This window comes from Aythya marila (genome assembly GCF_965140915.1).
Source record: "Aythya marila genome assembly, chromosome: 1".
In the NCBI taxonomy this organism is placed as follows: Eukaryota; Metazoa; Chordata; class Aves; order Anseriformes; family Anatidae; genus Aythya; species Aythya marila.
In genome coordinates, this window is record NC_139042.1 from 127,918,873 (window position 1) to 127,990,961 (window position 72,089).

Genomic DNA, 72,089 nt, shown 5'->3' on the forward strand with positions numbered 1-72,089 from the left:
GGAGATGGTTTCTCTGAGCAAGCTTTGAATCACAAGAAAGCATTTTCCCTAGGCTCCCAGGGGCTGCAAAAATGAGCTGTGGAAACGTTGGACAGAAGAGGAACTACACTATGTTTCCTAAGCTTTAGGTGTTCCATGCTGGACAACAAACTTGGAAGTAGCTGCACAAATTTCCTAGGCTGGTGTCGTGGTTTAACCCGGCTGGCAGCTAAACACCACGCAGCCGTTCGCTCACCCTCCCCCCTCCCTCTCTGGGACGGGGGAGAGAAATGGAAAGTGAAGCCCGTGAGTTGAGATAAAGACAGTTTAATAAGACAGGAAAATAATAATAATAATAATAATAATGATGATACAATGGTGATAATACGAAAGTAATAATAGTATGTACAAACAAGTGATGCACAATGCAATTGCTCACCACCCGCTGACCGATGCCCAGCCTAACCCCGAGCAGTCCGGCCCCCTCCCCCCGGCTAGCCACCCCTATATATTGTTTAGCATGACGTCAGATGGTATGGAATACCCCTTTGGCTAGTTTGGGTCACCTGTCCTGGGTCTGTCCCCTCCCAGCTCTTACTGCACCCCCCAGCCTGCCCGTTGGCAGGACAGAGCAAAGGCTGAGATGTCCTTGGCTTAGTATAAGCACTGCTCTGCAACAATTAAAGCATCGGGGTGTTATCAGCACTCTTCTCATTCTAAGCCAAAACACAGCATTCCACCAGCTACTAGGAAGAAAATTAATTCTGTGCTAACTGAAACCAGGACAGCTGGGTAGCAGACCAGCCAGTTAGAATGAGATGGAAGCAGGCCAGGATTGTCTAAAGCTCATATGAGATTGTTGCAGTGGCTGGGCAACACACAGGTGAAGGGAGTGAGATGCTGCATTCCTGGTCCAGACTCTTCCACAGTCTGGTTCTGATTTTACCCTTGGCAACGGAAACCTTAAGTACTTCCGCTGCAGATACGGTGAGATTCAATTGAGACACAAACATAACGCTGGTATCAAGGCAAACCATTTGCTGGGACAAGGACAGGTTGAGAAAAGCAGCTCATGTTGAAGGACCTGAGCCACCAGCAATAAACTAAGTTTCTTTAGCAATGGCATCCCAGAGCTCACAAAGCAATGGAGGCAGAATTTTCCTTGTCACTGTCATGTTTGAAAAAACACCAGGCCCTGACAACAGACAACTCCAAGGTTTGCACAGTCATAATTTGGAAACCTAACCTCAAAGACCCCTTCCAAGGTGAAATATTTCCTTCTCATTTTAACAGGTACTTCTCCTTTCAAGTCTAATCAAAGGGTAAATCTTCCAAAGTAGTGAGACGCAATATACTCTAATCATCATTACTGTGTTAGAAAGTTAATGGCATGGAAATCTCTGAGTAGCCAGCTTGGTAGTATTTATTGGGATTTAAGAGCTTAGTATAATTACAGTGTCCAGTAACTGCCTGGATTGATATGCAAAGGGAGGAAGAAAGGAGACTAAGACACATCTTGTTGTCAGGATGTGTACAAGATCAATGGATGGACAAGAGGACAGATGGATGAACAGATATTTACTGTTATACATTTTTATTTTTTTTCCCAGCCAGCTATATATTCTTCTGACAGGTCTTGCAACAGTCCAGAAACAGGTTAGGCCTACCTGTATGTTGGGATCATGAGCTGATATGATTTTGTCCAGTCTTTGAGACCTTTATTTTTCAGTGCCTACATACTTCCAGCAAATCAAGTTTTCAAAAACAGTGACTTTTTTTTTTTTTTTTTTTAAATAATAATAATTATTTGTTATTAAAAATAATAATAAAAAATAAATAAAAAAAAATTAGTGGGCAGGTTCCCAGTATATGGATGAAATTCACTGCAGTTTGCACATTTGGGATAACTCGGGAAACATGCAGCCAGAGGAAACTTGCTGCAGATTCCCACCAATAGCACTTTCAGTCTTGATAGTCTGTACTCTTTCTCTTTCTCTTTCTCTTTCTCTTTCTCTTTCTCTTTCTCTTTCTCTTTCTCTTTCTCTTTCTCTTTCTCTTTCTCTTTCTCTTTCTCTTTCTCTTTCTCTTTCTTTTCTTTCACATTATCTGATCTGGAATACCTCTTTGGCCAGTTTGGATCAGCTGTCCTGGTTGTGTCCCCTCCCAGCTTCTGGTGCGCTCTCAGACTTTTCGCTGGCAGTGCAGCATAAGAAACAGAAAAAGTCCTTGATTCAATGTAAGCACTGCTCAGTAACAATTAAAATGTGGATGCTATCAACATTATTTTCATACTAAATCCAAAACACAACACCATACCAGCTACTATGAAGAAAATTAACTCTATTCTGGCAGAAGCACGGACCTCTTTATAAGACAACTTTGTGCAGCCTTGAGGTTTAGGCCAAAGTCATTTTCAAGATTTTGGTGAACTGGCCATTAGCATAGTACTGCTTCTGAAGTGCAGAATGGATCTTACATTAATGGGAAGTCCAATCATAAATGTCTCACATACATTTGTGTCCACAGTGGATTTATTCTGGCACACATTTATCTTCCTTCAGTCGAGTAAGTTCTAGAAAAAGGATTCTTGTTATTTTGGGGTCCAAAAAGGCCTGGAGACTAGACTTTTTCTGTTCATTTGTTTTGTTTTGTTTTGTTTTGTTTTGTTCTCCATCTGGTCTTTCTGTTGAGCTCTTGGATGTTTATTTCATATTCTTTATGCAGGGCTTCCCCATCTGCCTTTCACTTGTTCCCTAGGATCCTCCCCTGTTCTGCCTTAGGGGATCCTGGCTGCCACAGCAGTCTCTGATGAGATTAGTAACAATAATGATGCTGAGTTAAGCTTCTTATACTGAAGCCTGGGAGAGACGGCAATATTATCTAAAGAGCAAAAGGCTAAAGTGATGTCTGGCCTGTGTTGTTTTATTTAAATCATGGCTTGAGGTGGTGGCAGGGCTGCAAATATATAGGTTTCTTTCCACCAAATGTAAAGGCAAATGTCTTTGAAGGGTTACTACAGGACACAATATTCAGTATTATATTCTACCTACGATATCTGGGTGTATGCAGTACTCCATTTATTTCCATCTCTCTCAAGCCATAGAAATTATACAAGTGAATTCATCTTTGCTGGTATAGGTCTTAGGTCATTTCTCTCTCTTTCCTTGTACTAAAGGGAAGTTACACTGAGCACTGAAGTTGGCATGACACCTTCATCTCAACATCCGAAAGAATATGTGCAGAGATAAGACTGCTTAATGACAATATTCATAGCTTTCCCGACTGAAAACACTAAAACACTGTCCACGTCCAGTACAGCAATTGTAATTAAAATAAATGTGTAATTAAAGTGTGTTGTTTTGGCTATGCCTGGATAAACATTATTTGATGCATTTTGTAATCCTCTTTTAAGTAGTAGCCTTGGTATGACATGAATTTTGTGATCCCATGAAAATGACACTTGTTTAGTGCCCTGCTTGGAACCAGAGAGATGAAACTAACATTTCACATCTAATTATGAAGTTGATATACCATGAAAACAACAATATTTTGCTAGCATGGGATAATGGGTAGGAACTAGAATGTATGGTCAGTTTGCAGATTCTAATTAGCTGGCATTGCAGTGGTGACTAATTCAGTAACAACGGAATCTAAGCCAATAAAAAATGTGGCCCAAACAAACAAACAAATACCAAGACATACACATACACAGTTACATACACAAGAGAGTAAGGCATCTCTGAATGAAAAGTTCTGATGTTTGGAGACAGTCTTGTCTGATGGCATTGAGGACCTGCTTGTCATTCAAATTTCAAAAGGCAACGCAGCAGTCAACTCATCTCATTGTCATTACTAAATAATTTTAAAAGCCTTGTTTTGTTTTGCTTTTTTTTTTTTCCACCCAGAGATTTTATTGAGTTCATGAAGAGTACGGCTGAAATTTCATCCTTCTCCTGTCAACACCTCTTTATGGCATTTATTGAGCTCTGCGATGTAGGACTTGGAGTCTTGATTAATACTCTGTCGATCAGAGGCTGAATTCAGATCACTGACCACCTAGAGAAAGTATTCCACTTCTACCCCACCCCTTCACTCCTAAGACTTTAATATCCAGGAGGGAGTAACTTTGGAGCTTTTTCTCTCTGTGTAATGTACTAAGGTTGGTCAACACTGAAGCAAGGTTGCTGTTCTCAGTCAATGGAGAGCAGAATGGGCTTTTCTTCAGTATTGCAACACAAAACCTTACTTGGTCTATTAACTATTGAGATCAAAATCTCTCTGAGACAGAGGGAATCTTGTGCTTAAGGTAATGTGTAGCCCCTGGCACAGTGGCCATTATAGCCAGATTCATGTTCCCATTAATTAGTAGTCACCAAATACAAGAAACTCTGATCTCTTCTAGAACTGTCTTATTTCTTTTCATTGATGTTTTCACCGTTTTTTCACCAAATCTCCTAGCTGCAAATGGAGATAAGAGTAAACTGTCCTACATTTCTGTTGTCTTCCGTGTGCAATGTGTTCTCGACAGTGCTGCACATGGCCTTCCCATGTATCAGTCACACAGTATTACCCTAATAACTGCGTGTTAACACATAACACCGTGAAGCAAATAACTATGTTTGAAATTACAGTTTCACACGTAATATCTACTATGGAAAGTCAGAAATGGCAAACGTAAGATAGCAAAATACTAGTAACTACAGCTTACATTTACACCACAGAACTTACTCTGTACCACCTCTCTCTATGCGTAAAAAAGCTAAGAGGAAAAACAAATGTGAAATAGCTGTTCAAGGCTTTTTCCTATTTCCATTGCCATTTCTGTACATTTCCATTGTATATACAAATTTCTAAGGGATAGCCTTGCATGATGAATTGCTTCTGATGTGGCTTTTATTGCTAGTTTTAGCTGTATCAGTTAAAAATGTTATCAGCTTTATTTAAAAAAAATGAAAATTTGAAAAATATGCAGTGGAAGTTTGAGGAAAACATTCTCAGAAGTACACAATTTTAGTGTGATTATTTTCATTTTTGAAACAGAAACTCTGAGCACTTGAGGAAAAAATGCTTGTTAAAGACAGTAGTTCAATATCTGAAAAACCACTAAGTAAATAGGAAAATACCTGTCTCCAAGAGTCTGAAGTATATAGGTTTTGCCAAACTTCAATGCATTGAATTGATACATTTTTACAATTAGTCATCAGATTTCTGTCCATACTTTTCTGTTTTCATGGATTCTTGATTATAACTCTATGAGTGAAGCCTGATATCCTGTAATTTTCACAGTCCTTTTACCTGTATCCAGATGACCAATGCCTGTGTTCACTGAGAGATTTCTGTGCCAAACAGTTCCTTGCAGTTCAGGAAAAGAACTTACCACATCTCAGAGAAAATTCTGCTGACCTCATATGAAACTCATACTGTTGGTAAAAGTGCTTTTGACTGCAAGCGACTTGAACATCTGTGTATTTGGAAATGTAAAATGATTCATTGGACTTAGCTGAAATAGTTGGCATGAGTCAAATCAGAAGTTTGTTGTTGATGTTTCACAGGTATGCACCAGGATAACATATTGCTGATCTGTAATAAAATAATAAGTTCATGACACAAGAAGGTTGGAGTTAAATCCAACCGGTGACTGGTCATGAGTTCCCCAGGATTCAGTGTTGGGGTCCATCCTCTTTAATATCTTTATTGATGATTTGGATGAGGAAATTGAGTGCACCCTCAGTAAGTTTGCAGACAACACCAAGCTGAGGGGAAGTGTCAATCTGTCAGAGGGTAGGAAGGCCCTGTAGAGGGACCTGGACAGTTTGGATCGATGGGCAGAGACCAATGGGGTGAGGTTCAAGAAGGCTAAGTGCCACGTCCTGCACTTTGATCACAACAACCCCATGCAATGCTACAGGCTTGGGGCAAAGTGGCTGGAAAGCTGTGCAGAAGAAAAGGATCTGGGGGTGTTGGTTGATGCTCATCTGAACATGAGCCGACAGTGTGCCCAGGTGGCCAAGAAGGCCAACGACATCCTGGCTTGTATCAGGAATAGTGTAGCCAGCAGGACCAGGGAGGTGATGCTGTACTCTGTTCTGGTGAGACCACACCTCTAGTACTGTGTTCAGTTTTAGGCCCCTCACTACAAGAAGGACATTGAAGCCCTGAAGCATGTCCAGAGAAGGGCTATGAAACTGGTACAGGGCCTGGAACACAAGTCCTGTGAGAAGTGGCTGAGGGAAGTGGTGTTATTTCTGGAGTCTGGAGAAGAGGAGGCTCAGGGGAGACCTCATTGTTCTCTACAGCTACCTGAAAGGAAGTTGTGGGGAGCTGAGGGTTAGCCTTTTCCCGCAGGTAACTAGTGATAGAAGTAGAGGGAATGGCCTCAGATTGAACGAGGGGAAGTTCAGATTGGAAATTATGAGAAAATTCTTCTCAGAAAGAGTAGACTCATTGTAAATGGGTTGGAATGGGTTGACCAGGGAGGTGGTGGCATCACTGTCCCTGGGGGTGTTCAAGAAAAGGTTGCACCTGGCGCTTAGGGACATGATTTAGTGGGCAACATTGGTGGTAGGGCGATGGTTGGACCAGATGCTCTTGGAGGTCTTTTCTGACCTTAGTGATTTTATGATAGTATGATTCTAAGGCAAAACAAACCTTTTATCAATGATGCATTTCCCAGTTGTTGTTGATTGTTGTTTTATTTTTGCTTTGTTCCATGTTTTTAATGCTTGAATATTTATTTCAGATATTGAAATGATGCTATATATTGCCTAATTTGATATACAAATAGCTTTGTAGACTTATATTTATTGCATATGGTAGCAGAAATGCTGTTTATTTTGGACACATCATTGAACTCCCTAGAAAATGATGATTCTAAATGTGTTGAAACATACTGCTTTGTGCAACAGAATTCCCTGTTTGATCGCATTAAAAAAGGGGATATTGAATTTTCAAAACTTTGACAGACAGTTATCAAGCAAGTCTTTTAAACAGCTTTGAAAATATCAACATAATTCTTTATGGTACCCTAGAAATACAAGGTGGTTGCCCAAATTCCAAAATCGCTTTAATGTAGTTGTAGTGAGATCCCTTCCAAAGGTTGCAAATTGGTTTAACCCAGGCAGTGAAGAGCTGTTTTTGCTAAGGCAGTGTCAAAGGGGCCAAAGATGCTCCACCTCCTCCAGAATAGCTAGTGAGTAGCTGAAAGAATTGACCATGGCTGGAGCACTATGGGACTTGAGTGGGTCCCAATCAACCAAAACACCCGTTAGAAACTCTAAAATAAAACCAGCACTGAGCAAAGTTCAGGTTAGCATAAGTTATTTTATGTCCTTACTTTAGTCTCTCTCTTTGGTCTACTAACTTGCTTTTTGCTGGAGGCTTATCTTTACCTGACTACATGATCCCTATTTTTCCTTTCTGTCTTAATCAGGTAGGACCAAATCCAGTAGAGGATATGTCTCTGCACTGTGCAGGAACCTGAATGAGGCTCTGTGGCTCTTCTTCTGCCAGACTCCTATCTGCAAGTCCCAAGGTAGAAGAGCAGAAACAGAGATCTCTGTGAAATTCTTTAGGTCTTGGAATGGGAGTCAACATTTACAGCCATCCCTTTCTCCATATGTATTATTGAGGGAGTCTACAGAACCCATTTCTAAGACAGATTCAGAGCTTCATGGGACAAGACTGTGTTTTTGTTTATGAAGCCTTGGTCTAGTATTTTCAAGACGTTCAGTAGTCCATGGAAAATACTGCTTAGCTCCAAATGAGAAAACTGACAGTTCCTGTCTTCAGAATATAAGAGTTTATACTAAATTGAGCACACTTTGAGCTAGTTCAAAGCTCTCAGTGGTCCTTAATTTAAGTGATTAAAAACATGTGGAGGGAACAAGAAATAAAATTCCAGCAGATACTTTTAATTGAAATCACTCTGTGGATTTGAATAATAAGCATGCAGCAAAACGTAATTTGTTTCAGGATTTATTTATTATAACTTCATGCCATGCAGAGAAAATTCAAAGTAGTAGATTCATAGCTTTTCTGCAACCTTAAGTAGATGATATTTATTTATTTATTTATTTAATTATTTTGATAACAAGATTACTGTCCCCAGCTTTGTAATCACTTCTCTTTCATTTGTCCCATTACATCCTCTGACTAGAGAATCTTATGGATGTAAAGGATAAGAGACTTTGAGAAATATTACATCAATGTGAAATGACAGCAACACCACAATCATTCTTTCTTAGCTTTGCTGTTGGCAGGTCAGTCAGATTAATACTCTTTTCTATTTAAAATGTCAGAAATTATATTAAAATTGGTACATGTGACATTTGCACAATGCCATAATAACCTAGATGATGTTTTCACAAACTTCATCAAGAGATATGTAAATGATATGTCACAGAACTACACATGCTTCTATGACAAATCCACTGACTTCTTTTTATCACCAGACATAAAATTGGTGTCAAAACAAAGATCCAGTGGAAAATTTTATTAAGGTCTGAGTGATAAGGTCTGAATAAACCCTGTTGGTACAGCTCTGCCTCAGCAACTGGAAAAACTGTTGGAGGGCTATATCTGCTTCTCAAAAATGGAAAAATGGTGAAAAATCTAATGGAAAGAGTCATCATGTTTCTGGGATGCTAGTGAGGACAAGGTACAAACATAATGGGGATGTAGGTCTGAAGCAGAGTTAAAGAACTTATTGAGCAGATTTGATTTAATTCCTTGACACAGAGGAACTCTTTTGGTAAATGGTCTGATTTATCCCTGATTTTGTCTCTGTATTATTATCAGCTTTCCACAGGTAATGTAGGTACTATAAAGGTAGTTCTCATTCTCTTTAGCGGAACTGTTTCAGGCTATCTGTAGATATCTTGTTCACTCCTTGCTGTGACATCTGATACTGCATTTGAAGGTTGCTTTTGGTTTTGAGTCAAGAAAAAAATATATATATATAATTGCCTTTATTTATTTATTAAAAAAAATAAAAATTTTCTACAGCATCCTGTGCAACCATACAGCAAAAGTCAGGCTAACATTGTGATAAGGGTGGGGGAAGAGAGCAAGTATACAAGGTATAATGACACTTGGAGCCCTCCTAGAAAATCTTCCATTCAAATACTATGTTTAAGGCAAATGCTTTCCCTACAAGCCTGGAGAGTCACTCTACCAGTAGCATGGGAGAATAGGAGTCGTTTAACAATAAAGAGTTGTAATTTTAGCAAATTCTCTGGTTTCTTTTATTAGTTATGTCAGCCATATCAGTAACAGCTAGTATGAAGGCCAGATGAATGCTGGACTTCCTCGTTGCTTATTTCTTAGCTATCTGAATCAGTGTGCTCAGATGGCTGAGAGCCCCACAACAGGAGATACCTGACATGGATCATCTGCCAAGTGCTTTTTTTTTTTTTTTTTCTTTTCTTTTTTTCCACTGCTGCTTGATAGTAAGATGCGGATGATGGAAAAATAAACTGGCTCATCTTGGCAGTGGGCAGTACTGCATTGCCATCTGCTGCAAAGCAAAGGGTGTTCCAGCATGGCTGCAGATGACTGCAAGCTCCAACTTGATAAAATAACAAGAGCAGGCTTAAGATAAGTGTTGTGGGAATGGCGGGCTGTGGTGGGACTGACTAGCTTTGCAATACAATTTATTGATAAATAAACAGAGAAAATGCAATATACCTCATGGAAGAGAAGGTACCTTTGATTTATAATAGCATTCAGAACATCTCCAGTGGTGGGGAAGCATTGCTTCCTCTTAGCAGGAGCAGAGCAGTGGGAGTTTCTGCCACAGCTGGGGAAATATTCAGTAATAAAAAGGACACCACACTAGGGAGAGTAGTATAAAAGGATCTTGGAAAGTTATTTTTTTAAGTGGTCAGTTTTGGACAGAGCCAAAGGTCATGCTCCAGTATGAACAAACAGTTCTATTATTCCCTCTTCATCTTACTAGCTGTTTTGCTTCAGCAGTGTCAAGCTGAATATTTCTGTATTCTACTTGCACAGGGTCAGGGTCACCCAAGTGTGTTATGGCATGGACTTATAGTGAACCCTTCCTCCAGAGAGACTGTAGTCTACAAAGGAAAGACAAAATGAAAGATAGGAAGAGAAAGAAAAGAAAAATGTCTGGATCAAGAAAACACTGCTGTTGAGGATCAGAAGTGTGACTCTTTTAGGCTTCAACATCTAGCACTTTATGCTGTCAGTCATTCAGTCATATTGCCTTTCTTTCATATCCACAAGGATCACTGGGCTTGTGAGCATCTATGTGGCATACCCTTACAACCAGGTTCTCTACCTGGGCAGCTATATCTTGCCACAATGCAGTAGCCCTTGGGCCAGTCTGAACAGGAACAGATGTAAAGAATGTGCTCTACACTGCAGCTGTGGAGAATGGCCCTACCTGGAACCTCTGGCAGAAAGAACCTGGGGAAACTCGAGGTTAACCCCTGGGGTTTTGGAGTCAGGGATACAGAGGATCTGAGGCCTGCTACACTCCAACTGAAAAGGAGATATTGGCAGCATATGAAGGATTTTGATCTGCTTCGGAAGTGGTCGGTACTGAAGCGCAGCTCCTCCTGGCATCCCGACTGCTGGTACTAGGCTGGATGTTCGAAGGAAGGGTTCCCTCTACACATCATGCAACTGATACTACATGGACCAAGTGGGTTGCACTGATTACTCAGCGCCCTCGAATAGGAAACCTCAGTCGCCCAGGAATTTTGGAAGTGATTATGGACTGGGCAGAAGGCAAATACTTTGGGATATCATCAGAGGAGGAGGTGATCCATGCTGACGAAGTCCGACTGTACAACAAGCTACCAGAAAATGAGAAGAAATATGCCCTGTTCACTGATGGGTCCTGTCGTATTGTGGGAAACCATTGAAGACGGAAGGCTGCTGTATGGAGTCCTACACGACAAGTTGCAGAAGCTGCTGAGGGAAAAGGTGTATTGAGTCAGTTTGCAGAAGTGAAGGCCATTCAGCTGATTTTAGATATTGCTGAAAGAGAAAAGTGGCCAGTTCTCTGTCTCTACGCTGATTCATGGATGGTATCAAATGCCCTGTGGGGGTGGTTACAACAATAGAAGCAGAACAACTGGCAGCGCAGGGGCAAACCCATCTGGGCTGCTGCATTGTGGCAAGATATTGCTGCCTGGGTGGAGAACCTGGTTGTAAAGGTACACCATGTAGATGCTCATGTGCCCAAGAATCAGGCTACTGAAGAAATCAAAACAACCAGCAGGTGGATCAGGCTGCTAAGATTGAAGTGGCTCAGGTGGACCTGGACTGGCAACATAGAGGCAAATTATTTATAGCCACATGGGCCCATGACACCTCAGGCCATCAAGGTAGAGATGCAACATACAGATGGGCTCATGACTGAGGGGTGGACCTGACCATGGACGCTATAGCACAGGTTATTCATGATTGTGAAACGTGCTGCAATCAAGCAAGCCAAACAGTCAAAGCCTCTTTGGTATGGAGGATGATGGCTGAAATATAAATATGGAGAGGCCTGGCAGATTGATTACATCACACTCCCTGAAACCTGCAACAGTAAGTGCCACATACTTACAATGGTGGAAACAACCACCAGATGGCTGGAAACATATCCTGTGCCCCATGCCACTGCCCGGAACACTATCTTGGGCCTTTGAAAGCAAGTCCATTGGTGACATGGCACTCCAGAAAGAATAGAGTCAGACAATGGGCCTCATTAACGAAACAACCTTATAGACACTTGGGCCAAAGAACATGGTATTGAGTGGGTGTATCACATCCCCTATCATGCACCAGCCTCCAGGAAAGTTGAATGATACAATGGAGTGTTAAAGACTACACTGAAAGCAATGGGTGTTGGGACATTCAAAAATTGGGATACGCATTTGGCGAAGGCCACCTGGTTAGTCAATACTAGGGGATCTGCCAACCGAGCTGGACCTGCCCAATCAAACCTGTTACGTACTGTAGAAGGGGATAAAGTTCCTGTAGTGCATGTAAGAAACATGCTGGGTAAAACAGTCTGGGCTACTCCTGCCTTAGGAAAAGGCAAACCCATTCGTGGGATTGCTTTTGCTCACCTGGGACCTGGATGCACTTGGTGGGTAATGCAAAAGAATGGGGAGGTCTGGTGTGTACCTCAAGGGGATTTAATACTGGGTGAGAATAGCCCATGAGTTGAATTATATCATGTTAATTATTATATAATACTGTATGCCATCACTACCATGATTACTATATACCATAGATAAGAATGGTAATTAATTAGAATGTATTGGAAATTAATTAGAATGTATTGGAAAGAGTGTAACCTGAGCATGACATAAATGGCATGGAATAAGGGGTGGATATATAGGATGAGAAGAGTGCTGATAACATGCTGATGTTTTAATTGTTGCAGAGCAGTGCTTACACCAAGCCAAGGACGTTTCAGCTTCTCACTCTGTCCTGCCAGTGGGCAGGCTGGGGGTTCAGCAGGAGCTGGGAGGGGACAGACCCAGGATAGCTGACCCAAACTAGCCAAAGGGGTATTCCATACCATCTGACATCACGTTAAACAATATATAAGGGTGGCTAGCTGGGGTGGGGAGGCCGGACTGCTTGGGGTTAGGCTGGGCATCAGTCAGCTGGTGGTGCACAATTCCATTGTGCATCACTTGTTTCATACACATTAGTATTATTATTAGTGTTATCATCATTATTGTTATTATTGTTATTATTATTTTCCTGTCTTAATAAACTGTCTTTATCTCAACTCACAGGCTTCACTTTCCCATTTCTCTCCCCCATCCCAGAGAGGGAGGGGGGAGGGTGAGCGAACGGCTGTGTGGTGTTTAGCTGCCGGCCAGGTTAAACCACAACACTGTCTAACATAGAAGAGTAGTGACTCAGTGAGCTTGCACTCCTCCTCCTGTTTTTGGATGAATTCTCCATATGAAAATAAGATTCTTCTGTCTGGATTTTGTCTCTGATACCTTTCCTTTACCAAGAGTTAAATTTTCCCTGTGTTTCCCTGATTCAATGTGTTTGAATCTCTGTTGCCCTGTCTGATAAGCTGTTATCAAAATCAGGATGTAATTTTCAATTCAGGTGTACATTCTTCAGGTATTTTTTTTTTTCTTTTGAGAAAGGCAAGATGAAACTATCAGTCCCCTGCAAAAAATCTCTGAGAGCTTGTGGCCTTAGTAAGTGATGTGTGTGTATTTATTTCCTTTTATCAAAAGATACTTAAGCATCACAAGGGCTCAGACATGAAGAGGTAGAAGCATAAATTCACGTTTACAGGCTTATACAATATCTTAAGGAGTGCCATTTGACAGAACTATAGATCCAAATCATCTCCTTTATGTCGGATGCTGCAGAACTGAACTGTGATAGATGTAGAAGTCATTGCCAAAAGGGTTTCAAAAAATATGCAAGAGGAACAATACCAGATTATCATAATGATGTATAAACCAGAAGCCTAAGCAAAATAAATTCACATACAGTACACAAAAGGTATCCAAAGACATCTTTTGCAGTTTGGTTGTTACCTTCAAAAGCAGCAATATTTAGGCACCGTCTTACTGATTTTGGCCCATTTCCTGACTAGCGATATTCTCTGCAAACAAACAAATCTCTCTCTAACCATTTTTGTGGAAAACAGAGACTTTGCAATGCTGGATCAGATCAGTAAACTACCAGAAGAGACCTCCTCTTGCCTTTATTCCTGGCTGGTGCCTGATGCTTTGGTGAAAACTCCTTGTCTTATTTTTGCAGCTAAATACATAATGATGCCAATAAGAGACATACATTACTTCCAGAACTCTCTGGAGAATCAGTACACACCATAAACCATAAGCGTTGTTTATCGGTATGTTAGAAGTTAAAGCTACAGATGCATCTGTCAGAACATCAGCCAGACCTTGAAAAACAGTGGTATTATTCCACTGTAATGACCCACTGCAGAAAATTTTCATGGCTCATCTGACTCTATGGTGGGTAAAAATCTTTCTTCTGCAGAGAACATGTGCAAAGTTTATGAATCACTTGAATGTCCTTTAAATCCTCAAAGCAGGGATTAAGTAGGACTTAAGAGGAACATATGACTTGTGCTTGTCCTCAATACAGTAGTGACTTTAACATTAGGCAAAGAAATAGCTCCTTTGATTGTTCTGCATTTACATGGTATTAACGTTTCTGGATATCTTTGTTGTTCCCCTGGCTAGTATAAAAGAGCAGCCTGGTCTGCCTGTAAAATAATTTGGCAAAGCAGGATTCCAAACACAAATGGGCCCTCCAACCACTACTGTAGTAATATGTATTAGTATTCTGATTAATGTAATACTCCAAGCTGTAATTCACACCTTGTCCATCTTGTTGGCTAAATAAGTATAACCTTTTGTCCTTAATGGGTTAGTGGATAAAGTATGTTTTCAGTAGTGATATTGTTTTTTTCCCTTGTTGACATTTGCCACTTTCTCATAAAGGGGTTTCTCCTTTCTCGCCTTCTGTTGATTGTTTCTTCTGATTTTGCAGAAGAAAAGTCAAAGTTTTGTTCCACATGCTGATTTTTCAGCTGATAGCAACCCAATGGGAGATGTGTAGTACCTACATGTGAGGAGGGTGTCTTTTTTTTTTTTTTAAAGCTGAAAAATTTACAGCTGTGGATAATCTGAAACTACTCACTATTTTTGATAAATGTAATAGATTGTTGTGACAAATTAAAAGTGATTTCTTTTATGATGAAATACTGTGGTTTTGCATGTTTTCTTTTTTCTATACCACTCACCATCTTCAATTCAGTTCAAAATTCAATGCATTTTCAGTCTCTTTTTTTTTCCCCACAATGCAAGACAACCCAACATGGACACAGTGTTACAGATAAAGATGTTGTCCAATATCACATCCTAAAGATTGCATTTGTATTCATTTTTGTTAACAAAATGTCATAATTACTTTTTTACTCCTTTGCTATTGTAGGAATATGGCCTCAAAGGACTATACCTTGTGACCTAATACAGGGCTAGGTGTAATTTTCATAAGGAAACCTGAAATCTGTCCATAGATATAAACAGTAGACTGTGAATTCTGACAAATAATAAACAAATTAGTAAACAAGTCCATATTCGTTCCCAGTGAAAAAAAAAAATAATAAAATGGATTTGCAATGAATAAAACATTCCTGGTTGGGTAGCTGTATCTGTTCTTGCAGTTAGGCTGGTTGTCTTTTGTTGCACCCTCTTGATGGAAGACTCCCTAGGCAAGGTATTAGAATATGTGGAGAGAGGCAAGCTAGGTTTTATCAATGAGGTTAAGGGAAATCAAAGGTTATGACAAGACAACTGTCTATAAATCATAATAATGGTAGTGGCCTGAGAGTAAAACAAGGATTGTGCCTCTCCCAGAAGTTGTGTCTGCTGGTTCTATTACTGGTCACCTCTAGGGTTCAGGCAGCTACTTAGCACCCTTCTACAACAAGTGGGTTTTTTGGGTCCAGACATATATCACAGTGACTGAGATGTTTACTCCAGATAATGTAACTGCAGTTCCATGATGCGGAACAGGCTCTGGCCATCGAATTACCTGTTTGAAAACACCTCTGAGCCTGTAGGAAAACAAGCAAACAAACAAAACACATTCAGGATAATTGTGTAAGAACAGAAGTTCAGCAGTTTGACTCAGATTTGGAGAATCTTAACACGTCTTTGGTTTATATAATACACTGGTACTGGTGGAACAATTTGAAGTAGCTGCTGGCAAGGCATTTTGTATTGTGCTATTCTGTTTGCCTTATAATATACATCTTGCCATACTTTACTACTCTCTGCACCTTGTTGAAAGGCTCTTCCTAGCATGTCTCACATTAGCAACATGTTTCTCCATCACATAGGATAATGGGATCATTATCCTGGGATCGATCAGTCCTTAGACTTTATTAAGGTCAGAAAACACTGCTGTACGGTGTCAAATACCGACTCATTGACAGACTATTATTTTGAAACAATGGGATACAGACGGGTGGCAATGTAGATGAATGCCCTTCTTCATTTTCTAGATAATGCACAAAGTGTAGAAATGTGGGACATAATGGTGAGAAGGTTTTAGAAATTCAAAAGGCAAGCAGCTTGTAAATAAATCAGCAAGCTGCCATGTATGGAGAGAAGGATTTGTCTGAAGTGTAATGGGCCAACTGCAATGCTGGACCATTACACCACAGACACTAAGCTCTCAGAGGCATTTTAAACATGGGACTTGATTTTGAAGTTTCAAGGGAAAATAAATCATAAAAGGAGATGCTCAGGGCTGAAGTACTAAGATCTAACAAGGGACTTAAAAATGTTCCCAAGAGAAAGTGAAGAATTTGCTCCTGTCATAGACCACATAGGAGAGGAGAGGCTTCTGTCCTGCAGAACAGGAATAGGTTACAAACCTCCAGAGTCTAAAACAGACCCTGGCACAGACATAAGTAGGACAACACAAAAGAAAGAAAGAATGAGAAGATAGAACAAGGAGAGCAGTGTCCAAGACACAGCAGAAGGTGCGAAGGTGGGACACTCATTGACTGAGGGGCTCCTATGTGCCTTCATTTTTGGTAAGACAGGATTATTTTGAAATGCATGCAATCACCTGAGGACAAGGCTTCAAAGCACCTAGGTCTTTCACTTTAACACACAGTGCACAGTAGCTGCCAGTATTTTTGTGTATTCAAGTTCCTTCTTGAATTTATATAAGTAATTGCTTCTGCTTCACTTCAGCATACAACAATCGCTCTGGCTAGGCAGGTCAGCAAGCACTTGAAGAAGGAAATAGTCTTATTCCTGAAAGAATAAAGAGAACATTCAACTGTAACTCTAAACTGAAGCTACAAGGTAAGTTTAGGCTTGAAACTCACCCTGCTAGGCATTTTTGCCTTTTCTGCATGCTGATAGTAATGAAAGAGGAAGCTATGCTTTCAAAGCCACTGTGCAAAGCAACCTGAACTTGGAGGTTTCATTACAGGACAACAGTAGCAGGAAGTATTTCCAATCCTGTGCCATGGGCACAGGTAATTGAATGGGTACTCTAAGCATTTCCTGTTGTTACGTGTTTCTTTCAAGCTTTGTGTAGCCTTAGAACTGAGTATGCAAATCCTGAGTCCCCCCAAGAGAAATGAAGCAGGGCTTTTGCTTCTCCCAGACGTTTATTTCCATTTCTCATTTATGTGCTATGCAGCACAAGAAGATTGGTGCTGATATCTTCTGTGAAGTCCTGCACTTCCTTGGTCTTCGTTCAGGTTGTGTCAGGTTGTTTCTCTCAGCTTTGAGGAAGTCTTCAGTTTTCCTTTACTGCTATCTTGCTACTGTAGTCATTACCTATGATCCCTGCCAGATTGTAGATGCTTTTCTTTGGCCATTATGTCTGTTGCTATTTGCTGTCTGTCTTCAAATCTGCTTTGTTCTGAGCAGCAGCCTCAAACAACTGGCTCTTTTTTTTCCCTTTTTCTGAGTGGCCTCTTGAGTTTATCCACTTCTGAAGACTGGATGATGGCCAGCAACTCAACCCCCTCCACACCTATTTTTTCAGACTATGCATTCCTTGCTTTCCATCAAGTCGTAGGGAAAAAATATTTCAGTGGCCCAGTGTTGCCAGGTAAGGATCCCTCTCTAACAGTTTTGATTTTGCTATCAGTCCCTCTGTTTTTGCTGCCAACTTTGTTTGTGCTCGCTCTTTTTCATTTGTGATACTCACAGTAAGACATCTGGTGCTCAAATCTGCCCTGTTAAGTGCTGAATCACATAAATTCTGCTGCAGTGTGCTACGAGTCATGTCAGAGCAAAGCATGTTAGGCATGTCATACTGTGGAGAGGCACTGCTTGGCTCCTGATCAGCTCTTGCCATATCTTAGAGTCAGCTCTCAGAAAGCAGACTGTCCATCTCCTGTCCTTAAAAATGACCATTTCCAAAGGCATCTTGGAGTGGCAGAATGATCATTAATAATCAGTGTATTCTGAGTTCTGATATTCTGAACATGCATCATGCTGGGACATATCTACTCCACAATTCATATTGGTGCTTGGACAGTGTAAATATTGTGATTCAAATAAAGCACCATCTATCCCTAGGTATGAATTTACTCATTTCCTGATGTCAGATCTTGTATCTGCAGGGATTACTGCTTGTCCTGCTTTAAATAAAATCCCATCTTGCACATGCGCACACGCACACACAACACTCAGTCCTTTGCCTGGTAACAGGACAGGCACTGCCTGTGGTCCTTCTTCCTTTCAATACAATCCCACTCAATGTGCAAGCCATTTTAGTTCCTTTATCATCCAATTCAGACAGCTTTCAAGAGTGCTCAGCACTTCCTCAGCATACTTTTTTATTTATATATATATATATATATATATATATATATATATATATATATATATATATTATTTTTTTTCCCTGGAGCTCACATTGTATGTTTATGCTTTTCCCAAAGGCGATGCAATGGGATTGTTTAAGGGTCCCTTCCAACTCAGGATATTCTATGTTTTGCAACCCTACGCAGGGGCAGCAGCTACTTTTTTATCTTACTCTATCCCAGTGCGTCAGGTCTCCACCAAGAAATGCTCAAGGTGCTGACTTTGCAGTGGTGTGCCTCCAAGCTTTCTGTAGCTCTATCTGTTCCAGGGGTTTATAGCAATTTGGGACTGGTTCCCTGCATTGAACTGCCTTTACCCCATCAAATGGGGCTCTGATGGATGCCAAATGGTGTCTCTGTGTGTTAACTGCTTAGACAGCTCTTGTGTCCTGAGATGTGTGAGGGTAAACAAGAAGAATCTAGTAGTTTATCTATTCTGTAAACCCCTAGAAATTCTTCACCACTTTATGCTCTGGGCATTTTTCCTCAGTGTCTCTAAGGTTTTTGAGGTGTAATTGAAGTCTCTCAAAAATTCACAGATGTTCAGGTTATAGTTCTCTGCAAGCTTCATCTTATTTTCATTCACAGTCTGGAATCAGGGTCTGGGACTCCCTCTTTTTCAACACTTTCATTTACAGTACAAGTACCATCAGCCACCATCTTGGTGCCTGGGAGTCCCTCTACTGTGCATTTCAATTTCTGCTGGGAACACTGCACTCATGATTATTCATGCCCTGCGGTACCAGGGCATGAATAGGTGTGAGAAAGATGATCATGACTCTGGTTAAAAATCCTGTCCTAACTTGTAAGAAACACTGAATATTTTTGAATTTGATACATTGAGTTGAGCCTGACCTCTATTACTGCTAACGACTGGTGACTTGTCTCTAGTTCTGTATACACTGGTTTGACATTAGTTCAAGCTCTCATTTTGTGCAGATGCCTGATATTTTTTTATGCTATTGCTGATTTATTTTTCACTCCTTTCTGTAGGTCTGTTGATGTCCCTCCTTTACAGAGTTTCCCCTCCATTATACTCAGGATGTCAATGGAGTTTTGTGTTTTGGTACCTTACCGGTAAGGTTCAAGTCAGCTTTTGAGGCAGTTTCAGTCTCCTTAAACTACATGATGACACTTTTTTGGAATACTAAGTAGGACCTATGGGAACTATTGACTCTGCTCTCTCACACTGAAGATATTCTGGTGATGTATTATGCTCACCACATGGCTTGCTTAGCTACAGATGGACTTTTTCAGTGTCCTTTATCATACGACCAAGTAATAATATGTCGTTTTTCATGGTAACTTGCCAATAGTTTCTATCTGTCTACAGGCCTCAAAATAGCCTCACTGTAAATTATCACAGTAAACTGTAAGTCCCATTACTTCAGTCTAATGTTGCTATTAATGAGTGTTGCTGGAGTTCTGTTGCAGTTGACCTCTACTTGGTAGGCTGGTCTCAGTAAAATATTTCCTCTTAATTTCAGAGGACAGAGCAGCATACTTGAGCAGGGGTTCCTTTCAATAGCAAGCAGCCAGTTGGACAAAACCCTGAGAAAGAAAATCAAGGACCAAAAAAGGTATCAAAAAAGGAGAAAGTGATATTAAAACCATAAAAATGTTGTTGCTAAGCATTTCTAATTACAGTTCACATATAAATGTGTTCCTCCTGTGGGAACATGCATACAAGAGTGGCATTTTCTGTAATGTAGCTTGGGCACTGAGGGGTGTATAAGCATTTTGTCCTTCCATTTTTTTTTCTGTTTATACAGATGCTATGGAGAAGAACAAAGAAAGGCTCAACCTTTTCCTAATACACCATGTGTATTTCCTAATACACACTGTTCTCTTCTGCCCAGCCATACTTCCAGTGCCACACATTGCCCATATCTGATCCGCTGTTGTAGGATAAAAAGCATAAAGGAAATGGTATCTGTTCTCCCTAGGCTGGTTCTAACAGTAAATTACACATGTGAATGAGGAGAATTTCCATGTTCTCCATTACAGGCATACAGTCCCAAGCTCTCATCTTAGATCCAGCAACAGGATTGGATCTACTTATTGTCTCTTTTAATCATACAGGGGCCTTATTTGAGACATTAAAAAGAAACAGGAAGAACAATGAAATGATAGAATAGGAGGAACAAAAGTCAGTATGCTTTGAAACATAAGATTTGATTATCCCAGTCATAACAGTGCCTAATAATACTGGACGATAGTAACAAGACTTATAAATCAACATTAAATGATAAAAGTATTTTAAAAAATCCCTTTTTCTTCCAAAGAATAAAACCCAACCATCAATACCACAAGCTCACTCTCAGCTCTGACTATTGTCTCTTTCTGTGTCATGGACCATCAAGAGGGTAGAGTCTGGCAGGCCAGATTTAGGGCAGAATATCTCGCTTTATGCGTAGCATCCTCTATTTCCAAGGCCGTTAAATGATGTCTGTGATGACACTTGCACAACTCAATTGGAAGTTTTTTTAGCTGTAAATGAAGCTATAAATTTAATAGAGTTGTTTTCCAGGCTTACATGAATTAAGGCTACAAAACCTATGGAGATACTTAAAGTTCAAACAACCAGGATCGCACTTGCCACTTTGGATTTTGCAGTGGTTTCTGTCGCACAGTTGTCTTTTCATGTCAAGGAAATTTAGCGTGCTGTGTCACTCATAACACTTGCATGAAAGCTATCATGCTAGGAAATCCACTCTGCTGCTGTCTATTGATTTTGATCAGTAGTTTTCAGGTTCCCTGGTGACAGTGTTTAAAGCCTGCTTCAAACTGCATAAAACCGGTGGTTATTTTTTAATCCAGCTTCAGATTTACAGTCATTCAATACAACTTTTCTTTAATCCTTACAATACACCAATCGTTTTAACCAACAATTCTATTTTCTCTCTCTCTTTCTCTCTCAAAATAAAAATGGAAAAAAAAAAATCTGCTCTTTCTCATCAGGGATAATCCTTCATTTGCCAGACCAAAACAAGGAAGTCTTCACCTTTCTGTACAAGGCAAGACTTTGCTAATTGCTTCAGCTTCTGTTTGTGCTATGACAACCTATCTTTGAGACATAAGCCTATCAGTTCTGGTTGCCTATGATAAATTGATTCAGAAGCCACCAAAGATGGCAGCGAACCTCCTCAGCCCATGCAACTCAGAACGCCTGCTGCTTCCCCGTCTGCTTGTGCTCATCCACACTACCATGTCAGGCTGAAAGCACTTTCCATGGGGGAGATCAAGTGGAAGCGTTTTTTATAAAGAGTGGCTACTGGAGAGGTGTGATGCTGTCTGCATTGTACCACAAGATCTATCACCACACGAAGGTTGACCATCAGTAAGAAGTAAGGAAAGGAACAGCAACTGGTTTTTTTTTGGCCTCTATGGAAGCAGAAAGATGTCTAGCAGGATTTTTAAAAGCAGCTGTTCTGAATGTTTTGCCTTCCACCTATCTAAAGCTTTTGGTAGTTTGAAACTTATAGTCTCCCTACAAAATCGTTTGTTCCTGAACAGAACTTCTCAGCTTGACTCTTGGGGGAAAATAAAAGTTTGATTGCTGGTGGCCATTTGCTTTAATATAGAAAGTATGAAATAGTGGCAGCCTGACTTCAAATTTGTCAGGAAGTCCATGTCTCTTCACATTCCTCGATATTTAATTCAAGGTACTTAGCACAGTAACATGTAACATATGACACTTTCACAAGCTGTAGCTTTACTGCTCATTAGTCTGTGCTCCTTAGCAAGATTTTCCATGACCCTATGGTCAATAGTCCACTTTTCTAAGTAAGCTATCTACCTTCAAGCATGTTTACTTGGCAGTAGCATTAGACTGGAATAAGAAATCAGAGTTCAAAGATATTCAAAATGAGAACGGGGTAGCACTATCCTCATTTGTCCTTTTATTATCCTATAATGCAAGAACAAAGCATACTGCATACTTTTTTTTTTTTTTTAATTATTGTTATTTTTTATTTTTATTTGTATTTATTTTTCTTCTACTGGTATACTCACAGCTTCCAGTAAAGATTTGGGTTCTGTTGTGCTAAGACAGACCTCAGGAATGAACAGTCTAAGCACTTGTGACAAGCAAATGAAACACTTTTAGTACCGTTTTCAGATATAAAAGCAGAATGGATCAACTTGCCTGCAATCATGTAGAAAGCCAAGGGTGGAACAGCACCTTGAACTCAGCCCTCTGATTGTCAGATCTGCACTTTCTTCACACTCATGAGTATACATGTCTGTCTTTGAACTACTACAGGGGGATATAACGCTGCACCAGAGCTTTGTGAGTGCTAGCTCACAGAGCTATTTCTGCAGAGCAGTTCCAAGCGCACTGAATGCAGAGCTCTCTGAATACTTTGCAGTCAGCTCTGTGCAGCATGTCATCCAGGCAAGGAATTCACTGCCATAAGAGGATGTTGAGTCAAAGGCTCTAGCTGAAGCTGAGTTTCTTGAAGGGTTGAAAAACAGCCTGGTTAGTTCAGGCAAAGGCACCACCTTTCTGGTTTTTGTTTTTGTTTTGTTTTGTTTTGTTTTTGTACATGTGTGTATGTGGGGGGGGTGGGGGGCTAGTGGTGTGGCTGTGGTTTATACTGGGTCTAGTGCTGCTGGTTCTAAGTTTGGGTTCTGACACTGAGTGATGAATCAAGCAGACAGAAAACTAGTAACTGTGATTTTTCACTGGGAGAAGAGTCCCTATTTTATTTAGTTTTTGGATTGTTTTGCCCAGGATTGGCAGATGGAGTCTTTTCTCTTGCTTAGAACTTCATCAGAAGTTTCTCACACAACCTTCAGCATATGTGTTGCTCACTGTGAAGAAAGCATATACCAGGCTAGACAGGAAATCTGTTCCTTTGCACTTTTGTTTCTGCCAGTGCTGGTGAACAGAGTATGCAGAGTAGCTGTGATTACAGCACAGCTAGAGCTTGTGTATTTTAAGTTTGTACTCCAGCAGCACCCCCCAACCCCAACCCCAAAGAAAACAAAACATGGGGATAAATAAGGGGAAGAGGAGGCAGAAACCCTCCCTTAGGTCAGGAGGTTAAGTATTTTTGGACTGCCAAGGTGGTGATCTTAAGTGAGGGTAATGTATAATGCAGTGAAAAGCTAATGAGACCAGGCCTGTTAAAAACGGACCTGGTGTTGCTTATCTCTGTAATGCTTCAAATTACACAGGCCCAGGTTGTATTTGATCACCTCTCCTGCTTTGACAAAGTGAGCAGCAGGCTTTTATATAATGTACATGATCATATACTGTAGGGAACAATCCTGCGCTGGCAGGGGAGGGAAGCTGATGACATAATGGGTCTTTTCCATCTCAAAGTTATGTGATTCATCAATTAAATGAATTCAGTGGGATAAAGCAGCATGAAAGGGCAATTTCCCTGTAATACACTGCCTGCTGATTAACTCTTCCCTCCCAATTCCAGCCACACTGCTCGGGATCCATCCCTATGCGGGCCAGCTTGGGCGATGCAGACCTGTCTGCTACCGAGTGCACAGTGGGATGGGGCTGGGCAGCACCAGCACCAGCACCATCATCACCGTCAGCAACAGTAGCAGCAGCAGCAGCGCTGCCCCACGTCCAGCCGCTCCCAAGCGGGGGTGCTGGGAGCACTGCAGGCGCATGCAGCATCGCGCTCCGTGCGGGGTGTGCAAAGCCCTGCACCACGCCGGCTGCTCCCCCGCAGCTACCCGGTGTCCCGCAGCGGGCGGGCGGTGCGGTGGGGAGCGGGGCGGCCCCGCATTGCGTCGGGGGCCGCGCTGGAGGCGGCGGCGGCGGGGTGCGGAGCGGTGCGGAGCGGGGGCAGCGCTGCCGCCCGCCCCCCTCCAGCCCCCTCCCGCCCGTCGCCCGAGCTGCACCAAACAGCTCTCGGGTTTGTGCTGATAGCGCAGCGTCAAGACATGGCTCGAGTTGGCTCCTCGCTCTTATGCATTCAGCAGCCCTCTCGCTCCTGCCACACGCGGCCAGCTCCTGCCTCCTCCTGCTGCTGCTGCTGCTGCTGCCGGGACGAGCCAAGACCCACTCCGGAGATGCGGCTGCAGGACTGCGGCTCTCTTACATCTCCCCAGCCGCCGCTGCCCAGCGCCCGGCTGCTTCTCCAGCTACCTTAAAGGAAAAGAGCGGGAGAGCCAGCGGCTAATCTAGGACTCCTTCCTTTTATTTATTAACTCAAGCCTTTTGGAAAAGGTACTTTGCGCTCTCTTCCATCCCCCACCTCCCCCACTGCGGTTCTCGGTAGAAACTAATTAAACCCACTCGCCCTTGGTGCAGCCTAAGACAGTGTATGAATATTTCAGTGTCTCGCAGGCAGTCCTGTAAAGCGATCGCAGTATTATTAAAACGGGCGCAAGAGGAGGAGGAGGAGGGTTGAGTTTGCCGCTGCGGTTTTTGTTTTGGTTTGTATTTTTTTTTTTTTTTTTTGGATGCTGCTGCAAGACGACTTGACGCATTCTGGCACTGGCGCCTACTCCTAACCAGCGCATCTCACTCGGAGCAGGTAAGGAAAAGACCCTTCTCCCCTGTTCTGCTGGACTCTATTTTGGACAGGTTGGGTCTGGGACATCGATCTACCTTCCCTTGTCTCTGCCTCAGTTGTGTCTAGCTGCTGCAAAGCAGAAGGGAGATTCTCCACTCTCCCTCCCTTAATCCCCTCGATCGGTGTGATGAAGTTGTCAGTACTCAGCTAAGTCTCCACTATGTGAAGCGGGGCGTGTGGTGGTCAGGAAACTTATGGCAGGAGCTGACCCCACTGAAGTTGCCTGGGAAGCCCTCCCAATGCACTCAGGGCACAGGAGGGCTATGGGTCCCGTCCTGTCCCATAGGCCCCATTGCTTGTCCGTGGATGTGTGGGAATGTGTAGGGTTCTGCATGTGCTGCCGTAGTGGGCAGAGAGGGATGTTCTTGCTGGTGTGAAAGCCAATCCATTGCGCCTGAGCGTGTGTGAGTGGTGGGGCTTGGGGGTTGGTTTATGCTGTTTCTCTCCTCCCTGGCAGCCTCCTTCCTGCAAGTAAGCTTTATGCCTTCAAAAGCAAGAGTATCGCTATCCCTCTCTCTTTGGCGCACAAGAGGAGAGGACCAGGGCACTGGGGAGGGGGGTGGGGGGGGCAGGTGATGGAAATTTGCTGAGTTGGCATTGCAAGGACTCACCTCCCAGGCTCCCCGTGATTTATTTATTTATTTATTTGTGTATGTGTGTGTGTGTGTGTTGTGTGTGTGGTAACTTCGAGACAGCAACCGTGGCAATGGTCGAGTCGTCGAGAAAAGCAGACGGATCGAGTTAAAGGCAAAAGGAGACGTCTGGGGAGGGAACCCCAGCCTGGGGGTGAACCCCAGACACCTTCAGCCTCCCAACTTGGGGGGACAGGACCCCTCACCTTATCTGCCCTCTTCCCCCACCCTCCTAAAGGTACTCCTTCTCTCTTTCTTCACCCTCCCTTCATTCCTGATGCCTATTCCTGCATCCCACCTCTCCTTTCCCATTTTGGATATTTCCATCTTGTAGGCTTTTCATGCATCCCTTCTTCAAGCCTCTCCATCCCCACTCATTCTGCAGACTCTGAGAGTCCTCTGCCTCCCACCCTCCTGACATCCTCCACTGAACTGCCCTTGGACTTTCTGTTCTCCTCCATTCTCGTCCCCACTCTCAAGCCCCTCTCCCTCTCTTCTCCTCCCCTGGCCCTGGTTCCCACTTCCTTTGTGCCACAATGACCGTGATGGCTGGAGAGAACATGGATGAGACTTCTGCGCTACCTGGCCACCCCCAGGATAGCTACCAGCCCGCTGCCCACGATGACCATGAGTGCTGTGAGCGCGTAGTGATAAACATTGCTGGACTACGCTTTGAGACGCAGCTGAAGACATTAGCCCAGTTTCCCAATACACTGCTGGGCAACCCCAAGAAGCGCATGCGGTACTTTGACCCCTTGCGCAATGAGTACTTTTTTGACCGGAACCGGCCCAGCTTTGATGCCATCCTCTACTACTACCAGTCTGGAGGGCGGCTTCGCCGGCCGGTCAATGTGCCCTTGGACATGTTCTCTGAGGAGATAAAATTTTATGAGCTGGGTGAGGAGGCCATGGAGAAGTTCCGGGAAGATGAAGGGTTCATCAAAGATGAGGAGAGACCCTTGCCGGAGGGGGAGTACCAGCGCCAAGTATGGCTCCTCTTTGAGTACCCAGAGAGCTCTGGGCCTGCAAGGGTCATTGCAATAGTCTCTGTCATGGTGATCCTCATCTCCATTGTGATCTTCTGCCTAGAGACATTACCCGAGCTGAAGGAGGACAAGGAGTATACAGTGCATCGCACTGACAACACCACCCAGGTCTACAAATCCAATATCTTCACAGATCCTTTCTTTGTTGTGGAGACCCTGTGCATCATCTGGTTCTCCTTTGAGCTGGTGGTGCGCTTCTTTGCTTGCCCCAGCAAGACTGAATTCTTCAAGAATATCATGAACTTCATTGACATTGTAGCCATCATCCCTTATTTCATCACCCTGGGCACTGAGATGGCTGAGCGGGAGGGGACTCAGAAAGGAGAGCAGGCCACCTCCTTGGCCATCCTGAGAGTCATCAGACTGGTAAGAGTCTTTCGAATCTTCAAACTCTCCCGGCACTCTAAGGGCCTCCAGATTTTGGGACAGACCCTCAAAGCGAGTATGAGAGAGCTAGGTTTACTAATCTTTTTCCTCTTCATTGGGGTGATCTTGTTCTCTAGTGCAGTGTATTTTGCTGAGGCTGAAGAACCTGAGTCTCATTTCACAAGTATCCCTGATGCTTTCTGGTGGGCGGTGGTATCCATGACCACTGTGGGCTATGGTGACATGTACCCTGTGACAATTGGAGGCAAAATCGTAGGCTCCTTGTGTGCCATCGCTGGTGTGCTGACAATTGCCCTGCCTGTACCTGTCATCGTGTCCAACTTCAACTACTTCTACCACCGAGAAACAGAAGGGGAAGAACAGGCTCAGTTACTTCACGTTAGCTCCCCTAATTTAGCATCTGACAGTGATCTCAGCCGCCGCAGCTCCTCCACAATCAGCAAATCTGAGTACATGGAAATCGAAGAGGATATGAATAATAGCATAGACAATTTTAGAGAGGCTAATCTCAGAACTGGCAACTGCACTATAGCCAACCAAAACTGTGTTAATAAAAGCAAGCTGCTGACCGATGTATAAACAAAAAACCAAAATCCTCACTCACAGCTTGAAGACTTAAGTGACACAGTCACACTTTGTAGATGCTTTACTGATAGTCTTTGAATGCTTTATTTACCTCGTAAATGCATTGTTGCATTGCGAATTTTTGCTCAGCGATAAACAAGCTTCCAGGATCCATGAAAGACACAATTTTGTTTATTTAAAAAAAAAAAAAAAAGAAAACAAAACCATTTTCCATCTAGTAAATGAGAACCATTTGAACTAGTTTAGTTTTAAACTGTATGATGCTAGACCTAATCTTTTCCTCTTCCCCCCACCCCATTTTTTTTTTCAATGAAGTTAATTTAAGTATTACAGTTTTTAAAACTATAAAGCATATGCATGGATTCCAGTAAAAATATTCTGCAAAAATGCACAGTTTCAAGGAAGTGCATCAGATAATAACAAAAAAAGGATTAACATGCAGCAAGCATTTGCCATTGTTTTTACAAAGGAGTGCAATTTTTCCTTCCATCCCCTATGTGACAGATTATATAGTTCCAGTCTACAGACCAACGCAGCACCTTATTTAAATACAGTTAAGGCTGGTCTTTTTTGCTCTCCGTAGAAGAACAAATAACAAACAAAACTGAAGATAAAACATCTGCAATGCTGCTAAGTTCTCTTACATGCAGGTGATTTAAACACACTTTTCCTTTTCCCTGTCCAGAACTGGATACAAAACTTATAGTCCCTCTGTTGCAAGATAGCACAATGGAGTTTAAGATAAGCATGTTTGAATTTGATACTATTTATTTTATAATCGCATGCCTGAAACTTTACCTCAGACAATAGCGGATAAGCTTTCGTTTGAACTGAATCTTCTAAAAATAGGTCCTTTATCTCTCTTTTTCTTTCCTTTTTTTTTTTTTTTTTTTTTTTCTTTATGATTTGCATTCACCAGAAGTGCACTCCTTAATTTATTAAATCGTTGACTAGTAATTTAAAGTACTGTATTTAAGTGCGTATGTTAGTCAAATGGGAACAATAACTTTTGGAGATCAAAGCATGTTCAAATATTCAGCATTATGGCCTATTTGATTAAGGTGTAACTTGAATTAATTAATGCATGAATTCAATAATAATAATAATAATAATAATAACAACAATAACAATAATAACAATAAAAATGAAATAAAAAAAAAAAGTGCTTGATAGACTGAGGGCCTCAATGAACAGATTAGAGAAACCTGATTGTTTTCCTGCATTGCTCAGGGAAATGTGTTGGCTTTTGTCTAGGCATTGTCAGAAAGGAATATATCCCATCCCTTAAAGGGAAAGCTATATGGAAAATTAAGAAGTCAAGTTATATATAGCAACACCTAAAAACTAGTATCCTTTATAGTTTAAAGGTGCAGATGCATGCTTTTTGGTGCATTCTCAGAATGTAAATGAAACTTATCTACTATATGCATCCAAATTGCAGCAGCTGGTTTCTTTTGCAGTCATTAGTTAAGACTTTGTTGTATTCCCCTAAAACTCACTGAAGAGACGATTGATTTAGATAGTTGTGCAGTGCCTTTATCTTACATCCCCTAAACTACTGAAAGTGCCTCCAGGAATTGAGCTGATCAGAGATAGTGAAGGAAAGGGCAAGGCACCAACACACAAGCAGAAGAGTTCTGTGCTGCCTCCTGGCACAGCACAGAAAGGGACAGAGAAGGAAACAAAGAGTAAGTGTGAGTGAGAGGGATGCAGAAGAGGCAGACAAAGACCACCAGTGCCCCTCAAGGTACCTTCCTTCCCTTGCCAGTCCAATGCTGCAGGGCTCAACATTTTCTTCTGCTAAATAAGTCACAGTTTTGTTTATGCAAGACTTCAAGTTTCCCTAGGTTGTTTATAGAGACATTGCTGCCATCATCGTATCTGCCCTTTCTTTTGAGATGGCTCTTTGGCAGCCTGTTCCAGCATGGCAGGACACAGGAGGAGCTAAGGACCAGCATTAACTGTGGCATTACTCAGTCAGGCAACCAGATTGCAGCGCCATGCTTTTCTTTCCTTTGGATTTCCCATGAGGGAGGTGACAGAAGCTTTCCAGTGTCCTCCCATCCATGCCTCCTCCATTCCCTTTTAGCAGTCTGTCAGATCTCAAATTCCATCACAGATCCTCCAAGACATATTATTTTTTTTCTGATCCCTAACCTTACTTCCACCATGATCTGGTGAAGGAAGAAAATCTGGGAGAAGGTGTCTTCTGCAATACCCCAGCCTTGACTGCTAGGCCCTGGGAGATAATAAAGTGTGATCAGAGCTAATGTAGGCACTAATCTTTATTTTTTAAATGAATGAAGTTGAGGATCTTCATTCTGCACTTCACATGTGGCCAACTGCTGTTGAACAATTCTCCTTCCACACTGTACAGATCCTTTCTTCCCTTAGGTTTCTGATATATGTATATATGTGTATGAATATATACGTGTCTGCAATGTATGTGTATACATATATGCAGACATACATACATATATAAAATCAAGGCACATAGACTAAAAAGAACCCTAACTGCAGTTACGCACAAGCCTGACCTTCCAGGTTTCCAGAAAGACTTGACTTTATTTCTCACTGTGAAGCTTCTGTGAATCTTAAAGATGAGAAAGTGATCAAGAACTGAGGGAGTTCTGACTCCTGCAAGAAATGCAAAACATCAGATAAAACAGGGCATTACATCTTCTAGATAGATATTGTGAAGCTTCCTTTCTGTCCTCTGCTCACTCCTCTGCCCATTGTACACCTCTCTAACCCACTACATTCTGATGGTCCTGATCTTTCCAAACTCTTGGGCTCTATGATATGACTTCTTATGTTGAAACAGACTCGAGTACTTCACTCAGCTTACAAAACAAGCAACTGACTAAAATAAACAGCAATAATGAATGCAATGCTGTTGGACTGATGATCAGAAAGTAGCATCTGGGAATTGAGGCCTCACTTTGGTTACTTAACTTTTGTCATAGTTGGGTATACACACCTTAGTTCAATGACCAGAATGATAATTATTTTGCATATGTAAAGAGAATTGTGCTGCATGCAGTGGTCCTTTTTTTTTTTTTTTTTTTTTTTGTCAGGAGGTCAGGATGGATCATTAGGGCTTGGGATCGCTTGGGGAGCTTGAATGTTTCTTTGCCCATTTATAGCTCACTGCAAAGGATCTCAATACATATGGAGTATGGGAACTAACCACATGTAGCATAGGCATGCATTTCTGGCAGGTGTGACACAAAAGAAAACAACAACCAGAAAAACAAAAAGCTCTTATTCCCTTTACACAGAAGTGCTGAAATGTCTTTGTGGGCCTGAAGGTGCACTTAACAAACTGCCTGTTCTCACCAGTAAGCATCCTTCTTTTCTTTTTTCCTTTTTCCGTTTTTTTTTTTTTTTTTTTTTCTTCCTCTCCTCTCCTCTCCTCTCCTCTCCTCTCCTCTCCTCTCCTCTCCTCTCCTCTCCTCTCCTCTCCTCTCCTCTCCTCTCCTCTCCTCTCCTCTCCTCTCCTCTCCTCTCCTCTCCTCTCCTCTCCTCTCCTCTCCTCTCCTCTCCTCTCCTCTCCTCTCCTCTCCTCGCCTCTCCTCGCCTCTCCTCGCCTCTCCTCTCCTCTCCTCTCCTCGCCTCTCCTCGCCTCTCCTCGCCTCTCCTCTCCTCTCCTCGCCTCTCCTCGCCTCTCCTCGCCTCTCCTCGCCTCTCCTCGCCTCTCCTCGCCTCGCCTCTCCTCGCCTCTCCTCGCCTCGCCTCGCCTCGCCTCGCCTCGCCTCGCCTCGCCTCCCCTCCCCTCCCCTCCCCTCCCCTCCCCTCCCCTTCCCTTCCCTTCCCTTCCCTTCCCTTCCCTTCCCTTCCCTTCCCTTCCCTTCCCTTCCCTTCCCTTCCCTTCCCTTCCCTTCCCTTCCCTTCCCTTCCCTTCCCTTCCCTTCCCTTCCCTTCCCTTCCCTTCCCTTCCCTTCCCTTCCCTTCCCTATTTTTTCCCCATTTTTACCTCTTCCTCTTCCTTTTTCTCTTCCTTTTAGTCTAGATTTCTTTTTGCCACACATGAAATTAATGGGGTTGTTTATGTCAGTGGAAGAGGAATGGAAATGAACTGGTGAAAAAATGAATCAGTGCATTTCTAAAAGAGAGAAAAGACCTTTGTTACTTGGTAGGGACCTTCCAGAAGTGATGCCCATGTTATGCTGGACACAGGAAACAGGAAATATGGCAGTCTTAGCTGAGCTGTATTTTGTTAAGGCAAGGCAGCAATTCCAGCATAAGGAGTTACTACCTGAGCCTCCTTTACCAGCCACTGCTCTATGCTGCCTTCTTGGTTGCCCCATACAGCTTCTTCTTCATCCACTCTGTGAAGCGGATGAGGAAACTTGTCTTACCTGAGCAAGGCAGCAGTACACTGTGGTACAGAGGTTGGAATGAAGTGGAGAAGTAGTGGACAGGAATCCCAGAGACTAGTCTCACTGCCAAAATTCCCCATTTGGTCCTACCACCCTTAGCTATAGATCACTAGGAAACAGGCAGAGGAGCAACAGGGAGAGTGAAAATGAAAGGCTCTGTATCCCCTTCCTTCACAGAATTGAGAGATTGCTGCCAACCTGCCAAGAGCTCAAATTCTCTGTGCGGCAGCTCCAACAGAGACAATGATCTGGATTTACATGTCTTCAGAAGAAGTTTAGTGTACAGTAAGCCAGAGTGTGAGTTCACAGCATCCTAGAAAACCCATGCAGATTCCCTGCAAGGGGTCTCTTAAGCCTTATCTCCACAGGGGACTTCAGGAAAGCTAATTTAAATTAATGAAAGGTATGCATTTAAAGTAGATTTGTTAAACTGTTTTAAAGCCCAGCATGGACATTCTGCTGCAGTATAAAAGCAACCTTAATCTGATTTGGAGTCATTCTTTTGGGGAGGAAAGTAAGCTGAATTGAATTAAGGCTGCTTTAATTCTGCACACAATGGGGCTTAATGCAGTTTACCTCATCTGCCTCACAAGTTCATTCAAACAGATAAGCCTTTAGTACTCATTAAATGTAATGGAACTGACCCTACTTTGCTGGAGGTGGCCATGTGCTCTAAAATTCTTAGTCTGCCACAAGAGCATTTGTGTATATGGAGTGGAACAGTGAGTGCTAGAAATTCACAGCCTGGCTTACTGAAAGCTAACATACCATTCCTGGTACAGTTTCAGTGGTTTCCTTCCTTTGTTCCTGGTTTGTACATTTGTAGGTGTGAGGAGGATCAATCCTGCTGCCTTCTGGGTGGTTAAACTGACAATGATCATGGCCCAAGGAAATTAATTTCCAATTACAAAGTCTCTGTGCATATGCTGAATTTGATGTGCTGCTGGTCAAATGGGCAAGTACTTGAAAGAGAGCACAAAGCACTGGAGAAAGGACAACACTGGGCAAAAAAAAAGCTATTATTTTCAAAACTGATTTTGCCCAAATACAGATTTCAGAGATCAGACCCTTCTTAGCAAATCAGCTGTGTATTGTTAATTAAAGGATGCATTGACCCAAGGCAACAGTTTGAGTGGTTGCTACTGTTATTGGTGAATTTTTACCATGGGACTATTTTTTTTTGTTAAAGAGAAATACAAAAAGTTTGCTTCTATTATGAAAGAGCTGAAGCCCAAATGTAACATAAGAAATGTTTTATTTTATTTTATTTTATTTTATTTTATTTTATTTTATTTTATTTTATTTTATTTTATTTTATTTTATTTTATTTTATTTTATTTTATTTTATTTTATTTTATATTTTATTTTATTTTATTTTATTTTTTAACTATAAGAAAATGAAGGCACGTTTCACCTTTCCATAGTTCAGGCTTGGACTGTGCAGTTTCTTAAATGCATATATGATAACTGAGATAAAACAAACAAACAAACAAAAAAGTAGGATTGGAACATCTGCAATTTATTAGAAAAAGGCAGAAAGCTGGATTTTAAATCATCTTCTGCACACATTTAGTATATGTTGAGAGAATATATTCGTTTTCTAATGTTAGCTTGATAATTCTTTTTAGAGGGGTGCCATTCTGGATTAATTAATTTCTCCTTGTATAGAGAAGAGGGAAGTACCAGAGCTTTTCTAGGAATGGTCTGATCCAGTAGTCTTCCAACATGCTTGATGCAATTGATTGCCATGGTAATTTTGGACTCACTGGAATTGAGAATCAGCTCCAAAGTGTGATTCACCCTCCATAGCCACAGAGCTGGATAGAATTTGAAAGTTGTTGCAATTGTTCAACATGGCAAGTTTGTTCCAGACCTGTATATTGCAAGTCTGAAACAGACTACTTTTCTGAGATGCTTTAACCAGGGACCTACATTTCAGTTTTGGTTGGACATATGTCAGACTAAGTTTCTCTTTCTGTTTTCTGTTGTTCTGGCTTTATTTAAACAGTTATACAGAATTTATTTTTCCTGAAATGCTTATTGAGTATTCTTAAAGGTGTCAGTATTCATATCTGCAAAAATGAAACTTCAGGGCGTTCTGGTGTTCCACTCAGTGTGGGTGAACTTGTCACCCACGAGGTCAGCAATTTATTCTGTCAAAGCATAATATGCTTTGATGTTTTCAAAGGAAATAAGATTAAACTGAGTTCTTAACTGAAATTGGTCTTAAAATATCTGTTAATATCTATATAATTCTGTATATTTCACCTGTTCACAGGTTCTAGCAAATGTCACTACCACTTAAAAAAAACAAACAAAAAAAAACAAACAACAAAACACAACATTTTCCATTTCCAGTTTCTATAATAAATAAAATGAAGGCATGTTACATTTGGTTTCTTTAAGTGCATCAGTCTTTGGTCCATGCTATTATTTCAGTGACATTTCTATAATGTAATTGGGATCAAATGTATATTTCACTCTTGTACAAAAGTAAAAATAATATTTTTATGACTAAATTCAGCAACCCCCTACCTATAACCTGATAAAATGAAATCTTTTTTTCTTTTCCTTTACATGTAAACCATTGGTTTTTTTTTTTGCAGTATGTCGGTTTGAAATGAATAAATAATAGCTGTTAATAGAACTGTATATGGCCTCTCAGACATACCTCTGACTTTCAAGATCAAATATTACCAATGTTAAATATATAAACTGAAAAATCTGCTTATGAAAGTGCACCATCAGGGCAACAAAACATTTAAGCTGACACAGCTGTATTTATTTCCACCATTAACAAACCACTTACACTTTGGGTCAAATATGTATTTCATTGTCATGATACAGCTAATTTTACTTCTATTAGTGAAATAGTTTGATTTATCATTTTTAGAACATCAAATGTTTTATGAGTTCTTGAACTATTTGAAATGCATAGTTTTCATCTATGCAATTTTACCTGCTTCTGTACTTGTTTATCTGTTCATATTTGGCATCAATTAAAGATAATTTTTAAGGATCTTACCCAGGATTATTCTGTCTGGTTATTTTCTGGAGTCTGGTTTCTCTCCTGTCTCTACCTACTAGTTCTATCTAAAATGAAATATTGAGTTCATTGGTTTCATTGTTGTTGGGTATAAGAAATGACAATGTAGTCATTATGAGAGTCAGTAAGCTTTGAGAAACTTGCAAATGTCACCTCAAGATTTATAGTACAATTAATCCAAGGGTTTGGTTTTCATAGGTTTTGGATCTAACCTTGAGTGACTAGTGTTCTGGAGCTGAACTCTGATGCCTTCACTGCTGAGACAGCACTCAGTTCCATCAAAACCAGCAGAAATAAGATTAAGCCTACTGATTGTATTCTCCAAAGGCTTTTGGGTATCAGTTAGCATGTTGTGGCTACACTCATGAATCTGAACCATTGTCTATAGCATTATCTTGTAAATGCTGACTTGAAATCAGTTTTTTAACAACTGTGTGAATGATCTTGTTTTTTGATTTGGGTTCAATGTAAACAAGTTAAACTGACTTGGTGTTGTTTTCTTCTGAAAACAGTTTTCAAGGTGTGTTTTGTGCAAACTGGTCTGATAAAGTCATGCCTGCCATGTCTTGATATTGTATCACATATGAAGAAGGTAATGACATAAATTATTTGTGCCAAAGGCATTGTGTATTAGAAGTCCATCTATGACTGCCAGATCTTTCTGGAGATACGTGCACTTCATTACAGTGGGATACATACACAGTGGAATGCTGATTACATGTGGTGAAAATGAAGTGAAAATGCCCTAACCTCACATAAGGCAGAACATTTTGTGTGGTCGTCTCATGTGACTTTATTTAAATACTTTTTTTTTTGCTTTCTTAGTCAGAAGAAAAGCTTTCATCAAGAAAATTGTCATTCATCAGTATTTTTACTGAGATATTTACTGAGTATATTCAATGAGTCTTATTGAATCTCACTCATAATTTGACAAAAATTGTTTTGTTGGGCTTATAATAAGGATTTGCAACTACCACTCTTAAATGGTACTAGTCCAAGTCATTTGATTGTTAGCTGCTTGGTGGTGCTGTTTGTTTTCAACAAGATACTCATTTCCTTACTTTGCAAGAAGAAGTTTTGTTGACTCTAGGCATGTCTGAAGTTACATTGCTTGTTGCATTTTTATTTGCTAAAAAAAAAAAAAAAAAAAAAAAAGTAAGAAAGAAAGAAAAAAAAAAGAGGCTTGTTTATCACCACTACAGTATCAATCTTCTCCCTTTTGTCCTTAGCAAAGCTCATGTTGCATTCTTGCATTCTTTGAGTCGACTTGAAATATTGCTTCATATCTTATTTTCCCAATCTACCACTCAGTTGCACCATTAGCTCTATGTCCCCCTATTAGTTTTCTCACTTATTGGCCATACTTTATCTTGTGAAATACTACACCCAGGTTCCAGAGCCTTCTCTTCTGAACTTGTTTGCAGTCTGTCTCAATCATACCTGTCATAGATCTAGCTCAAATAGCTCCATTTTCTTAGGACCGGGAATGTCAATTCTTGTATCACAATCGCATATTTTTCTGAAGAAGGACCTTGCCTGTTTCCATCCATGCTGCTTTCTCTGTGTAGAAAATATTCTTGCTGTGTTTCTTTTGCCATGATGCTAACAAAATAATGTCTCACGCTTTACCTCATCTTTTCAACAGCCTATGTAGTCATTGTACCCCTTATACAATGTACCGTCTTGCACTGAGATATTTACTGTCATGTGGTCAGTTTGAAATGGAGTTTTGAACCAAAACAACATGCATTCAGAATCTGGACTTTTTTTTTTTTTTTTTCCCTAAAAATGTTTTATGGAATCTAAAATGATTCCATTAAAAATCAGCATTGGGTACTATGTTAGTTGAGTCTGAGTTGATTTCTTAGTTAATCTAAAAAATAAATAGATTTTTTTTTGTTTTTGTTTTTCTCCTAACTACATATTCTGTTATCTTGTCTTATATACTTCATCAAATGCTGAAAATTTGCATATCACGTCCTTTTGTTACACCAAGCAGTCTCTTTGTCTTATAGGTTTGCTCTGAAGCAACACACAGTGAGGAAGTGTGGCCCTGCAGATATAACTTAGGTAACAGACATGCTGATTACCCATGTCCTGGAATAGGCTCCTCTTTCTCCTTCAGCTGTACTAGCACTCAAGTTATAAAGGAAGTGAAGACTAACATAGTCTTATTTTGTCCCTGATTCAGCAGATTTTCAACACAGAGAAGGATAGAGTACATTCAATAACAAGGTGCTTCTTTAATCTTACTTTCTCTATATAATATTGTTAATTTCAACATGAACTAAATTTACCTAACAGTTACTCTTGGAAGTCACTCAGTTTTTGTACACTGTTTGATTAATATGTAAAAATAATTGCTTTATAAAACTAAAAATCTCTTGAGAATATGTATGCCTTTACCATACAGAAATCCAAGGTAATATTTTCACTATTATAAAGCTTGATACTTCACAGGATAAAATGGCTCTTAATATCTGAAACCAAGAAGGGCTGTTTCTCATTGGTATGTTGCTATGCACCGTTAGAAGTTTTATCATTTCTCTCAGGCACCTGGAACAGCTGCCTTCAGGACTACTATTCTGAATCAGGTGGTCTGATTTTCTTTGTCAGTCAGGCCATTTGATTCAGTGCTATGCCTGAAAGCAGCTGCTATGTACTGTTTCAACAAAGCTCTGAAGTTATGCGGAGGGAACTGCTGCACTCTTGAGGTAAACCAGAACCCACAGAAGTAAATAGGATTGTGTCTTTTCACTTGAGAGGACTGTAGGAAGACCATGATTTTGTGCTGCTTTTCAGACTACTAAGAAGAGAAGATCAGAAACATTCTGTACTCAGGGCTTCTAACAGGTACTTTTGGAGTTGCATTATATTGTTAGCTTTTCTATATAATGCTCACTTTATAGAGTGTTCAGATTAAGCGTCTGAAAATCAAAGAAGCTTTAATTAGCACAACAATACTTCAAGCCACTCAGCTTCTCTAACAGCTTCTTAAAATACCTCAAATTTTATTCAAACAAGAAGACAATTATGACTCTTGAATAGAAAGCTTTTACAGCTACAAGATGAAAATGTAATTGCAGGTGGTATATTTGGTGACCTCCTCTCACTAGGTAGGAACACTACTAGTACATTTGGCTTTCAAGCAGGGGAAAGTTGCAGTTGTCGCTAAGTGTGATGAAGAGAACCAAGTGAAAAAGGCTGCATGATCCTTACGAGCAGGACAGGTATGAGGAGATATGTGGTTCATGGGTCACCATTTCCATCCTACCTGGTTAACAGCAGCAGGTGAGGAATGGAATGTTCATCCATATTTGGTTTGCGCAGGAAGTCTGACAGACATACATGCAATGTGAATTGTGGTTTAGCATCCCACCGTTACCTAAGCTGATACTATTGATTCAGTCTGCAGTTACTTCAAAAGATTTGAAGATCTTTGAATTCTACAAATGATAAGAGGGATAATGTCTAAGGGCTTGGCAGTCCAAATGTACCTGCTATGATAAGGCATATGTGAGGAATTTTCACTGTCATTTCCATCCCATAAAAAAAACGCTTGTTTTATCAAACTCCATATGTAAAGACAGGTTCACTAGGGAAAGAAATGGCAAGCCCACAGTTATACATCCACATTTATGGTATCAAGTTATCTTTTTACATTCTCCATTACTTCTGATGGAATTGTCTCTGCTTGACAAAGAATACCTAGGGCCTAAGTCTATCCCACAGCTTGATATAAGGATAAATTTTATTAAATAATTCAATGGTGAGCAAGACAGAATAAAACCAGCCATCCAAAATCCTAACATGGAAGGACTCTCCAAATATTTTTCTATGAATATTGAGAACAGAATATAGACACAAACTGTTCTTTCTGTTTAAAAAATAAAAAATAAAAAAATAACTTATGGAATATTATCTTCTTGTTGTTTGGCCATTCTGAATACAAATTTCCTCATAAAATAAAGTACTAAATTCTGAATGAAGGATCATCTAGACTCATGGTATTTAGTTCCCTACATGTTCTGTATTGACTGTGGGAGCTGAGTCTGCTAACAGTGCCTCCAATGGAAATACATGGGCAACGGTAGGTGTTTAGATGTATTTTCTGGTGACTTTGATCATTCCTTTTTGTTTTCAGTATGTTATATTCATTTTCAGCCATCAGAAAAGCTAATTCCCATTTACAAGGGAGGTGGTTTTCCTTTGTTTCCTTATCAAGTTAGCCAAATATTGTTATGAATCTGTTTTGATGGACTCTGTTGATGTGGCTTCTCAGACAAATAAATCACATTAAAATGTTCCTGAAATACTCAGAAGTGTCTATTTCCCACCGACCTGGTATCTGCAGCTTCAATTAATATGTTTTTTATAGTAGCAAACTATGTGCTGTGGAATTTCAAAGGATAAAAGGGAAAATTAATGTTTCCCAAAATGTACTTGAATGGTTTCCTCTCAAGAAGAATGAATTTGTGAAACTGTTTTTATTGTTATTTTAATTAATTTGCTTTAGTTGAATGATCTTGTCATTTTTCATTTCAGGAAGAATAAAAACATAAAAAGGATTTCTATTACTTTGGGTGCATTCATTATGATTATTTAGATGATAAAAATGGTGGTATTCCAAAAGATTTACAGCTAATGAGGTTTGGAGGTAAACCTTTGTGATAATATTTAATTCCTGAAGTTGTTAAGATATGAATACTGCAGGAACAGCCACTGGGTATGTACAGTTATGGTATGTGTTTTAGGGATTGTGTCTGCAGACTAGTGGCTGTGCAGTTCTGATCTGACAGTTGGTCGCTGGAGTGTAGCAATACTACTGGAACTGGTTAAGACTGAGAAGTCACCCTGAATCATTACTTCATTAAGGCAATAGTTCAACAATAGGATTAATTGACTCTAAGGTTTGAAATATCAAATGATTTTTTTTCCCCCTATGATGAAAACAATAAGATATAAACTTGCTTGTCTGAACAAATTCTCTCAGTAAATTGTGATGGGCTTGTGTCTTCTAGTAGACTTCATAGCACAATTGGCCTCTGCTATTTTGTCTATAACTTCTTGCACCTCTTTTCCTCTATTTTTTTTTTTTTTTATCCCCATGAGTTTGATATATAAAACTGGTAGATCACTGCCACGTTCTGTGTGCAGTGGTTAGTCTGTCAGAAATAGCATTGAATGCCCTAACTCAGATTAAATTTGTTTTGATAAATGCTTCAGCAAGTTTATACATCTGGTGTTGAGACTTTGAAGTCATTGATTCAGTTCTCCTGAGGTAATGTGGAATTGATCTCCAGCAAGGCAGTAAGGGGCATCCTGTCAGCACTTGGGATAAGGAACTTTATAAAATCCTGGTGTCATTAAAGACTCTGTGATGCTTTCCCAGTGTCTGGGTAGAATTGGAGTTCTGCTCTGGTTTACTTTGGCACTGTGTCTGTTTGCCTTCTAAATATTTCATTTGCTGTTCCAGTCATTTGGTAGTATTCCAGTGTGCTGTTAAAAAGCAGCCGTGTTTCATCTCAGAAGCAGCTGCATTTCAAAAATTGGAAGGTAGCTGTGTGTCAGTTTATTAAATTGGTAAAGGGTTTCATGTCTGTTCAGGATGATGTATCCTATGTTAATATAGGGTATCAATGTATATATCAGGGCATACTAAAGAGCAATCTGAAATTCTGTGGTAATCAATCTCTTCAATTATTAATTAAAAGTAGTAAATGGAATCTGGCTATCACTGAATAGTATACAGCTACTATTGCTAATGCATATTCAATGCATGCATTCTGTTTGACAGTGCTGTGATGTATTTTTCCTAGTCTTAAAATGTCTGTGATCTCATCCACTTATGACACTTAAAAGGCTGTTGAAATCCACTAACAAGAACAATTCAATGCAACTTCAGAATGGATAAATATGTCTATGAGATCCCACAGCATAGGTTGGAATATACGGTTATGGGAGACAGGCAGCAGCTTGGAGGGAAGTTGATATTTTGATTTTTGTGTATCTTTTTGATAATACCCATTAATTTCTCCTATGATTTGTGTACAAAAAACAAATGTGAAGAAAGCGGGAACTGAGACTTCATTGCCTGCATCTTGTACAGGCTTTTAAAAGTATATAAAATTAAAAATACCTAGCACAAATCAGCTGAACTTATTTTTTTCCAAACTACCCAGCTGAGAGTCTTTCTTTCCTATTCATATGTGATAATGTTTAACATCGGCAAGAGCTGTTACACGGCCATCGGGGAAGAATCCTGCAAATCCTGCCTATCAGTTTCTGCTGTAGTATAATAAACAGGAAAAAAAGAAACACTGCCCTTTAAAAGAGGGGTGTGTTAAAGTGACATCAAAGGATATTTTCATATACCGGTGTTTTGTGGTTCTGGACAGTGTTCTATGATCACACAGAATGGAAAAAATAATGTAATGAAAAGGGGGAGGCAATGAAATATATACATGAACACCTTTGATTTTGCCCATAGGCCTCATAACCATGGTGCTGTTTTACAGACGAGTTGCATTTTTCTCTTTCAATGTTCATAGACTTGAAATTAATTTGGATCAGTTTATAAAAACAAACAAAAAAAATAAGTGGTTGGTGGAGAAATAATTTTATATTATCTAAGATAGAGGAGAAATGTCAACTTTCATGGAGACATTTACAGAGCAAGCTAACTTGTTAATTCCTACTTGTCTCCAGAGTATTTTTAACACTCTTCTAATAGAGCTACTGTAGCGGTATCAAAAGATGTGATTTACTGTAGTGGAAGTTAATTTGCCTTAGGCCTTATTTGGTTTTACATGAAAGCCTTTTTGCTTTACTTACTCCTTTCTAAATCCTTTCACAGATATAATATTATCTAGAGATATAGGGAGGAAAAGTAACATTTTATTTTTTTTTTCTCACAGTAATTCTTTGCTATAATACTTTAAATCTGATGCATATCAAACATTGTGCAGAACATTATTAAAAATCCATATGAGTATTTGTTTTCAGCAAACGGAAACTACGTGCATTTTGGAGACTTTGCCTGTGTAACAATTCCACTGAGTCTTCCCTAGTGCAGACGCAACTGGACTAAAACTTAAGCCCAGCTTCAAGATATTTTATGTTCCATGGTGAAACACTCATGCACAGTGCTGATGATAAAAGAATTAAAACAGCTGGATCTTTTCAGAGTGTCATGGCTAGTAGGGTGGATTCTGCTCCTCTATGTATCACAGGAAGCTATTAGTTATAGCTAAGGGGATTTGGGGTTGGTTTTAGAGCGGAAGAAGATCCATGTTTTGGCTATCTGTGTTGAGACACAAAGCCTGACCAGATAATATTGTGATCAAGGTAGAATCTTAATTTAAAACAAACAGAAACCCTGCTCCACAGAATAGCATAGGCAGTTCAGGCAACTTGGTTCACAGTCCAAGTCTTCTAAAGCTGTAAAGGGTAAGGCAGTAATTGACTGAGCCTGTTATGAGGAATTGGCTGAGACAGTGTTTCCTCATTTTCCATGATGTGTGCCAAGGGAATGAATGAAGTCCCTGTCTCTGTAGCAGGGCGGCAGACATAGGAACACTCAGTTGCTCAGTTGGTTTAAACGGGTTGAGTTCCAGGGAAGCCAGTCACCCCATGAGATTACCAACGTGAAGAAAGAGAGCAGGCTACAGCCATGAAATTGTAGTACAAAAGCAGCTTATAGCAGCAGAGAGCAATTGAGGGCATTTGCAAATACCCATGCATTTCAGGGCTGATCTTTCCAAGTGCCCTAAATTCCTGTTGAGTTCAGCACCTTTTAATATGCTACTGAGTAGGAATTATATTAATAATGATATGCAGGAAAGCAGTAGATGTTGATGTTCAAATTATGTTCATTGGTTAGTTCAGATAAAGCTTGAATGTTTGTTTTCCACTCAAGACAGGGACTGTTGTTGTGAAGTACCAAGTAAAACAGAGGCCTGGATTCCGGGGTGTGACTATGCTAAAACCATGAGTTAAAACAAGGATTTTTTCCCATAATCTTTGTGATTAGAATTTAAAATAAAGCTCTCTCTGACTATTTCAATTCAGTAGCATCTGGAGTGAGACAGGTGTTTTATGGATAAGTGGGGGAAAAGCTCTTTGCCTCATTTTGTTTACAACCTGTATGAATAATATTTCTGTGGAAGCTGAGATTGTGAATAACAGGGAAAGAGAAACAGAAACAATAGTCTTGTTATTTCTCATTTGTCTGAATTTCTCCAGGGTTATTTTTTTTATGGGATGTATAGATGACTAAGAAGACTACTTTACTCTTTGCTTTACTTGTTCTTTCAGGGTTTCTTTTGAGGAACGTGAAGTAAAGGTCAGTAGAAGCAGTAAAATGGTAGTCCTTTTATGGGTCTGCTAGGAAATTGATTTGGTAATGTCTCTCTGCTCATAAATATTGCACATTGGAACTGTCATCTATAGATAACGTGATTAAATTACAACCTACCAAGTAATTGCATTTGCTTTCCCAGTCTTTAAAATGTATAGAAATGCAGAAACAAACATGTCTATAAACACACAGTCCAACACGCATGACCAGAGTGACAGTTTGCTCTAAGAAAACTTTGGTATTAACAGTTTTCTGCCTCTGTCACTACTTGACTCTGCAGAGTCCTTGCCCATGGAGATACAGAAAATCCATGATGCCCTGGTCTCTAGGGCACACAGGATTTTTCTGTGGTCCATTTGGGCTCCTGAACTCCAGCCTGCCCTGTGCAGCAGAAGCCCCATGAGGAGTAAGTGAGTAGGCTTCCCTAGCTGCTGATCCAGAGCTGTGCAACTATTTATCTATGATCACGTACAGCTGGCAAGCAGTCTGGGCAGGGTTCATGTCATGGGACTGCTGTGTAATCTATATCTATTTCCCATGGCAGAATAAGCAAGCTAGCAAGGGCTGCCTGCACAGCTGAATACCTTGCCTACCCTCACTTTGCAGCAGAGAGGCAAGACAAATGGAAAACACTCCCAGTGCTCCCCTTCTTCTCTGTTCTTTGAGGAACATGGCACTTGTCTTGCAACTCTTTGCCACATGGACAGCTTAGCATAGCCCATGGAATCAGCAGGGTTTTGTCCCCTTAGGAAGGTGAAGAAATGCCTTGGCATAAAGAGTGGTTTTATAGGGAATCCTGTTCCTTGCCCTCCCTTCCCATTACTTCCCCTCCCCTTCTCTTGTTCTCCCAGTTTCAGCAATAATTTCATCTGCAAATAGTTTCATAGCCCATGGTACTCAGACTTTCTCAGAGGGCAGAATATATTTTTCCCATCTGAAAGCACATGTCCTTGCCCCATCCTAATCTCACAATTTCTCAGTGGTTTAGATGAGTTGCAGCTGGTTCAGGTCATGGCAAACTCCAGGTCAGTGGGGAGGGAATTGTTGCTCTGTGGTGATTTAGGTCAGTAGAATGGCAGGAAGCAGGGAAAGAAAGTACAATGTAGAGAAAGCAAAGCTGGTTTTCTTGATTCTGCTTCCTCACATTGGGCTTCCAACATGCACAGCTGTTCCTGAAGCTTTGTGATACACTGGGAGTTAAAATGGTGACTCATAAAGTGCCGCAAAGTGATATTTATCATTCTCTTGGCAATCTTTTAACAACGAGAAAGTGTGGCTCTCAGGAAAACCAGGAGTGAGGAATAATGCTGTTTTGATTTGTGTTGGGCCAGATATTTAAAGTTGCTGTATCTGCTCAGCAGTAATACAGAATCAGAGAAATACTGAGGTTGGAAGAGACCTCTGAAGAATGCCTAGTCTGAGTCCTGTGCTTCAAGTAGGGTGTCCTAAAATGGGTTGCCCAGGACTGTATGCATTCAGGTTTTGAGTATCTCCAAGGATGGGTACGCCACAGCCTCTCTGGGAGATGTGTTCCAGTGTTCAACCACCCTCACATGAAAACAGTGATGATATATATATATATATATATATATATAATGTTCAAGCAGTATTTGTGTTTCAATTTGTGCCCATTCCCTCTTGTCCTGTCACTGGGTACCACTGAGAAGTGTCTGTCTCTGTCTTTACATATCAGATATTTATACATTTTGGTAGATCCCTCCTCAGCTTTCCTTTCTCCAGATTGAACAGAACCAGTTCTCTCATTCTCTCTTTCTATAACAGATGCTCCATTCCTTTGATCATCTTTGTGGGATGTGTGATCACAAGTGGGATAGTGTGATCACAAGGATGTGTGAATTCAGACAGAGGTACATCTCTGCACATGCATTCCAGATCAGTTGATCAGAGTGTGTGTGGCTGGTAGTCCGGTTGCCTTTCCTGTTATTACTCAGCAGTGACTGCTACAGAAGAAGGTGCAGAAACCCCAGATAACATACATGTAGGACAATTTAAGTGACCTTATATGTATCCTCATAGTGACCTTATAGTAACCTTATAAGTGACCTTATATGTATCCTCAGCCTCATCCTGATTTCTGGTACACAGAGATTGCTTTAAAATCCAAAAGTTAAAGTCCAGTATCCCTTCCAAAAGCTAAATAGATAGGTATAATAACCAGAAATAATCTTGGTATTCATACATATATATATGCATTTTTTGATATTTCTATATTTGAAGGTCAAAGTAAGAACAAAAATGTGAAATTTGGAGGTAAAGCCTTTCATATTTCTCATAATTTAAGTAATTGTTATTAACATGAAGCAGATCTTTTCAATCTGATTCTGATCTCATATTAGAGGTAACTGGTTTCATTGTCCTTTGCAGATTTAAAAACGTAAAGATAAAAGCAATGCTGTTAAGAAAGAGCAAAGATACCGATTCTGGGAGAAGAGTTTCTTAGAACTGGACTTTTGGCAGGCTTGTGGTCTAATCAGATCTGCTAGGTCCTCTAAGTACATCATATGCTTAAAGGCTCTCAGGCAGTGGGAATTGCTGTAGGTCCATTGATTGACACTAAGTTATGCCAGTTTACAGAAGATGCAAATTGGTCTGGTGATTTCAGCAGCAGAAATAAGTTGGAGAGAGGAGTGAGGAGGCAGGTATATAGGTTATTCAGCCGGCATTCCCACCTCCTCAGAATGCACACTTACATGCATTAATTATTTATTAGAATTTAAGTTTGAGTTAAGTTCACTAGAATATATGAACATGCTTATTTAGTATTCCTCCAATTGTATGCCTATCTGACAATTCCACTTGGAAAATAAGAAGTATGTAGAAAGCATTTTTTTTTTCCCATGGCAGGAAATATGACGAATTAGCAAAAATGTACCTTCTATGTTAAAGCTTAATAGAAACTCCCAACAGCAGTGCATTACAGGAAATGGAGGCTGATGAGAGAGCTCAAAGCCAACAAGATAATAGGAGCACGTGACTGATAACAAATGTGTCAAGAGATGTCAGTGTAATGAAATTTGTGGGGGAATTAAATATAATGACATTGGACTGTATTTGGACAAAATTGGTAGTGATGGGTTGAAGGACACTGGCTGATCCACTGTGGTGCATAAAATGACATCAAATACTAAAGTAAATGTAATGATATCAGATACCAAATGTATCTGTTGCACAGCCAGGGTTAATCCAGTGTTTCCACTGCTTGTGTTTCCCTGTGTTTACAAGGCTGATTTTGGAACCACAACAAAGTGTGTCGCTTTTAACAACCCCCACCCCCATTGAAAATAGCAAATCTTTATCTGGAGTGTTTCATTCAACTCGCTTGAGCTGGGCTTAAGACGTGGAGGTAAAGCTACTCTTTTCCTTGTGGTATCAAATGGGTGTTGCAGACAACATTTATACCCATAGAGGCAGTGTGAGGCATACATCCCAGGGAAGACCATTCTTGGAAGCGCTGGAAACATGTTAATTATTTGTGTTTACTGTTTTTGATAATTGCTGATTACTGCTTTATGCAAGTTAGACAAGCATTGATAATTTATATTCGTTATAGCCTGAGAAGATAGTGTCTATATTACTGTGAGCTGGTTGCAGTGTGAAGCAGATGCTGCCACTGCTAAAATACGGGCACAAAACAAACTCTGCACTAGAAAACACTGTTATAAATCAGTGATGTCCTACTTTTAGTTAATCATTGTCTGCCAAGGAGAACGCAGAATTATAGGCTGGGAATTTCATCCTCACAGGGACTAGAAATCTCCATTGTGCCAGTATAAGATCAAACTGGTATGCACCCCCACAAAATAGAATTGTCCCTCAACAAAGCTGATTTCCCAGCCTACTGGGCCAAAGGAAGGAAGAGTGATGGATCTTTGGCCTACAGGAAGAGCTTAAAAGCTTCTATTCCTGAAATATTGATGGTCTTGTGCACCAGAAGCTGAATTAGAAGACAGAAGAGCTTTTCGCTTTCCTCAGTTTACTGATTTCCAACAACACAAAAATTGCAACTTGAGAAAATTGACTGGAAAATTTTCTGAAACATTTGAAAACTAGAGCTGGTTAAAGTGGAAGCTTTTTCTTTTCTCCAGATATTTTCAGCAAAGAAACAAGAGTTTTCTTCTTGCCAGAAGCAAGGAGAAAGCTGGCTGGGAAAAAATACAAAACAACAACAACAACATATATATATATATATAAGGAATTCAGATTTCTAATCTTATTAACAAAAGCTTTTTTTTTTTTTTTTTTTTTTTTTTTTTTTAAGGTGAAAAGGATCTGGAAATAAAATATATATTTTTTTAAAAAAAGAACATTTAGCGGATTTTTTGTAGTGAGCACCCTTGGATATTCAACCAAGACAGGTCAGGTAGCCACTTCACAGTAAAACTGGTGGCAGTTGAAGGAAGCCTTGTGGTTTTATTATGTAATGTAGGAAGATGCAATACTCATTCCTATTTAAACTTAGAAATCCTAAAGGCATTACAAACTCTAGTATGAGTATGTAAACCTCAGTGTTTTACAGGCAAAATTACTCAACTTTGTCCCATATTTCTCCTGAAAAAAGCTCTGATGGATATATTTCAGTTGATCTAAATGATTATTAGTTTGATGTTTTCCAAGGTTTACATTGCTTATAGCTATAAATTTCTAGCAATGAGAACACCATCAGCATAGTGATTAGGGATGAAGAAATTCACTGCTCCACAAATTGCTGCTGATCCATTCTAGAGAGTATTTTTTGTCTTGCTTAAGAGTAACTCTTGATTTGTACCTCTAAAAGAACCAAATCTAGTCTTCTGAGTCCTTGGAACCTTTGAGCTCCCAGTTGTGCTGGACAGACAAAAAAAAATCACAACCAAAAACCCAACAACCTCCCTTGCAATTCACACATCCTTTGAAGAGTTTTAAATATTAGAAAGTGTTCCATCCTAAATTTTCTTACCCCAAATATCTTCTTTCTCTGACTTTTCCCTGTAGTGCATGACAGTTAATTTCCCGCCCTACTCTTTGGCTCTTGTGCTTGGCATATGTCACTTCCCCTGACTTTTTTACTGGGGCTTTATGTAACCTCCCATATGAGTGAGAGTGGTTAGATCTCTGGAATCAAAAGGGGGAATAAATTTAGGGCAGATTGATGGGGACAAGTAATTTCTCTGAAACTCCTAGAGCTCCCAAAGGCTTTTTGTAACATTTTGTTCCAGGTTGCTGCTACGTTTTCAGTAGAGATGAGCCCAGAAATCAGTGCAGTAATTTGCGGTACTATCTCTCGTTATCTGTGCAGCATGTCTGCACAGTGACAGCTGGAGAATCCATGCCATGTTGCTATTTACAGCGCTATGTAGACATGGACCTTATGTCTACAGAGAAGCTGTATCTTAAATTAGTTCATTGACTTCTGGGCACTACATTTCTGATGTGGCTGTGAAACTATTCCTGGATCTCCTTGGTTAAATGGATATCTCTGCTTACTCATGTATTTCTAGATGTAGACAAGCCCTGCAAAGGTTACTGGCAGCTTGGCCATATCAGACCTTGTTCACAGTCTATGAGAATCTCTCTTATCCCAGATGTCAGTTTCTTCTAATGGTTCTACCCTTCTTCCATTGAAACTATTAGCCTATGTTTGCAATTCCCCTATACTTTGCATTGTTATTTAATATTCACTCTATACGTTGTTTCCAGCTGGTGGAGTAATATTTTTTACAATCAGTCTGGATGAGTGTACTGCTTCGCCACAGCTGTACAGGGCAGCAGAGAACTGAATTTTACAACGGACTGATATAGAAACAGCACCAACCTGCCATTCTCAGATTCAAACCCATTCTCAAAACCATTCAAACCCATTCTCCCCCTACTTGCCCAGGACTAATTTTCAACCCCTTATCATGCCAGATTGTTTTGAAAATAATGGATCTGCTTTAGCATTAATGTATTGGTTAGTGAACCAACAGATTTCCTGATTACCTTGAGGTATTTCCAAGCTACATTTCATAGTTGTTGTCTACCGTTCTGATTTCTGTTGCTGTCTAGCTGCAGCCCCTTCTCTCCTTTGAAATCCAAGTATTTACACTGGTGTAAATAAGAAATTCTTATCACCTTCAGTGTTGTGTTAGTGCTCTGTGATGTGGGCCAGCCCACTGTTACTGTTCATTTATGCAATTATACTTTGTTTTCAACCCTTTGATTATATCCAAATTATATGTATTTTCATTTTGTTCTTCTGTCAGAATATGTAATCAAGTCTTTCAAACATGGATTTTGCAGTTAGTTTTCTTTTTTCCTCTTACATAAAGCTATTCTGTAAGTACACCTTCATCATCTCAGAAGTATGCTCTCCTCTGGGTATGTAATTACGGGTCCTGCTGGTTTCAAGGGGAGCTACACAGTGTGACCAAGGGCAGTTGTATCTTCACAGTTCACAGGTTTCCTTTGATTATTTTCTTCTGTTGAGAATGTGGAGGCAGGGCTTGCTAAGCGTGTTTCTTTCACTTTTTGGAAGGACTGGTATGCTCGTGGTACTCAGATCTCCTGACCTTTTGCACAGCGTCTCCCTAATACTCTTAAAATAATACTGTAGGTTCTGTAAGATGTCTGGCAGTCTCAGTGGGCATTCTGTGATGGCCTGAACATAATCACAAGTTTTTGTTAGTATGAGACAGAAAAATGGTCCTTTCTGACTTTTGGGGGCCCTGGAAAACAGTAATCTCCTGGGAACACCTTGGGAAACATCTCATTCTCCACTGTCTTACTGAAAATTTTGCACTTGACTACTAACTATTTCTTAAAAATACAAGACTGCACGGTCACAAACACATTAAATTACCATTCCTGAATGTCTCTTTCTGGTGATGTTAAACTTATTTCCAAATTACATCAGATTTAACTGGAACTTTACATATGTATGACCTACATAAGCCTTGAAAATATAAGGTCATGGTGGTACAGTATTGTGGGAGTTTGATGGATAAGGATGGGAGCTATCTCAGAGAGGAATGATTTTGAGATGAATTAAAACCCCCCTGTAAGTTTTCCAGTAATATTACTGAGGTTCAGATTGGACAATGGGGTGGGGTGGGGCATGGGGGGAGTCAACACTGGGTTAGTCTAGCACTTAAATTAGTTGGCCAGAGAGGGGTTGGAAATTCCATCATTGTTCCAGGATTTGGCTATGTAAAATTTCATCTGACCTGACCTACTATTGATAATCATGCTCTAAACAGGTGGTTGGTCTATATGACTTCTAGAATTCACTTCCAACCAACACTTTTGTGTTGAGAACAGATGATACAAGAGTAATAAAAAGATAAGGGAAAAGCAAAAACCACAGATTCTTCTGAGATTAGTGGAGCTGCAGCTTGTAGCTCAGAGGTCAACTTGCCTATCCTTTGCAGGACAGTAATGCAGCAGCATCTGCAGATGACTTGCAGGAGGAATAATGCTGACAACTTCAGTGTGTCATCCAATCTCTTCTGGTGCAGCGATGCTCTGCCTACTTTGTGCAAACTACTTCAGCCTGGAGATTATAGCAGCACTGAAGGAGAAGACATATATGTGAGATGTAGAAGGGATATGTAAATATTCTCTCTCATATTCAGGTACTGGGGAGAAGCTTCTGTTTTCTTCTGTGTAAGTTGTTATTCCACTGATTGCAGTTTGTTTTTCTGAGCTGGATGAATTGGTTGTGGTATTTTATCAGTGCTGTTTGCAATTGTATGGGGAGCAATGGTCACTTCTGTTCTGGTTGGAGTTCTTAGTACAGCTGAGCTGAGAAAGAAGAACAAGCAAGTGGAACTGAAATTGTAAGGAGACATTTGTGTTTGGGAAGACAGTATGATTCTTGAAAACCTAGTCAAATGCACCAGGGTATCTAGAGATGGCACAAGCTAAGAAGGTTAAATATCTTTCTATTCACACCAGAGAGAAGCCACAGTGCCAGGGTAGCCCATTCATGGCTGCCAGTTCTGTGCTGAAACCTTAAAACTGCCAAAAGCCTGGCATCCCAGCCCCACTTTGTCCTCAAAATAGCTTAAATGCTTCTCAGTGCTAGTGGGGTAATGATCATGCCGTCGTGCAGAAAGGGCTAAGCACAGGGACCCTGATTCAGGAAAGTACCTTTATCTGAAATAGCTCAGCATGGGTCTCTCATAAACTCAGTGCCTGTGCTTTCCTTCTTTGCCATCCCATTTTATTTTAGTTTCTACGTGTCTCTGAATTGTACTCTTCAATGCACAGTGTTGATTGAGCTTACATTTTTGTTTTCCCACTTAGATTCCTTTGAGAAAGAGGAGCTGACTTCTGCTCTCCAGAGGTCATTCCGGGAAACAAATTCCAGACAGTAGTCACATCTCTGAGTATACAGTGGAAGCGTGCTCAAATACTTCTTGTTATTACAAGAATACAGAAAGGAGATGGTACTGTACCCATTCCTTGAGCCAAAAGATTTTTCCCCCAAATCATTTGAGAATGTCCTCAGAAGTACTTAATAGACATACTGTTATTTGTTTAGAACATCACCATGAGAACACAAACTCATTTATCTCATTTATGTGCATGATCCCCATGTGGAACCAGTATTAAGTCCTGAGTCTTAACTGGGTATTTAAAATCACCATTGTAGGCATTGCATGTAAAGTTTCCAAATAACTAAGTCACTGAGAAGTTCTTTCTGATCTGTTTATAAGGTTAAATACAGTCTCACTCCTGAGGAAGTTCAGGCAATGGTCATGCAAGTGTGAATTCTAGATTCACACCAAATTTTGTAGAAGATTGTTTTTACATAAAACAAATTGATGTGGAACGAAAGGGCTTGTGTCACTTAAAAAATACTCATGCCAATAATAACTGAGTACTCTTTTAACTGAATTTGTTTTACAGATACATTAGTAGAGCTACTGAAACAGATAAAATACCTTCATGTTTTAGTGGGGGAAAAAACGTATTGGAATAAAAATTGTTCATGACTTCCTATGATGATGTTGCAAGTATTTGCCTCTGTTCTGCAACTGCTCTGATGAATGCCTTTTGAAAAGATAATTTTTAAGGCTGCTGCATATTCTTCAGTCCACAAAGGGTTTCTTTTCCCTGCTTTCATGTCAGTTAGGATATAAGAGCCTTGTGGCTTCAGGGGAGGAAAACAGAAGAGATTGTGTTACCTATGCTGGTCCCTGGAGCACTGGAAAAGAGGACAGCTCTGCTCTGTTGAGCAAAATAAGGAACATCTGCTCCTGGCCTACAGGCCTAGAAAATATAACTGTTCCTTTCCCAGCTGAGCTGGTCTTGTCTATGGTATGCTGTCCAACAGTGAGCTTCAGTAGCATTCTGTATTTGTATTACTGATGGTAAGCACTGTTAACCTCACCTGTGTTGCTTGTCAGTGCGGAGTATACTCATTTTGTGGGGAGGGATCACTACAGGGTTGAAAACAGCACTTTTAATAACTTAATAACACCTTCAGGAGATGTTGTCCCCTCCCTCCCCTATTAAGCTTTAGAGGCCTCATGCTGGGGTGTCATCAATCTGATGAATACTTCAACATGAAAGATGTTTTGGTTTTATCTTACTATATTTAGGCATTGCATACAATAGGGTTGCTAAACTTGGAATCACTGGAGCATATGGGGGTGTTGATATCTTATATTTATTTAGCCTGATCTGTCAGTTACACAAGCGTCTATGACAAAGATAGCAGATGGCAGAAAGTTCTAATAGGGTTGAGATGAAAAAAACACACTGAGATCTTGGTTATTGAGGACTGGGTATGCTTAGGAGTGAAACATGCTCTTGAGACATGCATATTTTCTGCACAGGAGAAAGAGCATATTTTGATATGTCATAATCAGCATGGGTCTAGCATGGTGGTTATTCAATGTTTATTGCTGAGACGGCTCAAGAACATCACTTCAGTTGGGATGGTTTTGGTTCTAGAAGCAAAAAGGTATGTGGAAAATGCGGTCCTTAGTCCAGAGCTCTTTGCAACCTGACAAGTGTATGTTGTTGACTGTTTAAGTTGTGAAGTTAAGCAGCGTTCGACTGTGGCTTCACAGTCAGCTTATCCTGACTGAATTACAATCTGTTACCAAAAGAGGCATTTCTACTGCCTGCACTCAGCCAATCATCCCAACAAACACTTATATACTTGTTTTTTCTTGAAGCTATGCTGTGAATCATATCTACTCCCTGAGCCAGCTGAAAACTTTCTTTACAGTGGTACTAGCTTTCAGCTGGATCAGCCTCCTGATCTGATCATTGTGTAGCCAGAAGACAAGTGGTGCTCATGCAAAATGGGGGGTGGGGGAAGAATGGGAAACCCAAAACTATGGACAAGGCAAGAAGGGGGGGACCTAGATGATAATTTCTTGGTGCAGGTGCTAAGGGAGCCAACTAGGAAAGGTGCCCTCCTAGATCTGTTGCTGGAGAACAGAGAGAGTGGGAGATGTGGCAGTTGGCGGCCATCTCAGTCATAGTGACCATGAAGTGGTTGAGTTTAGAATTTATGGTGACAGAAGGAAAACTGCCACCAAAACTTCAGCCCTGGATATGGGGAAAGCAGACTTCAGGCTGCTCAGGGAACTAGTCAGCAAGGTCCCCTGGGAAAGTGCTTTTGAAGGCATGGGCATCCATCAGTGCTGGTCAATCTTTAAGCACTGCCTCCTAAAAATACAAGATCAGGCAATTCCAAAATATTGAAAGTCAGGTAGGTGGTGCAGAAGGCCGACCTGGCAGACTGGGGATCTTCTACTGGAGCTTAGCCGGAAAAAGAAAGTGTACAGCTGCTGGAAGGAGGGTCAGGTGATGTGGAAGGAATACAGGGATGCTGTTTGTGTTTGTAGGGAGAAAATTTGTGTGGACAAAGAGTTGAACTTGAGCTGAAACTGGCCATGTCTGTGGGAGACAATAAAAAAGTTTTTTTAGAGTTAGGTTTTTGTGAACAGAAAAAGGAGAACCAAAGAAAGCATAGGTCCACTACTTGATGGGGAAGGTCTCCTCACAGACAATGACACAGGCAAAGCAGAGACGTTTAATGCCTTCACCTCTGTCTTCAACACTGATGATGGGCTTCAGGACCCAGGGTGCCCTGAGCTGGAGGACCATGACAGTGGGAATGACAAACTCCCAACCGACCCTAAATGTTTGTGGGATTTGCTGCTCCACCTGGATCCATACAAGTCCATGGGTCTGGGTGGGTTTTATCCCAGGGTGCTTAAAGAGCTGGCTGTTGTCATTGTAGGACCTCTCTCAATTATTTTGCAACGCTCTTGGGAATCTGGAGAGGTCCCAGTAGACTTGAAGCTGGCAAATGTGCCAATTTTCAAGAAGGGTAAGAAAGAAGACCCTAGCAATTACAGGCCTGTCAGTCTCACGTCAGTGCCTGGTAAAATTATGGAGAAGATGATTCTTGAAGTTATTGAAGCGCACCTGGGGGACAATGCGGTCATTGGTCCCAGCCAACATGGGTTCATGAGGGGTAGGTCCTGTCTAATACATTTGATTTCCTTTTACGATAAGATCACCCATCTAGTTGACCAAGGGAAACCAGCTGATGTGATCTTTTTGGACTTCAGCAAAGATTTTGACATGGTTTCCCATAGGATCCTACTGGACAAAATGTCCAGCATACAACTTAAAAAAAACATCATACGATGGGTGAGCAATTGGCTGATGGGCAGGGCTCAAAGGGTTATGGTAAATGGAGCCACATCTGGCTGGCGGATGGTCACTACTGGGGTCCCTCAAGACTCCATTTTAGGTCTAGTCCTCTTCAATGTTTTTATAAACAATTTGGATGTAGGACTAGAAGGTGTTCTGAGCAAATTTGCCGATGACACCAAACTTGGAGGAGTTGTGGACTCAGATGAGGGTGGAAAGGCCTTGCAGAGAGATCTGGACAGGTTAGAGAGCTGGACGATCACCAACCGCATGAAGTTTAACAAAAGCAAGTGCCGGGTCCTGCACCTGGGTCGGGGCAACCCTGGCTATACGTACAGACTGGGTAATGAGACACTGGAGAGCAGCCCTGCAGAGAGGGATCTGGGGGTCGTGGTAGACAGCAAGTTGAATATGAGCCAGCAGTGCGCCCAGGCAGCCAGGAGGGCCAACCGTATCCTGGGGTGCATCAAGCACGGCATCGCTAGTTGGTTGAGGGAGTTGATTGTCCCGCTCTACTCTGCGCTGGTGTGACCTCATCTCGAGTACTGTGTGCAGTTCTGGGCACCACAGTACAAAAAGGACATTAAACTGTTGGAGAGTGTCCAGAGGAGGGCGACGAAGATGGTGAAAGGCCTAGAGACGAAGATGTATGAGGAGAGGCTGAGGTCACTGGGCCTGTTCAGCCTGGAGAAGATAAGGCTGAGGGGGGACCTCATTGCAGTCTACAACTTCCTTGTGACGGGAAGTGGAGAGGCAGGTGACCTATTCTCCTTAATCACCAGTGATAGGACCCATGGGAATGGTGTTAAGCTGAGGCAGGGGAAGTTTAGGCTTGACATCACAAAGAGGTTCTTCACGAAGAGGGTGGTCACACATTGGAACAGGCTCCCCAGTGAAGTAGTCACTGCACCAAGCCTGTCTGAATTTAAGAAGTGATTGGACTGTACACTTAGCCACATGGTCTAAACTTTTGGGTAGACTTGTGCGGTGCCAGGAATTGGACTTGATGATCCTTATGGGTCCCTTTCAACTTGGGATATTCTATGATTCTATGACCAATCTTTCAAGTGGCAGTACAGTGTCACATGGGATAAAAGTGACTGAGACCTCATCTTAAAGATACCCACTGAGGCCACTGTGGGTATGGCAGAGCAAAGAACCTCAGCACAGGTCTTTCTGTGTGTAGGAAGTCTGTCATCTCTACGTTAGGAAAGGGCTTACCACTGAGGCAGCAGTTATTCACCCAGGCAGTCCCTGAGCTATTTTTCTGCTGATATTAGGCTACAGGTGTAACCTCTGCCTTGAAGCATGGGGCAGAGCATGAATGGCCTGGTGTGGGGCTGGAGTTTGCTTTACATACTGCTGCAAAATATTCTATTATGTGGTGTAGGCTCACCTTCAGCATCTTTTGTTGCTTTAATGGGGCTGTGGTTACTGTCAAAGGAATGATTTTTGCCCACTTCACACAAAGATGTATTAAGTGATTCATTGTGGTCATTTTAGTTTTCACCGACATACACTTGCTTATTACAAATTCCTTGTATTAAGAATTGAGATGAATTATAAATTAAGATGCATTTGCTGAAAATGGGTGATTTCTGGAGACTTCACCTAGTGTTTTTTCTTCCACAGGAAAATGCTTTTATTCTTTTCTGATCAAAGGCAAGCAAACAAACAAAATTCCCACAATAAATTAATTGATATAATAGACACAGTATGTAGAAATCAGTCCCTTCTTGCATGCTGAGGCTAGGCAGTCTTAAGATGCCCTTTTTTTCTCAGTTTTCAGTGCTGAACCAGCATATATGCATGGTTCACACTTGTGTGCAATTCTGCTGGAAGAAGAGAATTGGTGTGCATATATGGTGGTAAAAGGAGGTGTAGAAGGAGACTTGCTCTATTTGCAAGCTGCTGAGAGAGGCTTAAGAATTGCAGGAAAGTTTAAGGGTGGGGGGTGGGAGGAAGAATGGAAAAGTCCTAAATTTTTGTGTTCTTGTTTACTTTAAATGTACAATGGAAAATAAATATATTTTCAGAAAACTTTGCATCCAGCCAAAGTGAATCAGTGACTGAAATCTTCATAGAGATGTTTCATTTTATTATCTGGCTGATCTCCAGTACTTAATCGGGGCTTTCCTGGGAAAGGTTTCCTGTGGTGCACACAAGTGGTTTTTGTTCCACTTATGTCTTTACTGCATCTTGTGTGGTGGCAGCTCTAGGTATCTGTTTAAGTTGATAATCTGCTGCTTTCCTTTCTGTTGATAGCTGTACACCCTTTCCATGCATAAGTGGGAACCTGTTGAATTCCAGTAGTAGTATTAGCCACTCAGAGGTTATTGAACTTTTATGCAAGTCCTGACCAATGGTTTAGCCCTTACTCCAGTCTGTCCAGGTCCTTCTGAATGGCACCACAACTGTCTGGTATCCAAGCCACTCCCTCCAGTTTATTTCACTTTCAGACTTGCTGAAGGTATATTGCCACATCATTCAGATCATTAACAAAGATGTGAAACAGGACTGGGCCCAGTATTTATTCTTGGAGTAAACTGTCAGTTACTGGTCTCCAACTAAACATTATACCACTAACAACCACCCAATAGGGCTGGCCATTCAGCCATTTTTCAGTCCACCTCACTGACTGCTCATCCAGCCTGTACTTTGTTAGCTTCTCTGTGATGATCTCATGGGAGATAGTATTAAAAATCTTACTGAAGTATAAGTAGACAACATCTACTGCTCTCCCCTCATCTAACAAACAAGTCATTTCATCACAGAAGGTTGTCTAGGTTAGTCAAGTATGACCCTCCTCCCCCCCCCCATAAGTCCATCCTGACTATTCCTGCTTACCTTCCAGTCCTTTTTGTGCCTGGAAATGATTTACAGGATGAGTAATCCATTACTTTCCCACAAATCAAGGTGAGGTTGACTGGACTGTACTTTCCTGGATATTCCTTCTTGCCCCTTGAAGTAAAAGAGAAGGAAGACTGTGTCTGTTTTATTCATTTTAACAGAAGGCTAGTTTCTAGACTACTTTTTATCAGATGAGCACCATTATCCTGCCTTCATGCGAAAACCACAGAGTTTGTGAAGAGGAACTCCCTGTAGCTTTTTATTTCAGAATTTGACTCTTCAGTTGTCATTTGCTATACATTTTTAACAAGTGGGAAATGCTGCGTGATCTGTCCCCACGTAAGGGAGAACCTGGGCCTCAGTGTGCCAGTGTGGAAGCCTTGGCTGAAGGGCTTGGGGTTTCTGCAGGTATACCTGCAAAGAAGGGTTGGAAGAATGCAGTGACATTCCTCCTCATGTCAGCCCCAGCCAATACACTGGTGAGAGATGGCTGTCAGCTTATATTTCTTTTTCCTGCTTCTTGCTTTTGAAACTTGTTGAAGTTTGTAGGATAATTCAGACCATCTTGCACTCCGTTGCACTCAGGGAAAGTATTATAACAGCTTCAGAGGATCTACATTTCCTCCTTTTTTGAAGGTCTTGCTTTTTAATTTAATGCAATTGGAAATACACAGGGATTTCTGACTAACCAAGCTGGGACTGTGACATAAATGTCCTGTCTTCTGGTTTCCTACCTGCTGTTTTTAGCAGCTGATATAAACAATACTTATGGGAGACATAATGAATTGTAATATTCACAACACGCTGGAGTCCATCTACCAGCCAACATGGGATAATTCCTTTCAGGGTGTTCCTTAGATCTTTATTTTTATTTTAAATGGCTGATCTGGTGATGCTTTCCCCTCTGAAAGGTTATTTTACAGATCTTACCATTAGGACACATTTCCATTGACAATTGTCACTTTTTTTTTTTTTTTTTTTTTTAAATTATATTTATCAATTTTAGTTTTAGCCTGTGTTTCTAATTCTCCATTCTGTGTCTGTCCTGTGAGCATGCTAAATGACTGGAGATGGCTATTGTTTTTCAGCATCACTTGTTAATCTGCCTGTCTAATGATCTGAAACATAGATAGTAATGGGTATAAGTTAAATATCCTTCCAGTGTTTTCTGCTTTCAGAACTCTGATAGAGACTATGATAGCCTCCTATACAATCTGGCTTAGGATTTTTGGTAATATCATCAAACAGATTGCTTCATGTATTTTACTTTTGGCTTTCAGTGACATTCTGCAGTAGTGCTGCTATCCAGTTCTCTTCTTCCCACTGCATATCTACTTGTTTAAAGCATTAAATATGTCAGAATCCACTTGTATGCTTGTTAAAATAATCTGAGACATTTGGTGACATTCACTGCATTCTGGTTTCTTGAAGACTGCTAAAAATAAGCCAGCGCTATATGAACAGTCAGAGCTGCAAAGTGGGTAGGAAGTTCTTGTATATAATATGTAGCTAATAAGCAGTACTTGAGGATCTGAATTTGCTGGGGTTGCTGAGACATGTTGATTTTGCTGCTGGGAGAACAAATGACAAAAACGCATAAATCATCCTCGTTTCATACTTGTAAATTACTTTCTGAAAGCACATTTGTATCACTTCATTGTCCTACTTAAGTTTTGTCTGCTTTTTCATGCTTGTTTTGTATGCTTGCAAGCGCTTCCAGCTTTGTATGTCCTGTGAATGCTATCTGTTCATTATTACAAATGTCAATGGGGCCAGATCCCATATAAGTGACAGTCTATTAGATCTATTCAGATTACTTAACATGTATCTCTTCTACTGTTATGTTGCTAGCAGGATGTGGAAGTAGGTGGTATATTCTCATATTGTCATCAGACACATAGGGCTCTACTTTTATATTCTCATCTTACGAATCATCAGTTTTGTAAAACTGCAGAGAAATGCTGGTTGGAAGGGACCCCTGGAGATCTCTAATAGTCTTGTGCAAAGCTAGACCAACTACAAAGCTACATCAGCTTGCTCAGTATCTCATCCTGTTGAGTTTTAGGAGCCTCCAAGGAGTGAGATTGAACAGTTTATTTGTGCATCTGTTTCAACACTGCACCAATCTCACTGGGAAGGATTTTATTCTACATCTTCCTTTTCCAGTCAGGATTTTCCTTGATTCAACTTATGTTCCTTGCCTCTTCCCTGTACATTTCCAAGAAGTCAGAAAAGTGGAAAACTATAATAAATTTCCCCACGCATTTAGTCATTTCCTCTTCAGCCTAAGTAAAACCTAGTTCTCTGTGGCTCTTTCCATATCTTCTTCCTTTTCGTATCTTTTCATATCATCTTCCAAACCCTTGATCATTTGATAGTCCTGGATTTTTAGCATTTTAAAAATTTATTTATTTATTTATTTTTACAGGAGCATTGTGTGTAACTAAAACAGTATGTCAAATGTGATCTCAATTCTTAAAGAGGAAGGGAATAATCACTTCTCTGAACATGCTGGCTAAGCTTTCTAGTGCAGTCCAGGTTGCTAGTCTTCATTGCTGCAAGGGCACAGTTTTAAACCAATTTTTATTTTCCATAAGTAAAAGGCAGGAATACAGTTTGAATGGTATGTTTTAGAATTCATATCTAGCAACCTAGCATCACTGTTAATCTAATCCAATGACAAGTGATATATATTTATAAAGGAATATTGGTTCAAAGACTAGTTGATATTAATGAAGGAATGCAGTAATTCAGTGAAAGAAAAAATGTTTCAAACTGGAAAGTTGCCTTGGGATCTTTTTTCTTTTCCTTCCTTTCACTTTGTAATTTAACATTTTGCTTTTGGTTTTGTGTTGGAAGAATACTGTTCTGTGGTAAACGGGAAACAGCTGCACATTATCTTCAGGTATGGGAATTAAATATAAGTGTCATGTGTTTTGTCTTTACTATGGATTGTTTTGCATCCATGCAACTGTTGTGGTGGTTTTACTATGGATAAAATGCACGTTTGCATTAGCACATCTGTGGGAAGAAAAACACTAGGAATAGGAGGAAGAATAAGGTTTCTTTTCTAGGTATTTAAGAGCACTGCACTTGCCTCACTCTAGGTTCCCTTTATATTCAGTTGAAAGGAAAAGGAATTTCTGAGTGTGATTCATTGACAACCTTAAATGTTGACCTTAAAATAAGTAGGTTAAGTTGTGGAATTTCTTGTTTGACTCCAGGCATTGCAACAGAAATTTAGATGACTATCTGGGATGCTTTAGTAATCATATAAATTCCTATAGATGACCAGGGTAAATCTTACCTCTAGTTTCTAGAACCTGTTAGAGATAGGGGTTTGATCATTTTCAGCCTTATGAACACTGCAAGGCCTCTAAACATGTCCAAGTGTCTTTCTGTGAAGCTACAGGGCAAAATATCTGTGATATTTATAGAATTTGAGCCCATCATGTTCTATGCATATTTCATAAACAACCTTTGGTTTTCAGGCATCTGTATTTTTTTGTTGTTGTTGTTGTTTTTGTTTTCATTTTTAGTAAACACCAGAGTCCTTTTTGGATAGACTTTAAGGTTCATAGTGCTAACTTGAACAGATATTAATGCATTCCTGCATGGAATCTTAGATAGATTCAGTCACTGGGAAATACTGAAGTGCTCAGTTACTACAGTTATGGGGCCACAGATGGGCCTGAGATAAAAGTGAGTGTTGAAGGTAACATAGTAGAGCTTCCTCTGTTCCTTAATTCCCTTGTCACAAATCCTGTTAGCATTAAGTCTCACATTTTGCATGATTCAAGAGAATGCTTTAATGGTAAACACTGGTGTCTAGTCAAGCACAAGTTCAGTAAGAGAAAGGATGAAAAGAAAATGTGGAAGAAAGCCCCGTGAACTGAAATGGAGATAATAAAAGAGAAGGAAAAGACAATGTAATTCTCCAAGCTTCCAGAAAATTCCATGGAGATGAGTCCACCAAAAAGAGTAGCAAGGCTGAGCTATAAGCCCTATCAAAAATACACCATCTTGAGGTGGAATACAGTACTTAAAATTAGTCATAAGAGTATTTACTATATATAACTAACTCTAGACATGTAGACTAGCTTACATATGTAAATGACAGTTTGTATGTTTGAGCACTGGTGGAAGAGGCTGATATTGTGCCTTTGTATGACCAATTTTGTTTCCTAACCATCATAGGTCCAGTTTTGCTCCAATTGGAGCATGAAGTCTGGTAATCACCAAATTATTCTAGTAAGTTCAATGCATGAAAAGGTATTACTGTAGATGAATGAAGAGATTAGAGTAATTGTTTGCACTGATCTTCGAGTGAAGGATTGGAATATCGTTAAAAGATGTGTTTAACTAAACATAGCCCATAGAAACTGTTGCTACCAGTGAGGTTAATCAGAAGCTTTTTACACTTATGAAAAATTAATCCAAGCAGGGCTACAGGTATCATGAGTGCTGCATGTGGTTTGACAACCAGGTAGACGCTCCAGTGTATGACAAAACAATACTTTCTAGGGTGCCTGATTACATAAAGTGAGTTTCTAGCAAATAGATATAAGTACGGTCAGTCCTTGTCTCCCAGAGCATATACAGTACATAAGACCAGGCTCCACTTCTTCCCCAGTCTTTTCAGTGTGCTTGTAGAAAAATCAGTGCTCCTTTGACATTCCAAGGCTTTGTGGTTTATTGCTACCCACACTCTTGTTTCAGTGGAATCTTTTTTATCATGGTGGGTTTTGTAGGGTTTTAAAGCATTGGTGAACATGAGCTGATGTTTATCCTCTAACTTCACATTATTCAAGGTATCTCTAACTGATGTGAAGCTGTGTGAGTGGCTTGTTGCTTCTCTCTCTACCTTAGGAAGATAAGGAGGATGCAGTGTTTTGGGATAAATGAAAGGAATTTCTTTAGCTAGTGGGAAATGCTGCTGTTCCCCACTGCTACACAGAGGTGGTGTACAAGTGTGGAAGTAGTAGGAGAAGAGGTGCTAATGGTTGGCTGGGAGTTGTCCTGTTGTATCCAAGGAACAGTCAAAGGCTTACTCTGCACTTCTGTTTATCACCAGGACTCAGAGAAGTCAGTAGGAGTAATTTCTCCTTCTAGGCACTATCATGTCAGTGGAAAGTAGACAGGAGCAAGAAGAGGGGCATGACAGAAACCTAGAGGTTTCTAAAAGAGAATGGCTCATATTTTTCCAAATATTGTTGCTGCTGAGTATGGTCTAGTGAATGGTGGAACAAAGCTGTACTCCTACATAAAAAGTGCGAACTAAACCACTCTGCTTTTTCATGCCTTTTCTCTGCCTTATATAGGAAGAGAAAAAGCAGGCAGGGCTTCTTGGATGAAGAGATGCAGCAAAATCTTAATGAAGGAAAACTGATTTTACACCTCATTGTTCATGGATTTAGTCCAGCTGCTGAAGTCATGCTTCTTGAAAAAAGATCTTTCTCTTCTGCAAAACATAGAAGAGGTATCTTAAAAAAGAGAGGTAGTAGGCACACATTTCATACTGCTACAATCATTATAAAAGGTTTTTATGTTCTGTGTTATACATTGTGCACATCACTCTTCAGGTTTCTGAAGTCTTAAGGTGAGCGCTTAAGAAGACTAATACTCATATTTCAGGTACTAGAGTATTATTTATAAACATTGGTATTAGCCCTTGCAGGATCCAAGCCTAAAGTTGTAATGAACATTGTTTTGATGGTGATAGAGACACAGTCCTTCATGCTGGCAGGGAACCTAACCCTGTGGCTATTGATCCTGAGTGAAGTCATTGCAAAGCAAGTATATTATCATCTTTTCTCTTGCATGATGGGAGAAGTGCATGCAGATATTCCTTCTTTTTGTGTTTGTAAGTGATAGGAAAGCATGCAAACAAAAAGGTATTTCACAGCTGTGTACTGGGGGGAGAGGAAGAATTTGTCCTAGTGGACAAGCTACAGCCATTGTCACTCCAGGAGTTCAGTTATTAATTGTGAGCTTCTGTCCCTTGTTTTTTATCCTAATAAAGACTCCAGATAGCTTTTCCACTTAATGAAACAACCTGTTTTACACAATGGGGAGTAAGAAAGATGAATTCATCTGTATCTTGAATTTAGATGAGGAAGCATGGAACATTTGGTATGTAGTGAGGAGGCACAAGATGCCTCTTCAAAAAGAAACCTACAAGCTCTGGCTAAGCATAGCAGGTTTGCTGATTCCATGGCTGAAAGCCACTTTTTTTATTCTGAAATGGTGAGGTTCATGCCATAAGACCACCATCTTAAAACCAGTGTTTAAGAAAGAGTTTGAGACTTTGAGATGTAGTCTCTGCTCAAATTTCTTTTGCAGTAGCCATCTTGATTGTGTATTTGTATATGCTGGTGACATGATTTCTGTATGTATCAGAATATATATTTTCTTTTATTGGAAACTCTAAGTATACATACTACTAGTAGTCATACCACCTCTTTATTCAAAGAATAAAATGATTCTATGATTCTTTATGATTTCTGTCAATCCATCTACCTATTGTATGATAGCTAGTTGGCTTGCACACCATTACAAGAAAGCTATGGTGCAAATTCAACTACTCCAAGTATTATTTGATGTTGCTACCTTTTAAGCATGACTTAGTCTCTTGTGATCTGCAGTACTGTCTAATCAGTGGTGAGCATCAACTGCATTTCCTGGTATATCAAATCAGCAATAGTTAATCTAGAGAAAACATTGAGTTACTAAGGGTGGTTGTGTCCAATTGCATTGGCCTTCTTCCATCTGGGATTTCACCAGATGTTTCCGTATGGTACTTGTTTGAGCAAAGCCTCCCTTTGAAGTGAAATCACGTGAACAAGTGCCCCCCTGCCTCCCTTGTTATGATTGAAGAAAACGTGACATGCACTGACAGACAGTATGAATGCTCTCAATTTAATTATGTATTGGGGTGAATTCGGGGATTCAGATTTAGATTTACAGTGACTCATTGCAACAAAAGAAACGTGTATGTGCTGAACAACAAATTTAAATAAACTTCCTCAAAGAAACTAGACAGAAAACAGCACTATTGGAGCTGGCTCTTCAATGTTGATGGAAAAGGTTTGATTCTTCACTGCCCAGTGTTTTGGCTAGTTACAGATGTGCTTAAATAAATGCCAGTGGGAGTCTGCACTGCCTAAGCAACAACTCAACAGAAACTTAGGAAACTGGTTTTAATCCTGACAGCACACAATCTAGCTGACAGTAATAAAAGCAGAAACAGCAAGATTGAAAATGTTAGCTAAATGGCAATTGTTTCCATGTTCACTTATTTAAAATCCTGGATTTGTATGTTTTCAATTCTTTGTACTGCTTGCAATTTTGGGAGGAAGGTATGTGAGCTAAAGTCAGACTAGTCTGCCTGCCTGATACCTGTAAGACATAAGCAGATGTCCGATGCAATGCAGAATGCTGGGACAAAATCAAAGGACATTGTTTTCCTACCTTTGCTTCTAGTCACCCAGTCCAACAGCTCTGACTTCACCTCATGGAGAAAGAACCAAGAGGAACTTGTTTAGTCCGGAGACCTTGAAAAACTTTTAATACCTCTTTGATGGATGTGGCATTCTGCCACTCATTTGAGACTAAGACCAAAGTAATTATTTTTAAGGAGACACTGTTAGCTTTGGAAATGGGAACAATATCTTTTTCAGGCTAATGTGCTCCTTTTAGTTCTTATACAGCCTGTCGCCACCTTCCGCTTTTTCTGTCATGGTGCTGACAAGGAAGTTTGAGAGGAACACAGTCCCTGTAAGGAAGGTTGCATTGTCTCTAGAGAAGATTGGCTGAAGGAACACTGCTGAATGCTGGTGTGACTGGGAGATGACTCCTTAAATATAAAGGGTGTGTTTCGAGGACTGTAGGGGAAGGAGCTTTGTAGAGACCCCAGGGAAAATGCTCTAATAGTATGTAATGGGAATGTTAGTAAAGTGAGGCTGGAAGAGACAGTGGAGTGAGTAAATGAAGTTTTACTATAAACTATGATAGTACATGTATATATTTACCATGGAAATGGTCCGATAGGTATTAAGGTCTTGTATGACAGAATCCCCTATTTTTAAAATGAGAAGAGAATATGGTGTTCTAAAACAATCAAGATTCATTCTGCTGGGAATCTAGCATGAAAGCATTTCAAACTAAATGAGTTGTGTTGGGAAGAAGAAAGGTAGGTTGGGAACATAGCAAGCATATAGAAGATGCATGACAATGTCTGCATCATCTATCTTTGTTTCAAATTCCATCATTACTGAATTCTGCCTCCTAGGTACCAACATTAAGAAATAGTGAGCTAGGGTATAAATACTGGGGGTGGGGTGAAGAGAACAAGAGCAAAAATACTATGAGTAGCTCTACAGAGTAACTTTGTCCTTACTTTTTTATTACCATTCTATCAAAAGGCCTTTGGAAATCTAGACATTATTTTTTAGGCACTGTGGAAAAAGTCTTTTCACTTTAAGGAATAACTATTATAAAGAATCAAGTACAGTGGAAGAAAAGGTAAGAACTGGAAGGAATACTAAGGAAATCCGTTAGGGTTATTGATATTTCACAGTAATCTTTGTGGAAGATGAAACTGGACTTTAGAGAATTTACTTCTGAAATATAAAGCATAGAGCTGAATCCATGGAGATAATTCTAGGGAATTTAGTTTTCTGATATTTCTTTTTTTCTTAATGCAAGAAACATATGAATTATGGTAGAGTAATTCTTACACTCCCCAGACTAGTGCATGCCAGGAGAATATTGATGGTGTGACAGAGAAATTGTTACTCATTTCACTGTGGAATTGTGGAACATGCTTGGAAAAATATTTAAAATATGAAGGAGCAATCTGGGAAAAGGCTAGTGACTTTTCATGGGGGCATTGGTACAAATATAGGAGAGATTCCAATAGGATTCTTTGGCCATCAGTAAAAACATCTGAGGGCAGGTGGGAGAACTCCAGAAAGCATAAGAGATGTTTGGGAAAATGGAATATTACTGTAAAAGCAAAGAGACTAAGAAGAGAGAGACATTTCTGTTTTTGTAAAAATTGTTATTACAATGCTAGAAGAGAACAGGGTGAAATTTATGGTTAGTGTTGCCATAAGTGTTAGGGGAATGCTACAGGATATAGAAGGTTCTTTCAGTCACTAAAGAGTCCTGGAGATGGAGGATGAGACCTAGTGGTGTGTGTGTTGTGGGAGGTAAGGCACAGCATCCAACTTTCATCCAGGTACAATTAGGAGCCTTTAATACTTATATAGTGGTGTGTGCAGGGAAGGTGGGGGAAGAACACAACAACAACAACAACAAAACAAGGGACCTGTAATAGAGACACTTTGGTTTGTGGAATGAATTACATTCAGTTATGTCCATGAATTAAAAAGGGTACAGTTTACTGGAGACGGAGGATGAGAAGAGAAAACATTGGAGGAATGTGGAAGTAATTCTAGGGAAAGATGAACTATACATGAGTCTTGATTCACAACAAACTCTGGGAATAATTTTGCTTCAGATGCTTTCAAATCATGGAAGCTTTGCTGGAGAAACTTTTTATGAACATTTTTTCTTCATTGTTGATAATGTCTCGTGCAATCAATTCTTTTCAAAGCAAGTGGGAACAAAATACAAGGTTCTTATGACTTTGGCACCTGAAGCATGTTAAAACTAATGAGAAATTCTCACTTATTTATTTTTGTGTTAAGCCACAACAAAGACCTAGGCCCATGCCTTTTCCTTTAAGAAAAAAAAAAAAAAAAAGTAAATCTAATTTCTCAGAAACTTCAGGAGAACCAAATAGCCAGCTGCCACTTGTTTTCAGCCTAACCTGAGGCCCAGTGACATAGCCTAGGATCATAGTTCTTCAGCTCTATTGCAAGAACTTAGTTCCCACATTAATAGTCTTTCTGACTTTTGGGATAGAATTGAGGACTATGAATTTCAGGGCTAATATGTTTTTGTAAATTGAATTGCATAAACAAGAAAATGAACACCAATTTCTGTGGATGTCTCAGGGAGCAGCAATAATGGGCTGTGTTGCAAGGGAAGGCAACTTGAGCTCAGGTTGACAGCAAGGCTAGAAGAAGCTGTGATATCGCTGACAAGATGTGCACATATTACTCAGAGCCAAGAAGATCCATTGATGTTAATTAAGGTCAGTGTTCAATCCAATGACCACCAGAGAACTCAAGTGGTAAGACTGGTCCAAGGTCAAGCCTGGAAGTCAGCAAAGCACGACCAGTTTTGGGAAGATTGCAGTCTGGGCATGGTGTACCTATGGCATAGCTCAGGCAAAGGGAATGGACCTGAGTTTAAATACATCTCTGGACCCAGTATGAAGAAGGTGCACAAGTGAAGGTTCCAGCTGAGGCTTCCCACAGATTTCTGTTCTTTCAACAGTGTGACTGTGAGTTATTCATCTGCATCATAATGGAGGTTTTAGACTATCCAAGGCAGATCTCCATTTTAGCAACACATTCAGCAAGTGAGCAAGGTAAACAGTATGGGCCAGAATTTCTGGTAGTGTAAACCTGTTTTCATCACAACCACGCATTTCTCTGCAGGAAACATACCTTCATAATACATAAACTTTGTATATAAACATTTGTAACTGAGGCCAAAATACATATTGTTTCATCATAAAGTCCAATGTTCTCCCTTCACAGTGTTCAGGAAGTACTGGACTTCTGAAGGACAGAGAAGAGAGCATCATGAAGGGAATGCCCTGTACTTTATTTACAGATCAGTGTAAGTCTAGATGTCATAGTGGGCTGACTTTTGCTGTACACTATTTAAAAGGAGAATTTGTCACACACATTTTGAAGTATGATCTTACTAGCAAACGGTTTGTTGTTGTTTTCTACCAGAACAGACATATCTGAAATTTGTCTGAAATACTGACATCTTGATCCAGTCTTAGATGCAGCAAAACATGGATATTCCATCACAGAACAGCACTGAGCCTGCTTGCTACTGCATTTGGGTCTCTACTGTTAAGATTCAAGCACCCTTGAAATTTAATTAGATTTATCTGTTTTGTAGATCATGTGGCTGTGCATTTGTCCCTGGGAAGAGAGAACTATTTTTCCTGGATTAGTTGAATACCCACAATTCTTTGATCCCTTTATTTAGAAATAGTGCGACACAGTTCCTGTAGATTTAAGCAGCTGTCACGTAAAAATCATTAGGGAGTACAAACAAGTCTTCGTTTGTCTGCACTGAGTGGAATTTGATCACTGTTATTGCATTGGCATATTGAAGGAAGGTTTTTTTTGTACTGTGGTTGCTGATTGATGCTGACATTAGTATTTGATTGCCTGTGAAGGGTTCTTGTTATCTCTGCAGGATCTCGATGCAAAAAATCACGGAAACAAACATTTAGATAGAAGGGTTGGCTTTATTTTGTTTCATAAAAAATACTAAACAAAAGCAGGGGGTAGAGTTACATGATGATGAGAACATATAGACTGAATACGTAGATTAAATAAGCAATCAGCCAGCATATCTGTTTCCTATAAGATGAGTATTTTGTCTTCGATGTGACCAACCAGCAAGACTGAGCTGACTGAGCTGGACACATAAGCATAGGTGGTTTTTTTTTGTTGTTTGTTTGTTTGTTTGTTTGTTTTTAAGGGTTGCGCTGAAGAAAGTTTCTTCACCAGCAGAATCATTCTGGGTAGGAAATAGGTTGTGTCCCGTGTGGGATAAAACATGACTTAAAAAAGAATAGAATTGAAAGGGGTCAGATGGGCATCTGGAGAGAAACAGCTGTCATTAAGGGTATATCCTACCTTTCTTGCTTATGCTGAGTATGACTGTTCTTCAAAGACAGCAATGCGTAAAATAAAAGTATGTACTGCTACCTGTCCTGAAGTTCTGCTGCTGAGTCCTGAAGGGTTTCAGAACTGCATTAGTTATTCAACATACAGGGTTTCCCAATCTGCAGCTAAACAACTGCTCTAGTGTGTTGATAGGAGAAGTTTTTGGTACCTTTCCCATTGATGTCATTGATATAATAATCCATCTTTCTTAAAAAGTTATATATATATATATACACACACACGTATATATATATTTTTTTTTCTTTCTTTTTTTTTTTTTTTTTTTCTACAGTCCATCCAAGAGGATAAAAGTTATATAGGAAGCATCACTAAGTACTGTTTTGGTTTAACCCAAAAGGTCTTCTATGTTTTCCTCAAGTATGGTCCTTACAAATAAGGTCATGTTTTATTTCTGTATAACATTTGTTCAGTGGTGTCAACATGTCATCTGATGTATTCGGAAAAATCATTTTTTGAGGGAAATTCACTAGCACAAAACGGAACATTTGAGCTTCTTTTGTCTGGAAAAAAAAAAAGTCAGTCTTAGTTTAGAAAATATTTCACCCTATTTACTTTTTTAGAATACTAAATGTAGAAACCTCATGAAAAGTGAAGTAACCTTCAAAGTTTTATTTTGTTGCAATATTGAAGATAATATTAAAAATAAGTTGATTTATGACTATTATGCCTAGATACTTTTTAGCTGGAAATGATTTACAGATGGCACAAAAATGAAAAATCTTCTGGCTGACTGGAATTTTGAGCTATTGGTGTAATGAGGGAGGACATGAATGGAAAATAACCCCAGAGATCCTAATTCTGCTCGGCATTTTTGGAGATGTTATTATGACCATACCAGGATGAGGTAGTTGCATTGATTTCAACCAGTACCTGTATGACTTCAAGGGTATGCACCACAGTGCTCTTTATCATGTTCATTAACCAAACCACTTATTCTGTTCCTGCTTGAATTTGGGAGTGAACCCTATATATGCAGAGAGCTTGACTGGGATATGAGAATTGAAACAATGACTCTGGAGCTAAACAGGGATACTTGAAACTGTTTGTAAAGGCAAACTGTGCTTCCCTGTAATAGCATTTTTAGAGTTCGTCATGATGAGATAGTTGTTTTGGTCAAAGGCTAGACTCCCACTGACCCTTGGAAGATGAGAAACTGTTACCACTGTGGCTTATACCTGTATAGCTTCATTGAATTCCATAGCATAACATAAATCATAGAAAGATTTACGTGGGAAAAGGTGTCTGTAAGTTTCTAGTTCAGTGCTCCTGAAGCACGTGGTCTGTGATTCATAGTCCTTTTCTAACCACCAGTACTGAGCCACTCACCCATCCTAGTGCCACCATCTCACTCGCCACAGCTATTGGCACTACAGCCTGGGGTGCCAGCACCCTCATCTGATTCCAGTTGCTAGACCTGTGTCCCCTTATGCCAGTCCCCCCACTTCTTTGTGCCTTATCCTTACAACATCAACACGCGTGGGATGAAGTGTGAGATTGCACAGAAAGAAAGTTAAGAAGGTCTTTAATTAGGGGACAGAACATACTGTAGTGATCAAGTGCAGGGTTGGTCAAACAAATGTACTAGAAAACAGTGGTTTACATGAAACTGGGCCCTTTTATACTCTTTTCTGTCCACTTTACCTCCTTTGTTTCTCTATAAACTCCCTCCCTTAAATGTTCCTTAACAAATTTTGTGCAGTCCCACAGGTGCCCTTCAAATATCCCAAATCCTCCTGTTTCTTCCTTCTCATCAGTTACAAAGCCCAGACTGGCCACCTCCAAAGCTGTGCCTGGAGCTTCCTGATTGTTCAACAATTAGTATCCAAATTGGCCACTGTCTCTGTTATCCTTTGTCTACTAGGTTTGTGCTTCTGCATGTTCTCATTTACCTGTTCCTCCTTTACTTGTTATCCCCTTTGCATTGAAAGGCTCGTTGGTTGGATAACAGTAATGAAGCAAAGGCTCTCACCTTCCTTAATACCTTTACACAGTTGTACTTGTCTTCTGCTGAAGGATGAAAACTGGACCTAGTACACCGTCACTGCTTTGTAAGTGCTGAATAGAGAGACAGAGCTTATGTTCTTAGCATTTTCACTTAATTACCACTGGGTAGATGTGTACTTCATACAGTATTCACAGTATTGCAGAACATGGACTGTATTTCAGCATGATGTTTCCTTAGCTATTACAAAAACTCATCACAACTGAAACTGCACCAGTTCTGGAGCATTGCTTTTGGGGGATGATTCTGATGCTGTTATCTTGCAAGTAATAGCTAAAGTCTAGACAATTGCAGTAGGAACAGATTTTGAGAAGAAAGTTAACCACCACCAGGAACTCACTTGTTTCATACAGTTATGACTTATTTCATTTGTGTACAGAAAATAATGCA

The 72,089-nt window shown here is 40.3% G+C and overlaps 1 protein-coding gene across 1 annotated transcript; it reads left to right on the forward strand.

Annotated features, from left to right (window-relative positions):
* Window positions 1-26,068: 26,068 nt before the first annotated feature.
* LOC309874094 (potassium voltage-gated channel subfamily A member 1) lies at window positions 26,069-28,026 on the forward strand (the record flags this gene model as incomplete). The annotated part of the gene is made up of 1 exon (XM_082752017.1): window positions 26,069-28,026. One exon carries the CDS (start codon window positions 26,069-26,071, stop codon window positions 27,542-27,544), a length of 1,476 nt encoding a protein of 491 aa, XP_082608143.1. The 3' UTR covers window positions 27,545-28,026.
* Window positions 28,027-72,089: the final 44,063 nt, after the last annotated feature.